The 64,658-nt window shown below is 36.1% G+C and overlaps 2 protein-coding genes across 4 annotated transcripts; one reads left to right on the top strand and one right to left on the bottom strand.

The window, feature by feature from the left end:
• The first annotated feature begins 10,495 nt into the window (after window positions 1–10,495).
• On the top strand, window positions 10,496–21,300 carry LOC124645383 (G-protein coupled receptor 52). Its single transcript, XM_047185185.1, has 3 exons — window positions 10,496–10,673; window positions 11,183–11,439; window positions 11,845–21,300. Exons 1-3 carry the CDS (start codon window positions 10,496–10,498, stop codon window positions 12,439–12,441), a joined length of 1,032 nt encoding a protein of 343 aa, XP_047041141.1. The 3' UTR covers window positions 12,442–21,300.
• Window positions 21,301–34,450: 13,150 nt separating this feature from the next.
• On the bottom strand, window positions 34,451–63,531 carry LOC124645221 (protein cab-1). 3 transcript variants are annotated; one of them, XM_047185005.1, is made up of 9 exons: window positions 63,407–63,531; window positions 53,786–53,958; window positions 46,221–46,569; window positions 45,532–45,685; window positions 41,010–41,105; window positions 38,901–39,059; window positions 38,672–38,827; window positions 38,207–38,309; window positions 34,451–37,506 (listed from the first exon to the last, which is right to left on the bottom strand). In XM_047185005.1, exons 1-9 carry the CDS (start codon window positions 63,468–63,470, stop codon window positions 37,408–37,410), a joined length of 1,353 nt encoding a protein of 450 aa, XP_047040961.1. In that variant the 5' UTR covers window positions 63,471–63,531; the 3' UTR covers window positions 34,451–37,407. The 3 variants fall into 3 exon arrangements, with proteins under 3 accessions (XP_047040961.1, XP_047040963.1, XP_047040962.1); XM_047185007.1 differs by lacking the exon at window positions 38,672–38,827; XM_047185006.1 differs by lacking the exon at window positions 41,010–41,105.
• Between the last annotated feature and the right edge of the window lie 1,127 nt (window positions 63,532–64,658).

Below are 64,658 nucleotides of genomic sequence, written 5' to 3'. Positions count from 1 at the left end.
GGCACACCTCTAAGGTATCTTTCGCGCATTTCGTTCAACCGCCGATACACAGAACTATGGTGTTATTCAAACTCTATAACCTAACATGACTGATACAAAACTTGCATCTAAAATATTTGCAGCCCCGTGGTTCAACTCAATTTATTGTGCTTCAAAGTTTACAGTGTCTTTGCGCTCAACAACCGTGCCTACCCCCCATCGCATGCAAATGATGCTGTCTGTATCAACGTAGTTGCAGTTGTACATCAATTATATTCCTGCAATGCGACGCCCGTCACTATGTCGCCTCGTGGCTTCAGAGCCTCTTTAGCAATTTACTCGGGGTGACTGAAAAGGCAGGCTTGGTCATTTTGATGTTTGGAATTGCCCTCATTTTAACTGAATGGTGAAGAAATCAGTTAAGTATAGCGGCGAAGTGTGTAGGGTGTGTCAGTGCGCGCGCAGCACGTTCCGCAGTGAGCGACTCGCTACAGTCGTTGGACAGTTGCCACGCTTGCCACAAGCGAGTGAAACGCGACCCTTAGCCATAGTGAGCGATCTGAGAGGGCGCCCAGTTCGCGCCAAATACAACATTACGACTGAAACCCGCCGAAGCCTCCGAGAAAACCGTCACACCCAGAAAAAGTAAGTTTTATACATTCGTATGTTACTTTCAAAAGTTTACAAAACTTTTATGACTTCAAACTCTTATTCAAGCGTTGTTAAGTAATTGTAAGTTAAGTAGGTTAGAAATGGGGATAAAAATTATACCCATATCCTAACTATACAATTTAAATGTTCCATGGAATCGTGTTTGGGTTCAATCAATAACATTTTTGGGTTAGTCACGACAAAGGTAATGTGGATGCTTACGCTTGCGTGTTTTGTTCCCTTTGTAAAGAGTATTGACTCGTTGTTTACATATTACAAGCATCCTATTGATCCAACATTTTGGTAACATTACTACTTAGGTAGAAAATATCTATACTTAATTTAGGCGCACCTACAGCTCGTTTAGTATTGAATGCCATGGGTTTCTTTTATATAACAGTACAGGATTGATCCTGATAAAAAAAAGATTATGTCCATAAGTAGTCATTCAATATATACGTATACCTCAACATATTTAGCTATGAAGTTATTGGAATAATCTACCAAACCAGTTCAAATGTTCGGCATAGCTACGGTTGATCACCACAGGTATGTAGCCGGTATCCCAGTTGCGTCGCCTCGCCGTTGGACAAGGATTAACAACATAAGCTCTATCTTTAAACGTTGAGTAAGTATAATTATATCAATCTATGAAACACAAAGGGTCTTATGGCCTATATCACGGAGTAAAAAACTACTGGCTATAAGGCCGCTGCCTCGAATTTTGCGGGCAGCGGGGCGGCAGCGGCGGCGGCGCGGGCCGTCACCGTTTGACTGGAGCTCACCGCTCGTTGCCCGCTCCCCGCGCCGCTGTATTCGAGGGCCGGTCCATTTGATTATACGCGTAAGAACCTGCCGCTCCCGCGCCGCCGCCGCTGCCGCCCCGCTGCCCGCAAAATTCGAGGCAGCGGCCTAACAGAAAATCTCCTAAGAAAGTAGCGCGCCCAAATGCGGGTGTACGGGGGACGAGGAACGTTACAAAAATCGTTGACAGATGTTTCAAAGAACAAGAACGCCTCTTAGTTCACTCGTAACTGATCGTTTTGGTCACGTCCACCGTACGTATTTGACCTAGGAGAAGGCACCTAACCTACCTGCATTATGGCATCGCCGCTCATCTTACTCCGTGGTTTATATGGTCTCAAATCCTGGTTTTGCACATAAATGGTTGCAATCTATACGAAAGCCAATCGTGGTGTTACGTTAAAAGCGAGGGAGGCTGCTCTTCGATTCTGCCGTTGTGCGAATAAATTGGCTGGATGCCAAAGCTCAGCTTTTTGGAATGGTTCGAGTTTTAGGTGGGATAAAACCTTTGGATGTAAAACAAACATTTGCGTATGTAGGTCTACATATACAAAGTGTGTCAAAGCGAATCACATTAACATGAATACTGTATTATACTGGCTTATATACGACAATCAACAAAAAGAAAAAATAAAAATAGGCAAAGAAAAATGCATTTTCCGAACCAAGTAAATAGAATAAAAATGTGCGCGAACTAGAACCATTAGGGAGAGTCAGTCAGTACAAACACAATTAAACAGTAGTGAAGCTTAGCCAAATTGTCAAAATAATGACGTAGCTCTAGCTAGTATATAGTATTGAGGCATAGGGTTGTCACTTTAAAATCTTATGTTTTGTACTCCATATTGACAGCACTGAGAGAAGAACATAAAAGCTCGTCAATGCACATGCGCGTGTGAGTGACGTATTTACGAACGTTGGTATCTACCAAGCTCCTCAACTGTTTACAAAAAAATATGTCTTAACTATACCAAAGCTAAGCTTTGTGAAACGGTTTGGGTTTTTAGGCGAAACAAAACCTTGGATGTAAACAAAATTTTGAACAAATAGGTGTCTATAGACGTAGAGGTATTTTAATCGCTGCTATTAGTTTTATAAAAGTAAAATATGATCTACAGTTTACCAAGCGATCTGTGCAGCTGGAAAAATCGGTAAAATATTTTCCCGTCTCAAAGGTATTTTCACAGAAAAATCTCGCAATAAGCTTTTGTCGGCATATCATACAAACGGCTATTATATTTATATAATAACAATGTGCATAGATATGGACGAGGTCTAGCAGATTACCTATTAAACACGGAGTAAGTACCTATTTAAGGTAATAAATCTACTGAAGCGTTGTTTTGTGGACAATGAACCAAATGAATGCAAACTAAACGTGCAGTCAGATTGCAGTCGGCATGCAATCTTTGCATGCAACCCACGGTGGGTTTGCAGTTCTATTGCAGTCGTGGCAACTGCTTTCAAATTGCACTTGCACTGCAATTTGCTGTTGGATTGCAGTTGAAATTGAGTCTGTCTCTCCAGAGCCTTAATGCTTTGTACTTCACACTAAACATTTTTATAAATGTCTACATTTTGTGGTTTATGCATATCTACAGACTTATAGACGTGCAGCGGCGCTTAAATACCAATACGGCATACCTGAGCTATGCAGAAATATGGAGAAAAATAGAACATTCACAACAGAATCAATAGTGCAACAAACATGTCCTACAAAATGTTGGCCACAAAACCCAAAAACGTTAGGAAATATAATGTAGCGTTAACTCCGCGAGACAGTAAATCGAGGCTTTGGAGACTCAGAAAATTCTTGTTAGAACGTCCCACAAAAAATCTGGCCCGATTATATGACCTACATAAAGTCTGACGGGGCCGGGAAACCATAAAGAAATAAATAGCACTATAGTATAATAGCAATAATAACATTAGACCGTTAATGTAAATTAAAGAAATAATTAAAATTGTGTTGCAAATCGGAATAAAAAAACGAGCAATTAACAACATTGCAACGCGAAAAAGAATTTTATATTCCAGCGAAGTTCACATAACGATACATTGTTAACGCAGGCAGTGTCGAGTATCGCTATTAAGTTATTGTTGTATAAGACGAGCCATTCAAAGCGGACAATGCCGGTCTCTAAGGGAGCTTCTACACATTGCATGTATGTAGCTGGAGCAAGTTAACATGCGCAAGTGACTCGCGCGCACCTAACGGAGCACGTGGGGGCTTAGGATGCATCTACACGGTGCAGACTACATGCATTCATAAAACGTGCGGGTCCAGCGACTCGCGCATGTGCCAAAGCAAAATACTCCCCCGCGTGCTCTTGTTACTTGTCACTTGCGAATGTTAACTTGCTCCGGGTACATGCACCGTGTAGACGCATCCTTAGCTTGCTTTGGTACCTACATGTTCGAGTCGCTGGATCGCTGCACATGTTTTTGAAATGCATGTAATTTGCGCATGTGCCTCAATATACCCTTACGTAGCTGGAAAGTACTGAACATTTCTGTGAATTCGGATAAGTACGTATGTACGTCACGAAATATTGAATATGCGGACTTTGAGAGTCTTTTTGAATGATTGAATACTTCGCAATCCCTGTGTGTCGTCTCAAAGAGCATTTCCAAGCAGCTCCGGTATCCGAAATGGGGTTTCAAGGTAGAATTCCGTGGGTCGCGGCTTACGCAGCCGCGCGCGGCTTACGACAGTCGTCGGCCGCGCGCGACAATAGTCAACCTATGAAAATGTATGGCGCCGCTGCCGAGGCTCGCGACAGTCGCGCGCGGCCGACGAAATTCGTAAGCCGCGCGCGGCATTGTGTTGAAATTAGTAGATTTTGTTCGTCCGTTCCCTCTAGTCGAAGTGCTAATTGATATCCTTGAAGAAGAAGAGGATGACGTATTGCTGTGGCTGTATTATGAAAATAGATTACCAATCGACCCTATTTTTAAAAAGTAGAAATGATGAAGGATACTACCCAATACTGATTCAAAAGCATTTGTATTGTAATGAAAACAAAAGGAAGTTTTGCCGACTAAATAAAAAACGATTCAATTCTGGTTTTACTAAAATTATATAGATGTTACTAAGCGCTAGACCATGTTGAGATGCATACGGCCGCGCGCGGCTTACGACATTCGTCGGCCGCGCGCGACTGTCGCGGACCTCGGCAGCGGCGCCATACATTTTCATAGGTTGACTATTGTCGCGCGCGGCCGACGACTGTCGTAAGCCGCGCGCGGCTGTCGTAGCCGCTATCCACGGAATTCTACCTTTTTAAAGTACTCTCACACTGCAAACTTTTAGTCGGCCGATTATTTGGGCTAATAAATCAGTAACAAGATGAATCGTACTACGTAGCCGGTATCAGATGATCTGAAAATTTTGTATAGAGTCAGGATTTCCTTAAAAAAAATTGCCAACTATCTCGTCAACTATCGGCTGACTGTTTAGTTTGCAGTGTACTCTTAGGGAAAAGAGCTCGAGTGAACATGCGAAAAACTCCCGCTGTTGTCGTTAGGTGCGGGATAGTGACGACAACTAGTCGTTACGACTACGAATAGTTACAATCACAGAAGACTGTTGAAATATCAAATGGTTTGGTTGAAAAATAAATTGCGAATTACCAAGATAAAATTCAAAATTAACAAGTAATTTTAATGAATTATTGTAATTTAAGAATAAACGTAGTAATACGTAATCACGTAGAAAAACTTAGGTACATAACAGGATCTGCTGAAAGGTCCTTTTTAAACCGCGGTGCGGGCTGCAACAGAATTCAGGTTTCTCCACATGCTTCCTGTTTTATACCTAGCGAATAATTAATTTATGTAATTCATACTTTGTAGATAAATATTTTTTAAAATGGAACTATTTGGAATACATTTATTATATTGCTCAACCACCGAAAAGGCCAGCGGTTTTCATTTTATTAATTGCCATACGTACGTAAGAACTGCGGTTATGGTCGAATATAATTGAAATATTCATAAATGACAAATAAGTCATTTTACTGTAGGTTGTGGTCAAATTAAAACATGCATACTTCATAATGATAAAATTAATTACTCATTTCCATTTATTTCTCCACGCAAGTAGTAAGTATATTGAGTAAATAGAACAATATAATTTATTTCTATAAAAGGTGCTTGAAATAACAATAGTTGAAAGAGTCACTTTTACTGAAATACAGTAACCACTACGCGACGATTTTCTCTGAACATAATTCGTACTTAGGAATGAAAAGGATGGCTATATACACGAAACTCAGTGGAGTGAGTAGATCCATTCAGTAATATTTATGCCGGGTGTAGACGGGCGGGCGTTACCTTTCACAATGCTAAGTTTAGAAACAATGCTGGTAAAAGGTAAACGAGTAAATACAAGCCACGGTAATAGTTAGCGTGGGGACATAACATTGTTTGCAATGGAAATATCTAATACTACGTTATATTACACTGACGAGTTAGTGATTGAAATTATTATAGGTATTTTCCCTAATATTTATATTACGAAATCTCAAAATAGCCACTGGTCTGTAATCTTAATGCATAATATTTTGTCGTTTCGTTTATTAGTCTAACGTTCGTTTCATACAGATGTTCTGTTTCGTAGAGACGAGTGCATACGGCCCTGATTAAATTATACAAATAACCAAAAAAAAACCATATAAATATTATTCAAAATCTTTAGGTCTTATAATTTGAAAAGGTAACACACACGTAGATCGTAACGTATTCGTCCCTGTCAGCACGTAGTTCGTCTATAATTCGGTATCGATTGAGCCGGGGGTGCGGGGCGCAGGGTGACCTTGGAGCGCCCAGCTGCCAGAGGAGCTCCCACGAGTTGACCTTGACTTGGAAATGCCGCGTGCGCTCCACGCTTCCCTCCCGAACAATAACACCGCCCCTAGTCGTCGCTCCGTGGCGGTGCGTCACTTTCCCGCGGCATTCACTGCTTAAAACGATAGTTACTCTCACAAATACATGAATTAAAACAAATTCCTTGTGTTGTAGTGAAGCTAGGGTTCATATAGCGTGTCGAGTCGTTCACTGCCTCGCAGCTCCGCATTACGTAAGTGCATAATGTTACATAAAGTGTGTATTCCGCGTGTACTTGACCTTGCACCCCGGCGTCCACTATTTGGTCATTGCATTGCGTCGCGGCGCTTCGTGTGCGATATCCTGTAAATGGTGTGTTATAAGTCCCACACAATATTTTAATTAAAACTACTAACATGGTGTCTACGCCAGTGTCGGTGTTTACTCACTTTTCGTAATTTCACAAAATAATCAGCTGCTTTATGCGAATAACTACTACAATTCTGTGTATTTCGGCGACTCAGTAGTAACGATTTGGCACGGTACCAATAGAAATTGTGATTCGTGTTTTCAAACGTAAAAACACAGAATGAAATTACGTCCCACGCTTTGTGATACTAAAATATTTTGTGCCAACAGTTATCTTAATTTGTCTGAGAATTAACTATGGTGGTAATGATTCTTAGAGTGTGGTGCAGTGTTGTAGGGGTGTAGCCCATAGATACAACGCACAAAATGTCCTTCGCTAAATAACCTTGGGCTTTGCTACGTGATATTTGCATTTCCAATTTGACCTCGGGCGTTTTGTTTATAGTTAGAATTGGAAGTTGCATGACTATCAGCATATATTGGCGACTAACAATGCATTAAAGTTTGCGAAGTGTAGTGCCGTAGTGCTACGCTTCGGCCATGCTTGCGCTTCGTAGCTTGCGGCGTAGCGGTTCTCCTACGCTTGCGTGCACTGGCTACGAAAGCTACATGCATAGCACAGTCAAACGATTGTTTCAAACCATTTCATACGTAGTTTTGAACTGCATTTTTTATGAAGTGAATGTGTATACTGATTCCTAGATAATAAGGTTTATAATAATCCTGTGTTTCTGTGCTATTCGTGTAGTGCTTGTGATATTGCATAGTCCATATTGAAGGTTTCTGGTAGGGTCGGGGAGGGGGAGGTTTGCAAATGTGAGGGTGTGGCATTTTGACATTTTCTCGGCAACACCTGGCATCACTTAGGGTTCGTAGATGATAGCATTTTATTCAATTTGTGTTGCATATTTCTTGCGCTCGGGTACCTGTGTAACATAATTTGTACGGGACCTTCATACATTGTTGCGAATGTTTTTACCAAAAGTGTGTTAAAACTCTGTTGCGTGATAGAAAAACTTCAGTGAATGAAAAACTTCATGGAAATGTTTCTGTTTTAATTAAATATCGATCTTTTTTTAAATGACAAAGGACGACTGTCGCTACATAGAGAATTTTTTAAAAGATACGTGTAAATTGATGGAAAAAAGCAATTCATATTTACGTATTACCTTTCAATTTACTGGTGGTTTGGAATACTTTGAACTGTGAACGTGCACATTAAAAAATATTAAAGTTTTAACGAGAGAAATGGCTGTTGCTAAGTTGGTCCTTGTGCCAGTTGCTGATAGTCGTTTTTAGAACCGATTAGAGTAGATTAGAAACTTTGTATCTAGTGGTACGTGAATAATTTATTCTCTGAAGGTGGTTTAATGTCGTTGTTTAAGTACTACCTACTATGAAAAAGCTGTATAGTTTGTTTCTTTGATGAACTGCTAGTGGGATTAGCAAAATCATTCTAATGTTAGATAGGTCATTTTAACGAGAGTAGCTGTACGCTGCGTTTTTCCGAGCGCATGAAGTAGTTATAACTTTCCTCGATAAATGGGATATCTACAGCGAAACGTTTTTTCTAATCGGACTATCTGGTTTCTGATATTACCGTGTTTGAACAAACTAACAAAATCTTCAGCTTTATAATATTAGTTTAAATAAGTATAGATGGATAACTCTCCACCTTTTTATAGTAAGAACTTTAAGTTTATGATTAAGTTTGACAGCTAGACTATTTTCTGCATTGTTAAAAAGAAAATAAAAATACTAACTGCGTTTACTGCTTGAAACAAAAAGAAGCAGAAAACAAATTAATGTTCGCTACGTTTCCAAACCGCTTTAAATAAATCTTTTTAAAAATTTCATTTAAATTATAAAAGAAAACATAAAATGTTAATAATATTTATTCAAAAGCAGAGTTTACGTATAAACCAGATCAAAGGTTTTAAATATCAAATATGATTGAGAGGATTTAAATAAAATTGAAAATCGTTTCCAACGTTATTGAAAAGTACTTTTATTTTATATTTGAATACATCCATGCTTTAATCTCTTAATAAAGAGCTTTCAGAATTAAAGGTAAAAACGAAAATTAATGATAAAAGCGGCCTTTACGAATACATAGTTAAATATTTAATGTAATACAAATACAAATGTATTCATCATGTGCCTGATTATAATGTCCATATCAATTCTAATAAATGCCAATATCTGGCACATAATTTTCAATTTGCATTTCGAATACAATCAGCAATCGAGTTATTGTTGACAGTTGAAAGTTTTGTGACAAAAATAGAGGCGTGCTCTGCTCGGTCAAAGGTGAAGCCAATGACCCGAGGAAAATAGGCCAGAATGTTCTTCTGTATGTACCCGATATAGAATGCATCAGCTGACTTTTAGAAACGCGAGCTATTTCCAACTTTTTTATTGGCAAATCTGTTTATTCCGTTTGTATTGTTCGAATCCCTATTTGGATAGTTAAGTGATTTATTTGGCGTTTAAAAGGTTTGGTTTCGTTTTTATATTTTTACAGTAGTATTTTTGTTTTTTGCACATTCGTTTAGAGGTCCAATAGATGCGTTAATGAGTTGAATTACCTACGCAATCTAGGTGCAGCTTGCAATATTTTTCAAATAGGCCAATTATATTTACGTTATTATAATAAAGTTATATAGTATATTATTAGCTTTTTGCGACTGTTATGTCATAATAGGGTTGCTTATTAATTAAATAACGAGGCGCACATAATATTCGTATCTTTAACTTAGTTAAACTGCAATTTAATTTTGTATGCGTTCTATATCTTTTTCTTGGAAGACATAGAATTACCGACAAGTTTTTCAATTAGAGTAGCTTCTAACTATTGATGAAAAGTCTTCGAAGAACCCATAAAATGGCATCCAATACTAAAACAAAAGAATAACTACGTTCTAATTGTAAGATGCCTGTAATATGTTTTTAAATATTTAAAATTTTATATATTTTTTAAACAGATGCTGACGTGAATATGGCAGGCATGTTCTTGTAAGACAACCTCCTCGGTAAAGTTAACGGTGAGTTTATTAATTCTATCGTTATTACGTAAACTAGGGATAGTTGCATAAATAGCGCGTACACTTATCTAGGTCATAACATTTTCTTCAAAACCATAAAGTAGAACAGAACACAGCCAGTATCCTTTTTACTGTCTGAAAAAAAAAAACAACATTCTATAAAATATAAATATGTTCCACAATAGCTATTCATTTATTCTTTTATTTTTCCATATCCAAATCTATCTTGAAATGGTATGATAAAATTTTAGACACGAACATCTTGTCAACTTGTCAGCCCCAGCGAGCAATTTTAATAAAATGGTCTAAAGTTAGGCTTTCTATTTATAGAAGGAGGAAGGAAGGCTTAAAAGCCTTCCTCAGATGTAAATCTTTGTGCATTCGAATCTGACCTGCATCTAGGAATTAGGTCTCAGCAAAAAAAGATTCGTACTACTTTCGAGAGACCTTTACGAGAGGCCTTTGTCCGCTGTCGTACTATCGGATCGCGAGTAAAATTGAACTCTTTTGTAGTACTACACTTATCTGTGAAGAAGAAGTTAATAGTAAGTAAACGATTTATGTTATTGACATAGTAATTATGTGGTTATTGAATTGATTGGTCGTGAATGTCTCGCTAATATATCGGCAGTATGCCTCGGCAGGCGAGCTCAGTTGTATCATAAGCAACACTGAAATTGTCATTGCTGTCATTAGGAATACAGCCTACGCAATCCCAAGTGACTTAAAGTAGAAAATGTGCCTTGTAGAAGAACATTTAGAAATGGTTTCGTGATGCGTGTTTCGTAAGTCGTGTATTGAAGGTGTCATTGCACCCAGGTATGCCTGCCAAGATGATGAGCGCTCGGGGCGGAGCCGCGGCCGGCGGCGACGTGAGCGTGGCCGACAGCCCCCTCGCCTCCTTCGAGACCCTGACGCAAGCTGCCATCATAGCCGTCATGGGCATCGCGATAGTAGTCTCCAATCTACTCATCATTGCTTCGTTTCTCAACTTCAAAGGTATAACTTTAAATTGAACATACGTTTGAGTAAGTCAATTAAGTCAATTAAAGTAAGTCAATTAATGAAAACACGTTGAAATAGCTGTAGGTATTTTCTCTGCATTTACCAATACTGTGTGCTAGATATAACTCAGACACGACCACTATAATTGGGAATACAGTTTCAAATAATTTCATTACTCCGCACATAGTTGCGGGCCAGGTAAATTCTATAACAATTATTATTTTTGTCGGTCCTTGTACTGTAGGCTCTGAAATAGAATGCCGATTCGTAATCGCTTTTAGCTGCTATTATCCCTTGGAAATTTAATCCGTGCTGAAGTGGATTATCTAGTGAATTGTTCAGGTTTCTTTCAAACGGTTTATATTAGCACATTTCATGTAGAATGGTGTCGTTCACATTGAGCGAAGGAGACATCACGTAATAGGTATTAACCTACATTAATACTGTGATGATATTGGGATGAAAGGTACGAGATGTAAGAGTGGTGGTATGTTGTGGTGCAGGTCTGTCGAACGAGGTGATAAACTACTACCTGCTGTCGCTGGCGGTGGCGGACCTGCTGATTGGCGTGCTGGTGGTGCCGCTGTCCGTATACCCCGCCATCACGGGCCGCTGGATGTTCGGCGACCTCATGTGTCGCCTGGCCGGCTACGTCGAAGTCACGCTCTGGTCCGTCTCCGTCTACACCTTCATGTGGATCTCCGTCGACCGCTATCTGGCGGTCCGCAAGCCTCTCCGCTATGAGACGGTTAGTGCGACGGTAGTTATCCTTTTCAATATTTTTTTTATTAGCTAGCTAGCTTGCATTTGATGCATTCGCATTTAGTAATTGAACCTTTAACAAATCGATATTTGATTGAACTAAACCACATTTTCCTAACCATACGAAATCGATTCTTCTTTTTACTTATATAATAATTACTAATCACAATAAAGTAGATATCATTTTTCTATCTTTTTAATAGTTCCTGAACATTTAAATAACATTTTACATTTTACTAGTCGAATTTAATCATTAGCATGATTAATTATTTTGTATCTAATGTTAATATTCCTAGTATTTTAAATAATTTTGTCCCAATATGAATATAAAGTCAGAAATGTTAGATTAGTCTAGGCCGCGCCCGTTGTTGGCTAATTATTAATAACGATGTCCATGGACCAGGTACAAACGCGCACTAGAAGTCAGTGCTGGATGGTATTCACATGGATTTCAGCCGCTATGCTCTGCTGCCCGCCTCTGCTCGGTTACAAAAAGGAAGCTAATTTCGACACGGAAACCTTTATATGTATGTTGGATTGGGGCACTACGTACGCTTACACGGCCACCCTGGGTATACTAGTGCTGGGCCCCAGCGTGATCTCCATCGTGTACAACTACTGGTACATCTTCTCGATGAAGCGACGGCTGAACAGCGGCGTGCCCATCCACGACAAGGAGTACGCGACGGCGCTGGCCGAGAACCTGTCCAACCCTAGCCACTGGATGAGCTTCATCATGGTCTGCACGTTCTGGCTCAGCTGGACGCCCTATGTAGTCGTCAAACTCTACGAATATTGTACCGATCAGGAAATAAAGGTACCCATGTTACATTTCGGCGTCGTATGGATGGGGATTCTAAACTCATTTTGGAAGATTGTTATTCTGCTGACGTTCAGCCCGCAGTTCAGGCTCGCTCTAAGGATATTGTGCCTGACTGCTTGCTGCCGCGGCAAGGGGCGCCTGGCAGCGGAACTCATCGGCTTGGACAACGACGACTGAGTTCACCTTCTGGCGGGTATGTAAATCCTTTGTGAAGTGACAACCCGAACAATACACGGTAGTGTGGAACAGCCAATGATAAGGATTTAGATACCTGGCCTGGCTTTACGTTTGTCCACCATCTTGTATTTTGTTCTCGAATTTAGAACTTGCTGTGCTGAATTATTGCGAGCGTTGTGTCGATATTTCTGTGAGTTTCTTGATAATGTATGACTATCATTTAATGATTTAATACACTACCTATTGATCATTCCTGTAATGTAAGCTTGACATGAATATTGACTCGGCTTCAACTATAGCGTACACTGAGTCTGGAGGGTTATTAGTTCTTTAAAGCAAAGTAAACAATCAAAATTCATTGTAATGATTTCTTTAGTCAATAATTGTTGACAATAATGTGTTTAGGTTTGAAGTAAACACTCTGCCTCGTGCAATAAAGATCATATCATTTACTCAATGAATATTCGTTAGGTCTAAGCGTTATGAATGTAGTGTTAGAGGCTGTAAGGAATGAAATGTCCATTTATTTACCAATGAATGACCATACGTAAGTGTATGTATGTATTCGAGGGTGCCACATTCGATACTGTTGTGACAACCAATAGTTATATCTGTCTCTTGTTTTGACGCGATATGAATACAACAGATATTTTTATTGTGAAAGAAATACTGGACTGTAGTTATTGTTACGTGTATTTAGTGTTCCGTATAAAACAAACACGTTGAAGTAATTGCAATATCGGCTTCAATAAAATATCTCTCATTCACTAAGATAAATACATTTTAATTGAAAGCTGCATCTTATGCCCACAATTTAACTCGTTTGTTGAATTGTAAAGTTGTGTATCTAGTTAGAACTGAATATTGAATAATCTCAAAGGGAGGAAGTTTAACTAGAGCATATAAGTTTGCTTCATTACTTAGAATACGAATAAGTAGGTAAATAAGGGTGCGTCTACACGGTGCATGTAGCTGGAGCAAGTTAACATGCGCAAGTGACAGATGACAAGTGCATGCGGGTGGGTGTTGTGCTTTGGTACATGCGCTTGTCGCTAGATTCGCTCGTTTTTAAGATGCGTATAACCTGCGCATGTGCCTCAGTATGCGCAAGCTACTTGCCTCGTGTAGACACACCCTAAAGAAGCGTCGGTAAGAGAGTATCCGAGCTTTATGCTCCAGTAACGACCAATGGGACAGATCAATAACTCATTTTCAAAGAGAAACTTATGTTTCATTTATACCGGGATATTTTATACGAAACACTGATACGTGGATGTTAATGAATATTAAAATCGTAAGTACATTTACTTCTCACTTTGTGGTTTGATGCTGAGTTAATGTGCATTAAATGGTTTTATGTTACTTGTAGTCACGGTTTTCTAAAACACATGTATTTTAATTTAGTTGAACGCACATTCTGTAAGCTTTCCCCCGGGTGTTTGTTAAAAAAAAAACTAAATGATTGTTCTAAAATTGAAATTGACTATCGCCGTTGAATATTACCTAAACAGATTTCCTATATCGATGTTAAAGATATGCATTAAACTAATTAAGTGAACTGTTGAAAACAATAATGTTATACATATATAGAACCTTTATGCTATTCGTGTTCATTATATTAAAATGGAATCGTTTGGCGAGCTATGCAGATTTCTGTGTAATCAGGCCAAGCGTATTTGGGTTGGGACCGCGGTTTTGTCATCGTCAATACTCATTGTGCCGAACTCGCTTTGTCCAACTCACGGAATAATCGACTCGCCCAACGATGACGTAAACATTTTCTCAAATTAAAGGCTGTGCTTAGACTATCTTTGATTTTTTTATTTCAAGGTAGATATTTAGGTTGTAATCTTAGCTGTTATTTATAATCTACTGTATATATTTGTTGTCACTGCCTGTTTTACTGTATTTCTATGAACACTAAGGACTACTTATTATCAACTGTTTTATGTAGCTCTCTAGTTTAGTGTCACCGGGCGAGGTCATTTGAGTCACTGTGTGTACATTATGACACATTATTATCATTTTTTGTTCATCATTCACTATTTAAAGTCTAGGAAAATTATTGTAAATGCAGATTTTCGTAGTTGAGAATTTATTGTCTTGCAGTGCCTACATTAGGTACTTTTTCTGATAAATAAATAATTTATAGTTACATGTATTTATTGAATTAGGTCGTGCCTCCAAGATGCGGATGTGTTTCATTCATTACTGAAAAAAGCAATATTCAGAGATCAGTCGAAACTTAATTACGAGTCGGTCTGTACCCTCATTTTTTCTAACATTTCTATCGGAATAAAAATAGTTTCCAATTACCAATTATTTATGATACACAACTTTAATGAAATATTTTTTGTAAATATGTCAGAAAATTTCTCTCTGATCTGAAAATTTTCAACGTTCGAATTTCCCGAGGAAAAAGGCCGCAAGTGGGTTCACACATTATTTTCCAGATTTCCAGAACTACGTGAGGTACATTACATAATACATCTTTACCAGTCATACCAAGGGTTGCCCGGATAACTGGGTGGAGGAGGTCAGGCAGTAGCTCCTTGTAAGACACTGGTACTCAACTGCATCGGGTTAGACTGGAAACCGACCCCAACATAGTATGGGAAAGGCGATTATCTGCGATTCTAATTGAATATGAACAAGTTATCATGATCTGCTGCAGTGCTCAACACATTCATAAAATATATTTTTTTCTGCATATCGGCAATTAAAACCTATGGCCATTCATACATAGGTACTTACATAATTTATTTTCGAAATAACATTTTTTTCAAACACGCATGCTAAGCAAAATAATACCAGTGTTTGACGTAATTTTCCAAGTAACTTTTACCCCGTTGTATGTCGGAGCATTTAAAAAAGAAATTAAATTCTTTTGCACCATAATATGTCCTGTGTTGGCTAATCTCCTTACATGAGAACAGCTGCCGTAGCAGATAATCGGCTTAGAGGACATCATCATGTCGGAGTGCAGATATATGAGTCACAATTGATTATCTATTGTTTTATAATTAGCTACACCACATAGAAGCAGTTAATAAAAACACTGTTTTTTCGTAGTAAATTGTTTCTGAGGTAACGTTTAGTTCGCAAAATAAATGGCCTGATTGTATAAACCTGATATTGGAAGGAAATTGCTAATTAGATTAAAGTGGCCTATTAGGGCGTCAGCTGCCGAGTTTCCACTAACATTGCTCATTAGTATTATAAACCCCACTTGCTTTAGTACTACCGGGTTGTAAATATTGTGTTAAAAATATCACAAAGAACATAAAAGACTCAAAATTGATCTCATATAGACAACAATTAAAATTCGAACGAAATAGATACACGATGAAAAAAAAGACTTTTAAACAGCAACTTGATTAATTCCTCATCATCATCCGAGCCTTGCCAACTGTGTTGGGGTCGGCTTCTAGTCTAACAGGCTGCAGCTAAGAACATACCAGTGTTTTACAAGGAGCGACTGTCTATCTGACCTCCTCAACCCAGGCAACTTGATTAATTGATGTTCCACAAATATTATTTACTACAAAAATAATTACTTTTTGTAATAAATATATGAGTGATATTATCTGCCAAGGTAATTTGTAACCTATGTACTTAGTAACAAGGTTCTTACTTGTTTGACAGGAAGGTTCGTTATGAGCAAAACTGATGTCACATTACGTAATTATAATTAATCGCCACAGGTTTCGCATGTCACTGCGTTTTATAATTAATACTGTCCCCAGAAATTGCAATATGAAATTATTATTTTACTAGCTTCCACCCACGGTTTCACCCGCCTCCCGAGACAACTGATTCCCGTAACCGGATGGTGACAAAACCTATCCTGCGTCCTTCTCCCGAGTCTAAGCTACCTCCCCTCTAATTTTCAGCTTAAACTAGTGTGACTAAAACGACTTGTTTACATACAGAACACAAAGATATATATTTTTTATAAGTCTTGCAAACAAAAAAATGTTTTAGAAATTCTTACAATTTACATTATGTTGCTCAACTCCAATTATTTTCTCTCATTAGTGTGGCAGTTATTATATAAAAACCATACGGCTTTGTATTTTGTCCTATTTTACATGTCCAGTCAGATAAATACCTACATTCATTATAATGGTCGGAAAGTCAACGCTTTTCACGTTTCGCCGTCACATAAATGCCAGCATATTGGCGTTTTCACAAAGGCATGAAACATTTCATCGGAAACGCATCAATAGAATTTTTCGCTTTTGAAATTCTGCATGGCTTTTATAGTGGGAATAATTGGTTAAAACGCGTATTCATAGAAATCTCAAAATTCAAACATAAAGGACTAAATGAAAACACGTGTGCAATGGTTAAACGGAAAAAGAATTTTCTTTTTTTAGGGTTCTGTTATTCAAAAGGGAAAAATGGAACCGATATGTTTACTACTTCATTTGTGCGACCTTTTCTGTCGATTGCGTGAGTTATCCATTAATCATATTGAAACCGTATATTCAGGTCTAGGGTCCTTCAAACTAGTGAAAAAAAGTCTTCAAGCCTATTCCGTAGCTCTCAAGGAAATAACGAGATTGAAACAAAAAGAAGCTACCAGTTTAAATGGGATCTCATATTAAAAAGCCTTATATCATTGTAAAACATTAATTATTTATTTACTTCAAATCTTTATTTATTGTAGGTAGAATACTGAGAAATATATTTAAAAAATCCTGAACTATTTAAAATGAACCTGCGCACGGAAAGGTTATCGAGACTGACTCATATTTTTTCCAGATTTTATTTATATAAAAATATTCGCTGAAAATTCGGTTTGCGTGTACCTGCCAATATTTATCCAATAAATCATCGTTAGCATTCGTAGTGATCAATCAAGTTAAAACATAAAAAGCTTTTTATTAAAAATACAGCAATATCTTTTGCCTTCGTTACTTTAATCTTTTCACCATTGCCTTCTAGCCGATAAATACTTCTATATAATATGTATAATAAAGAGAAAAATATTTTTTTGTTTCTACCCTGAAGATTCCGAAACTAATGAACCGATTAGAAAAATTCTTTCACTGTTGGGGCGCTACACTCTTCCCGAGTAACATAGGCTATATTTTATCCCGGTACGGGCAGTAGTTCCCACGGGACGCGGGTGACGAGTCTATAAGAAAATACTTATTTACCTCAAATACTTACCAGTTTTTTAATGAAAGTGAAATTATTATCAATCATTTTCGCGATGCATTATAATTTTGCTATTACTGCAGGTTATCCCATACTGTAATAGTAGGTAATTAGTTAAGTACCTATTTCATAAAGCTTCATGCATTATTTACTTCAGCATAATGCTGCAACGATTTTGAAAATTACATCAATATTGTTTTAGCGATTTAATAACAAACTACAGATTTACACAGACCGACAGATTAACTATTGCATGAATAATATTAATATGATTGAGAACTTAAACGTGCTTTATATTGCTGTCAATTCAATTCACATAATCACTTAGTTTAGCTGTATCCATTGTAAAAAGGTTTGGAGGAGTGTAAATAGTTCTCGTGTTTTTCTCTCAATATCTAAATTGTTACTGTAAAATGTATAGGTAGGATAAGGAATGACGGGTCAAGGGTGTGTGAATATGTACAGAAAATGGTATTGTCTATGTGTGTGTTCTTGGTTGATATGCTACGTTGTGCGTCGCACGTTGGTCGACTTTTACAGGGTGGAACCACATTTGAATATATGAATTTGTATGCATATTAACAGACAAATTTATGGAGATGACTGTCCACTCATTGCTTTGTAGCCTTAAACATCTGTAGGTACTGAAACTGTTGAAAAAAGATCTGAAATGAAATTGGAAGCCTACGTGAAGGTTTTTTTAGATAGAGAATGTAAAAAGAAAAAAAGGTTTTGAAAACTTTTAACAATTTGAACATTTATTGTTAATATTTAAATATATATTTTACTTTAAAAAAGTATTAAAATCTATTTGTGTACATGGAAATAAAATGTAGTATTGTACAGTAATTTTATAGGAATGGAAGATGGACGCTTCTTTTGAAGGATAGATAGAAAAGAATACATTCATGTTATTTGGAAACCCGTATGCACATATTATGTTATTTATTTATTTTACCACAAACAGTTGTAAAGTACCAATCGCACTACATAGGAAATTGACTGTTTTCCAAAGTTGACAGAAGCCGAGAGAGTAGTTCTCTGTTCTATCATTCTAGAAGTTTAGAGGTTTGACACGACCAACTCTGTATTGGTCCATTGCACGGAACAACTACGATTAAGTTCGTGAACACTGCGGTCGTATTGTGTGAAATGCTTTTACACCGCATTTCTGTGAACTTTGGAAATGTTGGCGAACCAAAATATCACACTTGTCTGTAAAATCTAACACACATTTTTGAGTCTCTGTGAATTTAAATAAACGTGTTTGATTCTAAAAGTTATTTCAAGATGCTTTTCAAAGAGATTATGTATTAGTAAGCATTTAGTTCAAGTTATCCGCTCTCAGTAAGAATCATTTTATTTTAATTTTAAAATATTTCAACGTACTGAAACTTGGGTGTAACATTCTTACGCGTATCTATATGTGCAAGTTGCAATAATTACGTAGGTAGCTTCTTTAGTTTTAATTTTCAAAAATGTCATTAAAAAATTACAAAATCTAAATCACAAAAATGTGTGTTAAACGACTTTAGGTATTTATTCAGGTTATAGTTTTATAACGCAGCGTGACACACCAGCAAGAATAAGGTGATTTGTTTATGTAATTCTGTTTAAATGATTGATGGATAAACAGTTATAACATGTATTGGGATGTATGCACGCGTATTTAATTTGTTACATTTACTTAGCTATACTAATTAAACTGGAGTTAATTTGGACGCATATTATGAATATTAGATATATATGAAACAGAGATACAATAACTTATTTAAAAATAAAAAAAAATACTCTTACTATTAAAACTATTCTTAACATCATAATTATTAATTCGTCCAAAAATGCTGCCAATTTTCCGAATTAAAAAAATATTATTTTTAAATAAGATAAAGAATAAACTCGCAATCATTCATTTTCATTATGATAAGTTACTGGTTTAAAATTAAGAGCACAATTTATTTATTTCCACTTTGTTTATAACTGCATATTATTTACGTTTAGTATTCATAAACAATTACATAGTCAACACATTTATATGACACGTCACACAAATGTGGTTCAGTAGTTGCGAATAAAAGGCGATGCGTTTCATCCAAATATGGACTTTAAATCCTCTGCTTAAAGCTCATTTCTATGTTACCACTAGCTGACCACATTTCCCTTCACTGGGGAAATATCCGTATTCATATGTCATTGTTGACGTGCACGAATAAAACCACAGGAGATTTCATAGCTTTGTATGTTATACGAAATTGTAAATACAATGTTACTTAGTTCTACATTTCAAAGTCTAAATGCTGAACAATTGAACTGTTAAATGTAGTTCGATCACATTAACACATTCCGTAGTTCCCGGAAATTAGAGAGGTTGTGTTGTTACAAAATAGAGGTAAATTCAGGACAACGTTTGCGTTTTGTAATGTAATATTGAAGTGTACATTTCGCGAAAGTGTGCTTAAATTGTATTCCTAATATAGCGATCGTTGTAATTTAGATGAAACGAATACCATTAAATTCAACAATAATATGGAATGTGTTATTGCAATGTTGCTAAGTTTTGAAACTAGCACAAGAGTTTTATAGGTTTTTTCAGATTGGAAATCCGGCGTTTTGAATGAAAACAAATGAACGTCCGTATGTTGAACGACAAAAGCACCTTTGTCGCTCTGACACGTCCAATTTAGGGCCGATTTTTCAATCGCCAACTAACTTTTATCTGAAAAATATCATTTACATTTGGACAGCTTTTGTAAATGCATTTTTCTCAGATAGACATCTGATGATTGGAAAACCGGTCCTTAAAAGAAGTGGTGTCTGATTTTAGAAAAAGAAGGCATTACCTACATAACTTTTAAATATAAAAAGTATGTAATAAAAACTAAACGATTGTATGACTTAAACGTTGAATTAAGATAGTTTTGTAAGGACTTAGTTTCCATTATCACAAACTGCATTAATATAAAAACAGTCATAAATTGATTCTTAAGAAACACAAATTAGCTTGTTCATTTAAAAATGTATGTGCAGAAGTAATTTTCTTCACACTCAGGGTACAGTCACCACGTAACTAGACATTGTTATTATTGTTATGAGAAATAAGACATATGGCGTTGTAATAAAATTGATAGTGGCTGGCATACTCATGCATATATAAAATTAATTGCAATATAAGTACTTAATATACTGAAGAGTCGATATATGTTCGCGTTGCAGCCTGTTGTAAGGCGAAAATAATTATCCCATAAGTGTGCAGTCCAAGTTAACTTCAGTTTTCAACACGAAACTTTTTGTTTTTACACTAAATAAGCAGGTTATAGCATTTATTTTAGTACTGAATCTAATTATAGATATTTATCTACTACTTAATATGTAAAGAATTATTTTTTTTACTAGTCTTAGGAATGTTTTGTTAATGGTGAACACTCGAGGTAAAATAAACGTTAGTTTGTATTCAGATGCTGTAAGCGAAATAATGAGCGATAGTTGATCAAATAGTTATAGCATTTCTTGTTACCAAAGTTATATTATCATGTTTTAAATGCCAATTTATAGCTGTTGTCTACGTGTAGAACAGAGGTACTGAACTGGTTATATGTAATAAACTCAATTATGTATTCGTATATATTATGGTAACAATTGTTCAATAGTTTTGTCTCAACTCAAGATTCGTCACTATTAAAATGTTTAGCTCAAGTTTTGATGTTTTATTTATAACACATGTAACTATAATTTGCATTGGATCATATTAAAATAGTGTTCTACATGAAGCATTTTTTTTCTCATCTGATTAAAAAAATATATATTAATACTACATTAAAAAGCCGAAATAATAATTAGTCTCCTTTCATCCGGGGTGTGAACTAGTTCCTTCGGGGATATTGGCGTGGGCAGAAACTGTAGATACCAATTATGCGATAGGCATATCACGAGACAGCTAGATGATTCGATCAAGTTATAGCCAATGAGCATGATGGTTCCACTTCATTACTCGACTAGCGAAGCCTAAAGCAGAGTCATGCAGATATTATAGGTAGGTATGTAGTGAGGCCAGCCGTCTACATAAATCACACGTCGTGTGCACCCTAATGTCAGTTAACTATAATATGGCTTTACGACACACATTCGCACATTAATATTCATAAAATTTATTTTGTATAGTGAATTATTAACAACTAGTTTCTGCCAGCGGTTTCACCCGCATCCCGTGGGAACTACTTCCCGTACCGGGATAAAAAATAACCTATAGCCTTCCTCTTTGTTACACAGCTTTGTTCGAAAAAAATTCCAAGAATTGAATTTTAAAGCGGCGAGCAGCCAGCGATTAAAAACGTGTAAAATGTAAATCTGTTAATATTTTCCGGCGGGCGAAATAAAGGTAATTTAAGTTTTGCATGCAGTAAGCTTTTAATCTGTAGTTTAATAAAAGAGGTTGGTTGGGATTTTGGGTAAAGGTTTTTTTCATGGTTGCTTGGGTGTGGTTTGGCCCGGTAGGGTCGTGACCTAGTTGTGACTAGGGACACATCGTCAGCAGTGATGAGTATTGTGTCGCCCACAATGGGTACCTAAGCGCTTTCAGGCCGAGCGTTGACTTCAGTCTTAGCGATCAGAAATTGTAATTGCATCCTAAAGTGGTTTCATTGTGGTGTTGAATTATATTCTATATAAGTATATAAGCTAGATAGGTACAAAGCCATATCCCATGCCTTACAATCATTTAATAATATTGGCTAAATTAAGGCCAAAGTATTTTTCGGAGCAATTTGACGAGTTCTACTTTAATTTCAGCCATTTTCAGCAATTAAAGTCTCAAGCAGTACACTTAATGAGATAAGAAAGTGTAAGTGTGTAACTATTATAAGTGGTGTCCTGTGGTTAGGTACATATTACTATAAAAAAATATCAATGCACTACTTTTAAGTAGCAAAATGGTTAGGTATTTCGAAGAGTATACAACAGTACCTGTATAACAGTATCTAGTACCTGGGATAGCTTCCAAAATTGTTATTTCCTGAGCGTTTGCCGAAGCCATAAACAATGTTAATGTTTGACCGGACTAATTTCCAAAGGTCCACAGATTTTAACGAGAATTTCGATACCAAGGACCGGGGAATAAATTTTGAGTGAACCAATTTTGTACTACATCACAAACGTAGTTTCGGGTAGAGCTAGTAGGTAACTGCGATGGTAATTAAGATAAAGAATAACAGCCTTACTACAAAAACTTAAACATCTGTTGAACACTTGTCTAAAAAAGCGTGGCTGCAAAACGGATCTTATTTCAACGTCATAATAAAACTGATATTATATTGATTTGATATTATAGACAAGTGTTCAACAGATGTTTACAAGTTTTCGTGGGACGACTGCAAATGTTTTAAAATCCTTAAGGTCCTGATAGTTTTCATTTTCATATTTTATTTGCATACCATAATGTTACAGATGTTGAAGAGGCTAAGGTCCAATTATTGACCCTGACAGCAAAAGAAGGCATTATGATTTTATTTCTAGTAATAATTAATACTAACTACGTATTTTCTAGCTTCTGCCAGCGGTTTCACCCGCATCCCGTGGGAACTACTTCCCGTACCGGGATAAAAAGTAGCCTATAGCCTTCCTCGATAAATGGGCTACCTACCACTGAAATAAATTTTCAAATCAGACCAGTAGTTCCGAGATTAGCGCGTTCAAACAAACAAACAAACGCTTTATAATATTAGTATAGATTATGGTCTTCTGCTGTTAGCGTCTGTGTGTTTGCGACATAAACTCCAAAACTACTGGTAAAATCGATGATACCAACTTGATTAAGGTTTAAATATATGTGGGTCCATCCATCCATTTGATTACAAGCCTACTCGTGCGAAACCGACACGATTTGCTAGAAATTTTCAAAGGAGGTTCATAAAGGTTAGTACAAGTTTGGTTTGCAATATCAATGATTATACTTTTTCTACCTTACCAGTCTAACCAAGGGGTATCGGGTTGCCCGGGTAACTGGGGTAAGGAGGTCAGATAGGCAGTCGCTCCTTGTACAACATTGGTACTCAGCTGAATCCGGTTAGACTGCCGAATCCAACATAGTTGGGAAAAGGCTCAGAAGATGATGATGATACTTCTTCTACCTTACGCATCATTTCCAGGGGTACAAGAAATACACCTCTACAGCTACAATATTAGAAAAGCTTTGCTCTGACATATTTCTCGCTACATTTTGTTACAGCTATAACTCTAACTTCCCTCACTAGATGGCGTGGTGTCGATTACTTCGGCTATTAGTCGCGAGGTGGCGTAACTGCGTTGTATAGGTACATTTTAAACTCATCGGGCCTTACTACAAAAACTTTAAACCCTGTTTTACACTTGTCTAATAAAATTTTGGCTGCAAAATGAACCATATGTCAACGTCATAATTTGACATTTTTTTAGACAAGGCATAAACTGACGTTTAAAAGTTTTTGTGGTAAGACGGCTAAGATCCTCGTCATTAAAAGTTTTGAAACATAATCTCTTTCCCGCCGTTTCACTCGCGTCATTGGTAGCGTGCATCCCGTATGCGTACTATTTATTATGTTACTCAGACAATGAAGAATTCTAATGATTTTTTATATCGGCCTCTAGGTACTCGTAAAGTCGGCAAAAACAATTTTGCGGTTTTAGATATGACTTTTCTTTTATACATGTCTGAAATTTTCCATGATTTATAAGAACAGACGTTTTATCTGTCTGAGAGAGTTGTTCGTAGAAACGATGTGTACCTACAATGATATCCATTACATGTCGTGTAGGATACATGACAAACAGAACTACTTTCCTTATTTGGGCGCTTTTAAAAGACCTCATATATTACCAAACCGACAGCATCCAAGTCGTTGTGAAATATATCTAATGCGACTATTTCATACAAGTCTAGAGTAGTTCCTTAAGTGCTCAAATCTTTTATACATCCTTCAACAGCATAGACCATCTATATTTTTATACTATCTATGTAAAACTAAAAAAAAGGTATACTAATTTAAAAAAAAGGTGTATTTTTTTGTTTGCTTGTACCCTAAAAGCTCCGAATCTACTGAAATAATTTGAAAAGTTCACTGTTGTCTTAACTCTTCCCAAGTAGCATAGGCTATATATATTATTATTTATTATACAAGCTGTTGATTTGCATGCGTGCCATAGTCAAGGACGTAATTATACTAATGATTCTCAACCCAAATCAACAAAAAATTGGTACAATTTTTTTTTATTTTAATTTTTTTTCGGAAATTCGTCAATGTCACCTATCCGTTTTCAAACTCGGCGCGTATGTTACTGGCCTCAAAACCGTGCTGCTCCCTCACACAAACGCAAAAACAAAGCATACGCAACGATTATTCATTAATTTCATTCATAAAATTGGATTACTTCTGAAATACTACGACATTACAATGACAAAAAAGCAGTGCATATTAGCTATTTCCCGCCTACTATAATTCCAATCGATTATTTACGTATTTTATGTCCTCCTCCTGAAGTATGGCACAAATGCAAATCAACAACTTGTATATATTTTATCTCGGTACGGGCAGTAGTTCCCACGGGACTCTGGTGAAACCGCGCGAAAACGCTAGTATCAAAAAACAAGTCTAACTATAATGATCTAGTCTATCTAAATACAGATCTAAATTGTGGAAGAGTTTTATAAAGATTACATTCAACTTTATAATTGCACTACATATTAGATTCAAGCTCCTTTTTAACTTTACTTGGAAGAGTAAGCAAGTTTCTAGGGACAAGTATGTAACCCATATTGTAGGTTTAAATATAACTTTATAACTGGAAGCAACATCTTTTAGTACGTACATTCCATCTTCGAAATTCTTTATTTAAGGCGAGGTTCCACTAAAATTGTTCACTCATACTTGTCTACGAAAAAAATGTGACACGAGTTCACAGCTAGCATTCCCTTATTTGTGGACAGACGACCTTATAAAGGTCGCCGGAAGACGCTGGATGTAGGTCGCCTCCAACAGGTATCTGTGGAGATCTAAGGGGGAGGCCTATGTTCAGCAGTGGACGTCCTATGGCTGAGATGATGATGATGATGATGATTCCCTTATAACAGTCTTTCTCACTTGTGAATTTTGCGCTCGGTTTATCTCGGTTCATCCAGAGCATACATAGGTGGTATAGATAGTTCAACTCAGATTTGCACGCGGCCCTATGTGTGCGTCGGCTTGTAAATATACAACTTTCATTCGTGTGACAGTGACGTCGTCCGAGCATGACGTGTTCTCATCGCTTTTTGTTATGAGTACAGTCGTTTACGAAAATGTCTAGTTCTTCACGGAGAAAATGTTTAAGGAGTCAGGTAGCGTTTCAAAAAATGAAACAACATTCAAAGCTTTTTATTATTACATTTTACAGTTTTTCATTATTTTCTCATAAGTTTTTTCAAATTGACGTTGACAGTAGCTAAGAAATAAATGAGGTGAAATATCTAAGATGAATTAAATACTCCTTACATATTTTCTAGATCTCGGGGTACGCGGACAATAAATAAAAGTGTGGACTAAGAATGTAAAAAGACGTATAATCTAGTATAATAATGTAAACAAAATGTGTGAGGAATTTTAAAAAATAATATTGCTTCGCATAATATCGACCAAAATAAGACGGAAATAATGAAACTCATAAATGAACGTTTAAGTCATATTGATGAAGGGATGTTGGGTAATACTTGTCGACATGTACAAAAGAAAAAAGAAAAATTTATAATTTACCTCGGTGAGAGTAGCGAATCCGAAAATTCATCATTTGATTTTTCAAGTAGCGATTCAGAATTATTATAAATAAATAAACATTAAATTACGTAATAACTGTTTTTCTTTAAACAGCCGTAACCCCTAAATAACTGTATTTGTACCCGACTGTACCTCTTGTCACGCACACAAAGTCACTGTATATGTACAAGGGTTACCCACACATAAGGCCGCGCGCAAGACTGAGTTGAACTTACTATACACGCGCGATAGCAAACAATTGACAGCTGTCAGGTCTAAGATGACATTTGGAACCAAGGAACAGATTTTGACTCACTGTCGCGCGCATACACTCGATTTTGCTACGCGCGTCAAAAATCCGCCTGTATGAACTGCGAATACTTAAAAAAGAACAGAAAGCGCACGTCATTTCTTTCTTTAAAAGAAACGGTCACTCTTATAAAAAAAAAAAAAAAAAACTGAAGATTTAAAGACAAAGGTGACATCATATATCATTTAAAAAGTTACAAATGGTTCCATAGTTCCTTCAGACATTACTACATATTGTACATATCATTTCCACAAGTACCTACACTAAAGAAACATCTATGTGCGTCACAACTCACATTACAATCTGGTGGAATTCCGCCTTTCCAGGTACATTGTACTATGACTGCGAACATCAGTCTGGAAGCTGAATACCTACATTGCAACGACATTGCAATACCTGCGTTCTCCGCTGCAAAGTCGTTGGTACGCGGTCCAAGTATTCCTCTCGAAGGTATGCGATATATCAAATATTTAGCTGTAAGGCATCTTGTAACTATGATCTCGGAATAACAGGGTTTAAAAATTCTTTTGCTGGTAGAGCAACTTGGAATTCATATTGGTTTGCGTTCTTTAAGCTTTATGCTGTGATTCAGAGGTTTTGCATTTTTAAGGAGACTGCAATACTTGATATGAAATATACTGAGATGTATGCTGCGGGATTGTTCGAAAGAGTTACCGCGGCCCTAGTACATAAGAGTCTGACACAAGATGTATCAAATGATCAATCTGTGAGCAGTTTCTTCCTACATAACTTAATTATCTAACTCATACCCCACTACTTCTTTACGTACACAGATAGGACTGAAAAAGAACATAGGCTAATTTACGCTGGCTGCGAGAATTAGGTCACTCAGAGAAACCGGCAGTAAACACCTAGTAATATGATCTATGAATTAAACTATGTATGAAAAATAACGTAACAAATGACGATCAATCTTCCCGAGCCATATCTATACATATAATAAATCTGTAAAAAAACTGTCTGTACATTGAATATATAAAAAAAATAATAATTGGGTGGGGTTCAGAAACAGTAATGGAGCACAAATCCAAAAAAAAAATTCTGTCTGTATGTCTGTACATATGTCTGTATGTCTGTTTGTTTGTACACGCTAATCTTCCGAAATACTGAACGGATTTCAATGATTTTTTCTTTGTTGTATCAGTATTAAGCCTGGTCAACATATAGGCTATAATTTATCTTCGAAACTTGAAGACCTGATGCAGAACTCCAACAGACCAACAAAACTATAAGAGATACAAAAATGGTGCCGTGGCAAAAATTGTTTCATGTGATGAGCATTTTCAGCTGAGATAATAAATTTTAAGATCTGGAACACCTGATGTGGAACCCCAAGAGCCCAGCTTCTCTGTACCATATACAGGTACGACGTTTTAGCAAAAGTTGTTCAATTTGATAAGCACTTTCTATTGACTTATACAAATTGAAGATCTAAAACACCTGATGTGGAACTCCAGGGGCCCAGCTAGACTATAGCATATAGAAGTATGACGTTTTAGCAAAAGTTGTTCAATCTGATAAGCACTCTCTATTGACGTATAAACATCGAAGATCTGGAACACCTGATGTGGAACTTCAAGAGCAATACTACACTAGAAATGTATAGAAATGAATGTTATGAAATAGGTATCAAAAAAAAGTAATTAGTCTGTCTTTTAGATAACCCTAAAATAATGGACACGTACTTTTCTTTTCTCTCTCTCACAAACAAATAATAACGAAGATACAACAAAGCTTGAATTTCGTGTTAAGTCACTGCTTAGTACAAATTTTACATACCTAGACGTGGCGTCACGAGCCCCCACTCTCTGACTTTGTTGCGTTATATCTCATTATTATTTTGTATGTCTCTTCCAGACCTCGGGACTACAGAATTCCGAATTTTTGGAAGGCAAACGTGGGGCCGAAGCCAACACGCTGAAGCCCTTTTGATACAACTTTAATGAAATGGTGACACAAAACCGACGATTATCCCTTTATACACTATAGAAATAAGGACAATCCCCGGTGGACGTCGTTAAAAAAAAGACAATCCCCGGTTCTGTGCTAACCTATTGCTAACTATGGAGGAAAACTACTTGGGCTATTGTGATGGGATGTTAGTGGATGACAATGTATTAGGTACCTACATGTAAAAATGGCAGGTGGAGACTCGCCACCTCACTTACGGGGCCCCCGGGAACAACAAGAGGGCAACAGGGACATGAGCGGCTGAAGGGTGAGGATACCTCGGCAGACTTTAAACGCAGATTACGCGCTCCCTGTGCTTACCATGAGGCACCTATCCTACGAGCAGGGCTACTAATCCTGCTCTAGCGACTCCACTCTGGACGGCCAAGCCAAGCCAGAGGCGTGAGATCTACCCCCGTCATGGTTCACTCCGACCGGCCGGAGATGGGGGACAGTATACACTCCCTGAAGAACTCAGTATATATAGCCCCGCGGGGTCGCTACTCCCCGTCATCAGCCTCAGATGTCCTGCGGTGCCTATATCTCATTATTATTGTCGTTATTATCTCAAGAGCCTTTGTCCCAATTACGTTAGGGTCGACTTCCAGTCACGATGCAACTGAGTACCAGTGTTTTACAAGAAGCGACTGCCTATCTGACCTCCACAACCCGGTTACCCGCTCAACCCAACACCCCTTGGTAAGACTTACTGGCTTCTGACTACCCATAACGACTGCCAAGAATGTTCAATGACAGCCGGAACCTACAGTTTAACATCCCCTCCAAATAACGGTCATTGGTGTCCAAAATATACGTAGAAAGTACATACGAACTTGGAAAAGTTGCATTGGCAGGCACTTGCCAGACCTGGAATCAAAGACGCACGCTCATACTTGAGAGATTGGTTCTCTACCCACTAAACCACCACGACTTCCACTAAGTCACCACGACTTTGTCATCTATTTAATATTTTTTTACGTAATAATACGTGTAATATTTTTGCCACACACAACTTAAATGCGCACTAAAATAATTAGAATCACTACTTTTATCCCTATGGTCACGTCTATTGCGGTTTAGTTCTCAGCGTTTTGTTTAGTCTGCTGTGCTTTTGCCGTTAAAGTACAAAAATTTAATATATGGAACGTTTCTAATGGTTATGCGTATTCCGTTGTTTTCAAGTCAACGGGCCCTTAAAATTCTATATCAGACAATTCAGATCTTTGATTTTGCTGACCCCGTAGTCGCTGGCATAAGGGACAGGATCCGCGTACGAAGTCGCGGGCAGAAGCTAGTTTGTATAATAAAAGTATACATTAATGACTTGTGCTTTATTCGTGTTTAATTAATTTGTCATCAATAAAACTCAGAACTGTCCTGCTTCTAAAGAGGAACAGGATTACTCTCAGATTCACAGTACAGTAACCTTAATACTAATACCTCTTTCTATGGAAAACTAAATTGTGTTCAGTGAAAACGTATTCAGATAATCAATTTACCGTTGAGCCCGAAAAATCTTATTACAGAGTAAAAAGATCCCGGGAGGACGTCATGGTACAATCAATCTATATTGTTCAGTTCGGTTTATCCTATGTGATATCGCATTTAATCAGAACGGGGCTGTTTTCATTCGTTTAGACTTAGCTGATTGGGAAAAAGACAATACTCGGAGTTTTTATTTAAGGACTTTAAAGTGTTAATTGTATTTGTTTATAATCTGATTGATGCAATTCGAGAAAATAAAAGGTATCGTACTTTTTGTACAGTATCGCGTTTAAGTCCCGATTATTTATGAATACCACGAAATAGACAATACTAAGATTTTTTTTATTTTTAGGATTTTAAAGTGTTAATGCTGTTTTTGATATTGACTTGTACACATGAGCGTCTTAATGCTCGTCTTTGGTAATTTAAAAATATTAGTTTTAGTCATATATATTTTTTTTAAAGAATAGGTAGTTTTTTGATAAAAATGTGACTGAAAAAAAAAAACGGAACACAAAATTAAAAAAACAAAACTTATAAAACCTTTCAGGATATTCTAAAACTGTAGATTAATAAACAGGCTTCCCCGATTAACAGATTCCGGAATAATGTCATACGTACAATTCGAATAAATTACAAAAACTGTACAAAAGTAGCATACATTTAACATCAAAGCTATTTCAAGTCTAAAATTACGTAAAGCATTACCTGCTTTGACAGACGTTAAATCTAGCTTTAATAATATCAGTAAATGGTTCAATCCTAGAAATACCAGGGTTCAAGTGGGGTGAACAAATCAAAGGGTCGTATTGATTGGCATGCATCCATTATTTGCAAACTGTTCGTGATTAGACCTCGTTCACTCTAACTTGTTGCATTCGAGGTCGAAGAAAGTCATAAGTGCACATTAATTATGTAACTAGAAGGCACCATGAGGACATGTGGGCTGACGAGGGTGAATAAATTGCTTTAACTGGAATCCATATTTCTAGGTACATTTTCTACGCGATTAGGGGCTATTACAGGTATAATTTGGTTTGTTAAGGGCTTGTAGCTAAGTTGTAGCTGCGAGGATCGATCGATCATAAGGCTTAACAATCGATAGTGGATGAGTGACTATCATTTTATGACGAGTTCTTCTGTGATTTTTAAGTCACGATCACGATAAATTGGTGGCTCGTTTGAACATTTTTGGCAGTCGTTACAGGTAGTCAAAAGCCAGTAAGTCTGATAACCAGTCTTAGCAAGGGGCATCGGCTTGCTCGACTAACTGGGTAAAGGAGGTCAGTTAGGCAGTCGCTTCATGTAAAACACTGGTACTCAGAAGCATTTCTTTAAACTGGAAGCCGACCCCAACATAGTTGGGAAAAGGCTAGGCTGATAGATAAAGAGGTTGGTTATAGTCATATAAATATTAAAAAAAACAGTCATATAAAAAACAAAAATAATATTATTCCTCTGAAGATATGTAATACAAACTGTTTCAAGCTACACGGGTCGTCTCCGTAGCCGCACGCTGCATCTTCGTAGCTCGTAGCACTTGCTACGGATTCTCGTAGCACAATCGAATGTTGTAGGTGTATCAATTTCATATTCATACAAGCCAAGCTGGGGGCCGCGGGTTCAATTCCCGTTTAGGTGAAACTATTGTATGCCTGAACGGTGTTTGATTGGTTCTGGGTATATCATATTGTAAATGCCTTTGTATATCAGTTATCTTGGACTAACAGTACAAGATTGGCTTAGTTTGGGACTAGATGACGATTAGTGAATATGTAAGGAATATATTATTACTATTTTAGATATAACATTAATCCGCGCTGGAATTCTGGCTTTAGCTCTAGATATGTGATACAACGTACTAGTTGAAGCCTCTTGACTCAAGGGCCATCAAGTCATCTGATAAACAAAGTATATTTATATAATAATATATATTTACTCAGTCCCAAACTAAGAAAAAATACCATAACTACTGAGTTTGTGAGTTTGCAGTAAATGTATAGAAAAGTCAAGGCAGATTTTTTCTTGTCCTTACCCCAAATATATTTCAGGTCGGCGCAACATATTTTCTCGTAACTGTCATATTAAACTGTCCATATCAAATTAGTGCTTGAAAACTTTAACATTCGATATCATCATTATCTCTTCAATACTCGTATTATCCAATCATTAGGTTATAATATGGAGGTCAGTTATCATTTTACAATTGGAAGCTAACTACGTCATATTAGTGTAGCCGACCTCAACCCAGTTAGGAAAGGCTAGGCGGATAATTATGATGCATTTCAAATTATTACGTGGCAGCATTAGAGGGAATTTTGTATGACGGTAAATGGCACAAAAATTACATAAAATATATAGCTTCTTCCGTAATTGGCTTATACCATCACCCCTGTCCCTTTTGCAAAGAATGCACAAAATGAGTTAAATATCTAAAAAATATCCTAAAGGGGTTCTCCCTTTACTTGGTGCGATAACATTACTTTTGTAGTACGCAAAAGTTGTCTTTATAGCTCATCTCATCTATATAGAAGTATTCTTTATTAATTGTTGTGTGACGTGTCCAAGTTTTAAATGCTACATTTTGCATAAGTTACAATGGGGGTGCGATATATTGTACTTACCTACTTTATTTTTCATTCGATTTATTATTTTTTATATCTTTGCGTGGAGGCTTTATATCTTGAGCTGTCTGATAATATTACACTCATTTATTGTCATTTTTCTGTTGGAGACCAATGACTGTGTTTCGGACTGCACGTTAAACTGTAGGTCCCGGTTGTCATTTAATTCGAGACATGTCATTTTGCCGTGACAGTCGTTACAGGTAATGGGAAGCCAGTAAGTCTGGCACTATTCTTACTATATAATTACCAAGGGGTATTATTCAGTTGCCCGGGTAACTGGGTTGAGGCGGTCAGATAGGCAGTCGATCCTTGTAAGAAATTGTAGTCAGGTGCATCCGTTTAGACTGGAAGCTGACCACAACATAGTTGGGAAAAGGCTCGGGAGAATTATCTTCTTTAAAATATAATAAATAAATAGTTAATGACACCTTACTTTTTGTTTATAAGTTGTTGTCAATACGAATATTACAGCAGTTTTTCACCCCCATCCCGTGTGGACTTCTGTCCGTACCAGGATAAATGTAATTTACGTTACTGTATGTTAGTGAATGATTTTATCAAATCGGTTCAGAGCCTTAAAGCAAATAAAAAATGTGTCCTCGTATCTGATCATTTATCGTAAGTTAATTACGTAAGCTATTGTGTTTGAGAGAACAATGTCAGGTTTCGGCCCACCCAATAAACTTTTAAAACTGAATTCGCACGTACACAAAGTTCTTTACTACAACAATTTACATATAAAATACTAACTTCTTATAAAATAGTTAATTGTTATCTAGAACTTTTCCAAAAAAAAATATCATGTTAATAAGTAATTATTTTGTTTATCGAGTTCAGGTTTTTCGTTTGAATAATTTGGTTTTGAGAAGTTCAATGCAAAAGTGGAAAACATAGAAAAGCTTCTGACATTAAACTACACAAAAAACTGTAAGAATTTTCAGTGTACATGAAATATTTTTATTGAACCTAAGTTACTATGGACGTCTGACATTGTTCTTTACAGGTGTAAAGGCGGCCTGAAGCTGAAAAATTTGTTTGAAAGCTCTGACTAATCTGTGTAACTACCGCACCAATTTGAAAAAATCTTGTTCATGTTAGAATAGAGCCGAGTTTTTTCGGGCTCATAAATCAGTAGGTATAAAAATGAATGGTAGAATGAACATTACAAAGATCAAGTATTTGGCCGGTATCAGACCGACTGAAAGCTTTGATTGGAATCAAGAAGTTCTTTTAAAAAAGCTGACAACAATCGGGTAAACTCTCGGCCGACTGTTTAGTAGTGTGCATGCGTGGGAAACCTCGCCGTTGATTGCAACTTTAAGTCACCGTGACTTTTTGTCACTGTCACCTGCTGTCACCCACGATGCGCTCACTGAATCTGTTCTTGGGTGACAAATCGCGTTCATTTTTGTATGCCGGCTGAGTGACAAAAAGTCACCAGTGAGCGGACTCCCATTGTATCCCATTACTCCCATTGGGCGCGTGACAGTCACGTCACTCCGGCATTGCTTGCTGCTGCAACTATTTGACACCGTATTGTCACGTCACCATAATGAGCGCACTCAGTATAGTTTTCATTGCACTTGACTAAGTGACAAAAAGTCACGGTGACGAAAAGTTGCAATCAGCGCCTAGCCTTAGGCTTAGAAAGTTTTCAAGGAAGGGTTTTTATAAGGTGGAATTAATAACAACACTTGCATTGTATACATATAATATGTAATTAAATATATCACATTAATCCATTTAAAACTACATAATCAGAACGAATTGAAATACACATAAGATAAATACATTGATTTATATTCCGTGATAATATTGAGATATTATAATATTTATAACTGCTATTGTTGAATTTATTAGTGAACAATGACTACTACATTTAATTACGTGATCGTACATAGTTGCTGAAGTCAAGTGAATATTATCTTATCATACATACTTTTTTAAATTTTGATATATTTCATGGGAACAATTTTTAGTATAATTTAAGACGCAATAGCTACCTAATTCGATACTCAGTACATTTTAGCGATCAACTGGTAAATCAAGTTTAAATTTTGAATTAGAGACATAGTCAAACGGAAAGTTAATATTTTGTTCTTCAGCAATTAAAGTTATTAAAACAATGTGCTGTTACATATTGCTCCTGGTAAACTAGGTGCATGGCACGGTGAGATTTTCAGTCAATTACAATTGACAGCAGAATAGTACATACAACATTCGAAAAATAACTAGATTCCCATAAACAGGTCATACCTGCTCTTTATAATTTCATTATTACACAATATTTGACATGCTACTAGTGATTAGTATGGTAACATCAATTCAATTAATATTCATTTATAAGTTAATATATTTCTACTATTCTAACAAATATATAGATCCATAGAATGGGAAAAAATATATCTCTCTCGAATTTTAACAAAATATAAATAAAAACACACTTTGAAATAAAGGAGAAATTAGCTGTGACGTAATTCGAATAAAGCGGGGCAATTCTGTTTCCTATCTAAGTATGTGACGTAGCCATGGCGCAGACTGCTCCGTGCATTGTTATACAGCCTCAGCTCTAATGAGTGAACACCATGTCAACACACACGGTTAACCAACGCCGCACACTGCATCGGAATTTCAAGTTCCCTCTTAAATATTCAACACGTGTGAGCGATTTTCTGATTGAGCCTTATTCAGTCCCGACGAGTGTTGACCGCCCCACTCGCACTTACCATGTTCAACTTTATCGGACATTCCCATACATATGTATATAACAACAATACGAAAATACCAATCTGTAAGATTTCTACTACAGACAATAAAGTGATATCTAGGAATTATATTTATTAATATCTTATGACGACAGCGGTTACAGTTTGAATTCCTACGATGAGGTTTTTGTGTTGTATCGTTATGTATATATAATACATGATTCGTTTAGTGATAATTAGTAAATACTTATTCCATATTGTTACATTAGACATTTAGGAAATAGTACAAGGTAAATTGTAGAAGATATGTAGGTATGCAACTCGGATTATGTTCACAAATGCACAGGTTAAAATTTCATTAGCTTTTTACATTTATATATTTTTGGTAAATAATTGGTATATAATTTAAACGTTAAAATACCATAAGACGAAACAAGAAAACTTGTTTTATTTTTTAAAACGATAAATATATATATAGGTTTTAAGGAAATATAATTTATTTACAATGCAAAGGGTTTTATATAATTCCTATCATATGATGTAAATACCGATTGATTCCTGTATCGTCAATAGTTAGGCGTGTCATCGATCGCAGCTATGCATGGCGTAACAAATAAATGCTGTTATAAGCAGTCATAATTACTTTAAATGTGTTTTAAATGACTTTTTAGGGGTTACGATATTTTTTTTATATTTCATTATTTAAGCTCCAATATTTTCTTAGGGGTAAGTCATGTAGGCATCATAGAACCATGAACCATCCATGAACTAGAAAACGAATATTTTTCCTAAAACAGTATTTACATTCACAGTAGCAGCTTGAATAAAATTGTACAAGTATTAAAACCTTATTACTCATATTTAGGCCGAATCAATACTGGATTAAAATGGGAATGTATTAAAATCGTTAGTTGTATCCAACATATCTTGCTTTATCCGAGCTGTTTAATATATAGGGATATTATATAGATTAAATAAGTGAAGTTATCGAAATATAATCCAAAGGCCCGATGTACGAACTTTCAGAGTAGGTAGTTTGTTTAATGAAAGAAAGGGCGAATACAACGATTCCTTTAAATCATAAATATCTTTGAAATACATAGGATTTATAGGAACTTAGACATTTACCTTGTAGGATAAATATAAAGGTACAAACTGTATTCAAAACAAAATTCGTTGGAATCATACTGAGGTGACATTCAAACTGTTGATAAGTTTCAATATCTATTTTAAAACAGCCATAAAATCATCTACGTACTCCATATAGGGTAATGATTAAAATTTCAACCTGTAATGTAGTATAATGAATTAAGAGTTCTATTTAAAATATTGTTTATTATATAATCGTGGAACAAACATTGTGCGCAGTTCTATAGTTTTCGTGGCTTAATATATTATGACTGCTACTTGTTATGAACGACCTACACTGTGTTAATAACATCAGGAAAATGAATTTGTCTGCGATCCTAATTGTGCAATTATATCGTGGTTACCCTACTGGTATGACCAAAAGTTCTTAATATTATTGATAACACATAGGTACACAAGATTGAGCGACAGGTGTTTTTATGCATATCGATCACTGAACTTACAACGATATGATTTGATCATCGATTTGATGTTGAGATCTTCGATATAGAGCTGTGTGTTGTCCTAGAGATATCAGCCGATGAATACGATAATCTACCAGTAGTCGAATATTTCTGGCCAGCTCTGCTAAAAACGCACCCAATGCAAGGCAAGGAGATGGCAAGGGCTAATGATGATGACCCACTAAATAAGTGCACTATTAAAATCGCGTAAACACTAAATACATTGATCTATATTCTAGTATGGTTTGCCGTGATCCTGCGGGTACCGTGGCGTCGAATGCTAGGATGTCAGACAGTTATTGCAGAATGAACGTCGGACGCCAGGCTAGTGCGCGATGGGTGCGCATGAGTGACCTAGTCCTTGGGCTGGGGCTTCACTATCTCACACTTGCCTGGTGTAGCCGGGGTCGGGTCCTCGGAGAACAAAGGGTTCTTCACTTCCATTTCGCCCGTCTGTGGATACGTAGCCCGACATTCAGTACAAAGTTGAAGGAATTGGGTTGATCAATATTTCATTCACACAAAATGCTCGTGCATGAAAAACAAAGATTCCTAGAAAGAGAGAAAGTGCATTAATTGAAATAAAGAACTACTCGTATGACGTCACGTCTACTCAGCCTGAGATGGCAGTCCATGCTGTGGAGGTTCCGCTGTTTGGACCCGAACTGTCTACGTCCTACGGCATTAAAACTCCATAATCATTAGTTGAAGTTCTCATGCATTTTGGGTAACTTGGAATAGGCTGGGAATTATTTAAATTATATGAATTTCCTATAAAAAACGATGATCTTGTTATCAGATCAATGTAAGTTGCAAATAATAATGCAAGCAGTCATCATTCTGTTTAGTTTGCGGGGGCTAATGTAGGGATTGCAAGAAGCATTCAACGTTAACAACATATTACATTCAGGACTTGATTCTGATGAGTAATGGGCTTGCATTTCATTATTGATCAAAGGCTACTATGACACAATTTGATTTGTTTTCTAAGTTCACCAAATGGTTTGAAAGTGGTTTCCACAAGAAAACAGACCTGAGTAACCAACCTAGGAAGTACCTAACCTTCGTAAACCGTACCTAGTACAAGCCTGTCTTGCACTTGAGTTCCTATAAAATACGGTTATAAATGGCACTGTAGGTTATCAGGACCTACCGTAGCGAATCCAGGACACTCGTACACGGTATAATCTCCTTCCTCATTCTCCTCCTCAGACTCCGGGTCAGACACAGAACCGTTACGGTGCTCACAGCCGTTCCTGGAAAAACACCAACTTTTACCACAAGTCAACAGTGGAATACCAACAAGCATTGTCATACAGTGCCAAGCTCAGGTGCCACGGACTCGGCCTAGATTTATTTATTTCCCGAAGCATTGCAAACGCACTCTATTTTTTCAAACGACAAAACAACGACAACAAAACAGTTGGTTACGTCCGAAGCTAAGCTATTCAATTTAGTTCAGTCGCGCCATGTTTAATTCGTTTCCGGCCACGTATTTGTTATTTTGTGTAATGAAACGTGAGCCAGCGAACGAGCCCTACCGTTTTCCAATAAGTAATTGATTTAGAAAAACAATGAAAAAAATTTGAACGATCTTTTATTGCCAATTATGAATTACCTTTCCATAGCTATAATTTGTTGTTTCTGGTGCTGGTAGTGGTACATGTGCGCCGAGTGAGCGAGTTTCCTGTCGCCTGACGTGTCTATGTTAGGGCCGGTCACTCCGTAGGCGGGGTAGTCCACGTCAGCTGCAGCTTTAGCTTTTTTACTCAGTCTGTGGGTCATGTCGGCACGTGTGATAAATGCAGCCTAAGTGTGCACTTAGAGGACAGTGACAGAGCACTTACGTGTACCAGCCGAAAGCGAAGCCGATGATGGCCATGGTGAGAGCCGTGCCCACGGCGGCGATCAGAGCTATCCCATAGATCGAGTCGGCGGGGTCCGCTGCCGACTCCAGCACGTGGATGTGGCGAGGCTTATCAGTTCCGTCAGCATTCTCCGGCGTACTGAACATTAGCACGCATTTTAAAATATTTTCATCCATCTACACGCATCCGCTAACATTCGCACCTTCGTTAGCCATGACAGGTGCACGTTGCAATACTACTTACCTACTGAAATTCTACTCTAACACAACAAACTAAAAGAGTAATAAAATAAATAGGTACATAATAAGAATAATGTAACAATATTTTGGAAATGAATTCGATATACATATGCTCGGGTGACTGATATAAGCATACATAGGATCACATGCTGGCTTGGAGTAGCGAAATAAGAATTATAGGCAATATCATGCTCATACTATGATAATATTGGACCGTTTGAGCAAATATTAAAAATCTGTAACTGATGGGCATAAGTAGCAGCGGAATGTATGCCTAACGTGAGTTTAATAATTTACTGAGTGATTCGCCTAGCTGACAATTAATATGAAAATCAGATATAGGCCCAGGTATACTGATAGGTACATATAGTTACGTAATGCGTTCGCAGTGAGCAGAGCTTCAAATAAGTTTGTTCGCTGCTGTCTATTTGTTTGTCTGTTTGCACAAGTTGTCGAGAGAGGAACTTATTCTACGTCTTCTTGGAGACGTCTATAAAATTGTCGCTCTTACAATTTTCCTCGGGAGAGGCACTCAACTTCACAAGTGAAACGTACTCTCATATTTCTCTCTAAATAAATATTATGTTCAGTTGTATACGTAAGTACTATAGAAATGCAATATATCAAACGCAAGACATCTCAGGTTGAGTAGTTTGTCACACGATATCCATACATTCCAGAACATTTTTTTCGCTATTTATTTCTGCAAGCCTCGTTCACGAAAACAACAGCTCTCATGGTTGGATGTGACGAATGTCGGATGGTAATGATGACGATAATTAATATGATTTCATGTTGATGCACCGATTTGCCAATTCGTTGAAATTCATTTACATAATATTATCGTAAAATTTGAACATTTACACCAAGTCACAAGTTCTCATAACGCCCGCTTTGAAAGTCTTTGTTATTCATGTTTCTGTAACATAAGGTGCGACACAGACGACGCACTTTTATGCGATCGATGTGCCTCCCACAATATGGCAGATAAAAAATTTGCAAATTTTTGCATTTCACATACTAAACGCACATAACAAATACATCCTCCAATATTTTGTAAGGATTTACTCAAGTACAGAAAAATCAGTACCACATCAAACATTCTATTTTAATATCATACCCGATTCTTTATTCCAGTCATGTTAAGGATAATCATAAATAGTCATAAATAGTCATAAATGTCTGTTCTGACTCGTGTTTCTTGTATTAGCGTCATACCACATACTTTACACCCTCTTTACAAAGGGTACGGACTGCATACTAACAAAAAGTATGCATTATTGCATATAATTGTCTATCTTTTATTTTGCAGGACTAAAAGTCCGTCAGTCCGTCGTCTGCGTCACACCTTATATTCGCTAAACAATAGAATTCGATTTCAGTACACAATTAATTATCCGCTTTGTCATAGCCACGGGCTTTAGCCACTGAGCCGTGCTCTGCAAACAAAGCTGCTTATGATAAATATTGCAGGTACACTCTCAAAGGAGACTACCTTTTACAAAAAAAAAAAAAACGGGAATTACTAGACCTGTGCTTGTGTAAAAGTGTAAATTCTTCTAAAAATTTTGTAACGGTTTTGTTTTAGTTTCATATTATAGTTATCGATGATGGTTTTCAGAATAGATGAGCGATTTAAAATAAATGACTTTGAGTGTGCTTCAAGACGTACACACGTGCTCACACTCGGTGGTCTTCTCATTGCTTGCTCTGTTTGATACGATCACAAGTGATTGCTGGTTTCAACAAAAGTGTTAATTAGGACGAACTTTATTTCCATGCGCAACTAAGGACTTTCAGGAGTGGAGGCTAAGGAATTGTCTAAGTGTTTAATACGTAAGGTCTTCACCTCGCCTCCGGAACAGTGTCAGTGGGGTGATTTACTCTCAACCAGCGCAGGTTGGTTGGCAGTAACGACACAGGTATACGGTAGTCCTTATTTGCCCTAAAACAACGCTAGATTGACGATCTTGTAAAAGTAATTGGCATTATTATTTTAACGTGTTTCGTTATTGTTATTTGCCGGTTAGTAAGACTTAGTGAAACCGTCCTACAAGTTTTGGGAACACATCACAATATAACATTGATGCACATCGAGAAATATTATCTTGGGGACAGCCATGAGTATGATACTAATACTTTGTTTTAAAACATATGTAAGTACATAAATATTATACGTATATAATTCATCATACACAGGTATAAATGTATATAAGTAGTATAGTAACACACCGTAGCACTAAGTCTACACTACTTACTCAGACCACACAAACAATTCAACTCTGAAATATAACTAAGTAGTAAATAATACTGAAATTGCTGTGGAGGAAACAGTGTTTAAATACAATCGAGAAACTTTCTTTTTCTCCTGAAACGGTAACTACGCTTCAGAAACGTTTTCAACTGAAAAAAAAAGAACTTTGCGTTTGCAAATGTCGCGCAGGTTTCAGTAATGTGCTTAAGTTTTCACAACGTTTCAGTGGCATCGGTAGAGAACTAAGCTCTAAGATTTACGTCATATGTCGTAAATAAAGTCCTCATCATAATTTTTATACTCTTTCTAATCTAAACGAGTTGAATGTAAGGGTGCATCTACACAGTGCGCAAGTGACAAGTGACAAGAGTACGTGGGTGGATATTTTGCTTTGGTACATGCACGATTCGCTGGGCCCACACGTTTTTAAAATGCATGTAACCTGCGGGTGTACCTCAACATGCGCAAGTTACTAGTATCGTGTAGATACACCCTTACATTCAACTCTCGCAACTCTCACGACTAGCGCATGTACCAAAGCAAAATACCGACCCACGTGCTCTGGTCACTTGTCACTTGCGCATGTTAACTTGCTCTAGCTACATGCACCGTGTAGACGCACCCTTACATGTCCCAGACGAAGGACTTTATGTTGCTGTAAGTGGGAGGTCATTAACTTCTATGCACTTCAGCAGACGGGTAATAACCCTCTTTATTCGACAATAGATAATACTGGCTGGAGTATTTATATCCAATCTTTTATACAAAGACCTTTTCTTCAATAACTGCTACTTAATAAAATATATTAAGATTTAACCTTTAATCATATGTCGTGAAAGGTTATTAACGTCACCTTTTCTTAGTGGTTATTTTTAAATTTTATTTTGAAACTTTTTGATATTTCATACAATAGCGAGAATGACAGCGTATATTAATACACTTTGTAAACTTGAACGTTATTTAGTTGCCAACCTTCTTCTTACCTAATCATCCTTGGCTTCTAATCTAAGTATAGTGAGAGTATTTTACCCCCCGCTGCTTGTGTCAAAGAGCTATTACGTGTTTCACCATCTATCCCCTTACTATATAATTTCATAGCCTTACGAGGAAAAACTATAGGAATTTTTGACGTAATATAATTATTGACTTTGGGTACCTAAGGATTTGATGATTCATATCTTTGCAAACACTGAAACTCGAGAAAATTGCCTATTAAGATAGTTAGTCATATACCAATTACATTAAATTCATGAAATATAAATTGATCTAATATTGGAGAAGAAAATATCTGAAAACCGAAGCTCATTATATGTTTTACGAAGGCTATTCAATCGGATATGCTATGTCCTTCTCTCACGAATTTGAATTCAGCTGGACGGTTATAAACTGCAATACTTTCTTTCTCAAATATCTCATTTGATAAAGGACTCTCTTTCCGTATTTCGTCAAACTAAAAAAGTTACGTATTGACACGTTTTAAAATTCTTAAACCTAAACTAAATAAAACTTATTTCCTATATACCTTACGCCTACATATTACTTTACTTCGAATAAAACTTAAGACTCTCAAAGTAAATTATTACGAAAGCTGAGGGTTAAAAGTAAGGTGTGATTTTCATTTATTTCATATCCTCGTTTCACACAAAATATTTTATTCGAAGAACTATTCACACGAAGTTGTTGATACAAATTGTGTTTTTATTTCTGCGACATTTTAAAATGATATATTTTCCTTTCAAAGTTGACATTCAGTTTTATTTCAATACATTCGTGGGAGACCTGAAGTGTTCGTTACAACGTGTGTTTTTCTTCAAGGCTTTTCCACTTTAATAACACTGTTTTCAGTTACCCATAATTGTGGCATATCGTATGTTATTATTTCGTCTATGTTTCCACAAAAAAGAAATTTCTTTAACACTTTTATTTCAAACGTCATAACATGAGAATACTGAGAATAGCGTTTGTTTAGACTCAGTAAATATAACATTCTTTATCAACATATGTACATAAATAAGTTATCCGAAATAATATAACCTAAAAATCATTTTAATATACCTAAGTATATTGTTTTGTTTTGCTCTACCTATTAGCTATGTCGAGTAAATGTATTTGCAGCAATAATTCCTATAAAAATGCAAATCATTTTTTTAAATTATTTAAGCTGCATGATATATCTGTGGTGGCCTTATCGTAGATTTGACCACTTCATGAAATGACTCGACCATTTCATGAAATGGTCCCGTTTCATGAAATGTTTCACTGTCTATTGGCCACATCATGATGTGGCTTGGGAAAATCAATGATGAGAAATCGTTTCTCGATATGTGCAACTGAAAGCTCGGCTTCTTCATGAAATGATCAAAATTAATTGATCACATCGTAAAATAGTTATGTAAATTGCCCCTAGGGGCGCTGCCAGCGCTTTATTTACGTTTGAAGATGGCGGCCGTTGACTGCAATGAAAATTCTCGCAGCGAAAAATTGAATAATTCTTTTGAGGAAGAAATTGACAAAAGAGTGTACTTACGACGAAAATAATAATAATATAAAATAATTCTACGTTGGTGAATTATAACAACTTTTTAAAATTATAAGGTTATAAAACAAATCAAGAACAGTAGGGTGACCACGCCAAAGAAGTCCATGGACTATTACTGGCTGTCAAAATATGACGTTATGGAAACTGCAGATGAGGAATATCTTATATTTAAGAAAAAATGCGTCGACGATCCTACTATCCGTATAATTCCGATGAAGAAATATTTTGAAATATTAAAAAAAGTTCATAAAACTGTTGGACATGGTGGACGACTAAAAATGATTCAATACATTAAAAATAGGTTTATATCCCAAAGAAACCCATTGCGCTATTAATTGACTATTAATGTGTTATTATAATAATATATATGACAGGAACATACTTTGTTGTTTAATTTGCTTACTCCAGACCCCATGGAATTATTTACCAGCGATGTAACCCTTATAACCTCTTGCGAGTAGTAGCGAGTGTAACATCCACCAGATACAAGAACCCACCGTTCTCAGAACGCACCCCAAACGAGCCAGCTGAGCGCAGACCTAGGTAAGGTGGGGAAACTCATCTACCCCGGTAGTCTGCAACATAGTATGCAACAATAATTTTCTCTTAGCCAATTATCGGCTACGGCGGCTGTTCTCATGTAAGGAGATTAGCCAACTGCGCAGGACATATTATAGTGCACAAGAGTTTGCGAGTTGACACACAGACACAGGTGCACTCACTATTCCTTCACTTCCATAGACTGATGGGACAACAATCCAACACGACCGCAGAGAGATCAGGCGCAGGACCGACATTCACGTGCTCTCCGATGCACAAATACCAACTTCCATGCTGCGGGCTGTTTCGTGAAAGTCTCTAAAACCCACAAAGCGGCTCGACCCGGGAATCAAACCCGAGACCTCGTGCTCGACAGCTGCGCTTGCGACAGCTAGACCAACGAGGCAGTGAACCTACAGGTTACGTCATTTTAGATTACGTGTTCTATTTTAAGATTCCTAAAATGTTACTAAAGTTCCTATTTTATTCAAATTGTTATGTATGTCGGACTTAAAGGACAATGAACAAGTTCTTACTCTTAATATTTGCAATTGAAGTTATGAAAAAAAACTAAGTTTTTTTGCCTCCTGACAATTTTGAGCTGTGAAAAATTTCACAACTACCAGATTTTATGAAATTAAACTCCAATGGGTCGACCCAAAATATTGTGGATTTATATTAAATATTTTATGGATACCATATTATACCATACGGCCAGACGTGGATGACAAAATCGAGAAATGTTGACGATTTAACGATCTGGTCAAATTAACATGAACACTTCATGAAACGCAACCATTTCATGAAATGCTCAAGCTTTTCATGAAGTGGCCAAATCTACGATATGGCTACGACATATCTAAATCAAAATATTTTCAGCGGCGACGTTTCATAATAGCGAGGTTAGGAGCAAAATTTTCTGCTAGCGCACGTATATTTTTTACACATGAGATATTAGCCTAAAAGCCTTCAAAATTAGTAAATTTTGATTAAATAGTAAGTATTAAAATATGCGGATAAGTAAGTGTGAATACTTACAGTCCAGCTCTGAGCCTGTCCAAGTTCTCAGCGACCAAATTCTTCGTTCGACCAAGATTAGGATTCTGTCGTATCTGACGAGGAGCTTGGAATGTTATTAGGTTTAACGCTTTGTGGGATTTCAATTCACCGCCCTCGTGCGGTCCGCTAGCCTCTGTAACAACATTACACTGGTCAATCGTACGACCGATAAAATAACTTAGCGTTAACGAACGAAAGGGGATCAATGATGATGGATCGCCCTTGTACACCATATCTTCTGAAACGTATTTGTTAAAAGTGTGTATTACAAGTTATGTAACATCTACGAACGACCTCGTAATTTTTAATTGGAAAGAAGTCATAAGTAAAATAAATATGAAAAACATTTCGCAAAAATGTTGCTTGATATTTTAATAAGCGAGCATGTCAGCGGCTGCTCGGATGTTATAGGCATACATGGCGACTCTTCCGTTTCCCGGCGGGGTAACGTAATAGGTGACATAAGAGTGTCTGGCGGAAAAGCCGCAGAGACTGCCGGTGCCGTGATGATAAAATGTACTACGTTGTTGCAAGCGTCGAGGCCATCGAGCGCAGCTAGATTCCCGCCATCTCTTTGATCGCCGAACCAGTCAGCCGCTCATACAAGGTCACCGTATTGTTGCACCTCCCTATTGGAAACGTTTGAAGTTGTTTCAAGTTTTACTTACTTTGCGACACAATTTTATCTTCGGGCTCGTAATATTCTTTATCCTTAGGAGTTAGAGCAAATGTCTTTTTCTTGTCTTCATCTTTCGTCGGAACTGTGGGTGGTTTGGTAGATATTTCACGGTTTTGAGTCGATGCCTCTGGGGCTGGCAGTGTCTCTGGTGGGACTAGTTCCCGAGGTGGTGGTATAGGCCGAACATCTTCTGGTGCATTAGTAGGTAAATACGGAATATCTCGAACTGGTCCGTAAGTACGCGGTACTTTTGGTTCTCGACCGATCCAACGAGTGAATTCCTCTTCGAAGGGACTCAAGTCCTCATCATCGTCCATTTGGCTAATAAGATCGATTTCCTGTGTGACATGAAACGTTAGGTTCAATTAAATTATACTCAATGAAGTAAAATGTAATTTGCTCCGATTAGATTATGGTAAAACAACCTAAAAGATTTGAATCAGTTATTCGACAACCGTAAATCTTTCCCTAGCGATATGTTAAATGCATAAAGATATGTTAATATAGCGATATGTTAAATGCATAAATAATAAATGCATGAAGGCCTGACCAATTCCTAAGTATCGGGGTTATTTAAATATGAAAGGTATTAAAATATAAAATTCATGCTGCTGGTGTATTTCATAGGCAGACTAACATATCAAAGTTTTTGACAGTTCACCAATAAACTTCTCACGATGTACGATAGGCTTCCATCAAAATAAATTATTACCCGTGAGGGATTGCTGATGGTTTCAGGCGCCATTTCGTCGTAAATAAGAAATTATAGAACCTATAAAGTACTAGAGAAAACGACATATGCTAGTGAGACCTTGTGTAATCAAACAGCCTTTTATTAGCGGCCTAAGAACGCCAACTCTTTAATTTGTGACCTACTTGATTGACAACTTCACAGGTGGCAAATGTCAAATCTGACAGTTTAATAAGTAGAAAAGTTGGTTACACTATAATATTTTTGCTTATTACGACCTCGTCGTTTCTTTGTTGGAAAGTAAATAATTACCACGTATGTTTCAACTTTGTTTACCGTGTTTTTTTCTAACTTAAATTACCTACGCACGCCACAAAACCCAGCCCTGAAAACTTGTTTTACTAATGAGTTGTGAAGTAATGAAATGGCTATACTTGAACAAGGTTCCAAGTGATTATATAGTTGGTCGACGTTAGCTCTGAATGAGATGCACTCAATATAGCAATTGGTTGCGTCTGCAGTCTCCGGATAGCTGTGGTTATTCCAAATACGTATAACTTTATATAGTTGCAATCGGCATCTGCTACCACAAATCTGAGGAGTATGATTGGCCTTCGAAGTGGTTAGCTGAGAAAATACCTATGCTATTGTTGTCGGGAAATTGTTATTGAATGAATGTTAGATTCTCTTTCATACTTATTATAAAATATAAACAATTGCAGAATGCGTGCCCCGATTTTCATGTTTTGAAGTTTATTTATTGCAACCGTTTTTGATTTTTTTAACAAACATACGGCCTTCAGACCGTGTTCATTTTAAAGTTAAATAAATCATAGTCATATCTAGCCGCAAGTCAGACTTTCTGTCCACGGCTGTCCATACAAACTAGCATAAGTGAAGTAAATAAATTAGCATCAGCCTTGGAAAGTAAAGATACCGTTTAAAGATTCTATCATTTAGTTCGTAAGTAATTCAAGAGTCCGTGCACATAATGATTCTTGGCGACGTACATCGAGGACATAGCTTCAAGCGAATTATTACAATACATGGTCTACGGTGCATTATGTTAACTGCCGATATTACTGTAATTGTTTTTTCAAAGACATTTACGACGATAATGCATGTGAACTAACCGATATTACGGAATAAGAATAGGTTTATCAGGTCAGCCTTTGGGACGGAAATATTCGTATCACGTAATACATTTCAAATTGTCACGAACTTCGCTTTGCTTGCTTTTTTTGAACAATGCATTGTAGGTCTTACGTAGCAGTATCTACGAATATTTGATGGAACGCTGTAGAGAAAATTTAGTTTTTTTTTGCTTTATATTTGAATCTCGTTCAGTGAACAAACTCAAAAAATGGAACATTCACACGTTTCATATCAAAATTCAGTGATCGGAACCTTTTTTCAATTTCAATCGAAGATACAAAACCGACGATGAATTGAACGAATGAAATGTAGGAACTACGTATTTATATGTACAGTAAAAAGGCTTTTTTTGTTTTACAGTTTCTGTTGAAGTAGCTGTCATAACTAAGTAATACTAATCAGTCATGGTTACTCGAATAAAGAAATTATTTATTATAACGAATGTGAGTGTATTTTTACCAATAGGAATATGAAAAGCTCAGTCACAAAGTACCTACACATAAAACAAAACACGGTCGACTTAATAGGTATCTTTTTTTAAATCGTTTAAAAAGAGTAGTTGCTCACATGTTATTTTAAAAAACTTACTATAAGTAAATAAAGAACGTGTTATAAAAGTCTCGTAGCAGTGACTACGGAAATTAATTTAATAGTCTTCGTAGCACGTAGCACGTAGCACTTTTCGCCAACGCCGGCGGTAAAATTACTCACACATTCTATGAAATTGCTTTGTACATGCCGCTCATTATTTGGTTAATATTTGAGCGGATCGAATATACACCTTTATATAATATTATTTTTGTAAGATATAAAAAAAAATGGTAAATTGATCAAAATTATGGTGAAATAATTTTCGACACTGTCATCACAAAATACTCTTTTCTTGTTTTAAATTACTTAGTTCACAGATTGTATTAATACAAATACGACGGATTCTGACGAATTATTAACTTATTTATGTTTTTAAATACCACGTAAAGTGTTGTCAAAGAGTCATAGATATTCTTGCTTAATTAACTAACTGAAATAGTTTGTAGTGAACGAGCTATTGATCTTTCCAAATGTATCTTTTATTGTATCTCAATTGGCAGACTAATTTATTGAACTAACCTTATAATAAAGTTGTACAACTGAATTATTGAGTTGTACGGTAACCTAGACTTTACTTAGAAAACTGAACCTTTATTAACAAATATCGTATATGCGCGAAAAAGCCATAGAAATATATACTGGGCCATATTAATTGAACGACCTATTTCCTATAACTTGTATTTCAGTTTCAAAGAAAAGCGAAGTGTTACAACTCCGAGTTATAGTTTGAAAGCACTTCCCTTGTTTCTTTAAAAACAAAAGAAAAGGTTGGTCGAATAAACGATCAAGTTAAAGTACCGAAGCGCCTCTCAAATACATCTCGGAACATTACAGCAATATTGTATCTGTTTTAAGAGCTGGCAACATTTTTACGTCCTTTTTGATCGGTTATTTCATACATTACTGAAAATATTTCAAAATTATGGCAAAGCAGAAGCTTTTTAATTGAAATAATAAGGTTATTCGGCAGCGTAGCGTAAGCTCAGAGCCTAATTATTCTCTTTTTCTGTATCCTGTATGTAAAGTCAGTTATTGAATCTGTTTTAAGAGCTGGCAACATTTTTACATCATTTTTTGATCAGATATTTCATAGATTACTGAAAATTACTGAAAATATTTCAAAATTATGGCAATGCAGAAGCTTTTTAATTGAAATAATAAGGTTATTCGGCAGCGTAAAAAAGCTCAAAGCTAAATTATTCTCTTTTTCTGTATCCTGTATGTAATGTAAGTTATTTAATCTGTTTTAAGAGCTGGCAACATTTTTACGTCCTTTTTTGATCAGTCAATTCATAGATTACTGAAAATTACTGAAAATATTTCAAAATTATGGCATCCATCCGCCTTTTAATTGAAATAATAAGATTATTCGGGAGCGTAAATGTTAAGCTGAAAGCCAAATTATTCTCTTTTACTGCATCCTATATGTGATGTAGGTAAGTATATTTCGATCAATTTTTATAAGTCATATTTATGCATGATAAAAAAGAAAAGTGTTATATTTGTAGATATAATTTCGTTACATACTCATCATCTCTAAAGCCTTTTCTCAACTATGTTGGGGTTGGCTTAATTTCTTTATTATTATGATACTACTAGCTTCCGCCCGCGGTTTCACCCGCGTCCCGATATGACTGTTTCCCGTAGTATCCTATGTCTTTTTCCCGGGTCTAAGCCATCTCCCCTCTAATTTTCAGCTTAAACTGCTTAACCATTCTTGAGTTATAAAATGTGTAACTAACACGATTTTATTTTGTGTATACTATGTTTATCTGTTATTGATTGGTTTCACATGTATTGTATAATATTCTCAACGGTCGTCGAGAGCGCACCTCTGGTCACGTTTCATATTAAAATCTATGGACGCGCGCTCTGATGCGTTCGGTCGTTCTGTGGTGGTGTGTCGAGTGTTTGAACAATTTATTCTTTTGCCAACGCTTCAACCGCACCTAGATAAAAACTACTGCATTTTATTCTGATAAACCTACTAGAGATATTATTTCCAAGTTTCATCAAAAATATTTTGGCACTTTTTGCGTAGCAGAGGAACAAACGACCATAGCGTCGGCGTAGAATGAAAACCTCGGCAATGCATTTTTGCATTTCTTGGAAGGTAACGTCGCAATATATATCCTACATATCTTTCTAAAAAACTGACGAGATTTTTACTCTAAGGCGTCGATACATCCTCATCCTCCTGTTCTTATCCTAATTTTATTTGGGGTCGGCGTCGACATATACATTTATTTACACCCTGGGAGTGGTGAGGGGTGGGAACATGCAATGTCAATTTAACGCATTGCCTGCATTAGTGTGTTTGATTACATCGTGTTTATGAATCAGTAATGGCCAGTGTACAGCCTAAATTGCTGTAATTTTGTCAGTAAATTAAAGTGCATACAGCAATAGATAAGGGATAATTCAGTGCAGTACTGATGGCTATCTAGATTTGTAGCTATTTGCTGTAAATTTTAATATGTCTGTCCTGAAAGTGGAATTGATATTCAGTTTTGTGGTGGGCTGGAAACATATATCACCGTTCTCCCTGACAGTTCTAACACCCCTTCCCTCTGCCGTCCACGTGTCTTGTCGCCATTTTAATAAATTCTTAAAAACAAAGCATAGATCTAATAGCATTTTACTCAGTAGAATAATGAACTATATAAGCCCTGTATCAAACTATGTGACTCCTACCGTACGTATTGTTTCAGAATATTACGTGAAATTACCGTGGCTTTGCATAATAATTGTGTAAAGGAATATAATATGTACATTTAAATACAACATTGTGGTTTGGTTACTGCGTATGACATTGGTGACAAAGGACAATGCTCAAAAAAAACCCAAGCCCGGCGCAAACGAAAAGTAACTCAAATTATAGGTAATAATAAGTAATGAAACACTGCATAGGAGGCATCATCTCAATGGCTATATGTGTGAAATTGCTATTTGATTTTTAAAGGGGTAACATGAGCAGCTGGGGCTTATAGTTTAATTAAAGTGCTATCTGAAACAACAAACAAGTAATATGGCAAGTAATAAGCCTCTCCAAAAAGATAAATCAATACCGAAGTACAGCTCGGGACTTTGGGATGCGACGCAAGCCTTGTCCAAACCGGGTTAACTTCACTTTAGCAGTGTTCTTTTACATCTAAATTCTTTATACGAGGGAAAATGGCAGGAGTGGCATATCAGGATATCACCGCTCCTGTATTCATGGGTGGAGAACATTGGGCTGCAGCGCCCACGTCATCGCGTCATGAGCGTTTTACATTACTTAGGGTGGGCTAGACATGAGGAACAGTTCGCGCATCCCGCAACATTTTTGGATCATGTCGTGTTAGAAATAAAGAATCGATGACTTTTAAGCATTATTATTAAAATGAAAAGTACATTCATATCGTGTTTTAGTTCATCATCCTGTGTTTTAGTAAAAGTAGGTAGAATAGTGGAGAAGTTGCCATAAACATGTCATTATGTACACTCTTAAACCACAACTGTATCTGTTTGCTGTTCCTTTTACTAATACATTATGTTACCTCTAAAATCTCGAGTAGCAATGTACCGCAAATGTTAACATTCGAATAGCAATTTCACACATATAGCCACTGATTTCGATGATGCCCCCTATGTAATATTTAATTACTTATTTTTACCTATATTTTGAGTTACATTTCTTTTGCGCCGGGCCTGGGTTTTTTTCTCATACTTCATGAGCATTGTCCTTTCTCTATGTAGAGATATGTGTTTTACTAGATTTTCACCACGAGAGAACCGAAAATTAAATTAACCTTAGGTTTATTTTATATTGTATTAGGTATTTTTATTTTTTTAGGGTTAGTAAACTTGGAACCCTTATGTTTTCGATATGTCTTTCCGTCCGTCCTAGCATAATCTCAGTGACTGTAAGCACTAGAGAGCTGCTTACCAATATGTACATATCAATCACACTGATGTTAAAAATATTAATATGTAATGTAAATATATTGTTTGGGATAGTATTTTCCTCTTGTAAACTACGAATAACTGAATAAAGTCAATAAACATAACTTCAGATGGAAATCGAGTAGATACTAGATAAATTGAAGTTTTCTCTTCAAAACCACCTGCACGAGTGCGAAGTTGAAAGCTCTTGAATAAACAGCATCAGGTGGTTCCTTTGCCTGATTAACTTAAAAGGAAAACGAACCTATAGTTGGCTTAAAGTTAGTTGAAAGGTTGCCTAACGTAACTTTTGTATTCGCCGACACAGCGATAAACTTAAAAAGCGTATACAAAGTAAACGATAAATTTAAAATTGGTAAAGGTAAAAGAAATATCTAGAATACTACAGAATATAGTTTTTTGCTAATCTTCTAAAAAAGCTGAATCTTTAACGAGGTTACTAAAAACTGAAATAAATATCGATCTAACTATATGAAGTAAATATTTCTACCATTACTAGCCCGCGCCTTTAAAACACTATGGTGTAATTGTAAAGTAAAGCATACATTGAAAAGGTTTCACGCACTATATCAAATGATATAAAATGAGTACAAGTGTAGTGCGTTCACTAATAATGACCTAAGAACAAAGAAGTGTGACTGTGTGTGTTTGTGTGCGTGTGTGTGACATAGCCGGGGTCACAGTTCTATTCTATACGTGTAGTATTGTTTATGTGTGGGTATTACGTCGAGTGATAAACGATGACCAATCACAACACTTGTGGTCTTTGTCATCAGCTGTCGAAAACTTCCGCATTGTGGCGTAAGGACGTTTTATTTATATGTTGCCAGCTCTTACAGGACTCGATATTAATTAATTTAAATCTTAATTTATGCTTTCGGATACCTAGAGCAAACTTCACCGACAAACGTTTACATCGGTTGATAAACCTTCAATATTGTTTACAAAGAAGCTGTATTTTTTATGAAACCTGCTTTTATCCAACCTAACAGCGCTTTCACTAGAGCCCTTAATTGACAACTCTTAGTACAAAATGTCGTTAAAATAGCGACAGGTTACAGGGAAAAACGAAGCGAAAAATCCGCAACAGTAAAAGAGCTGTCATATTGGGAATCTTCTTAAACGGACTCTTATATCTTGTTTGTCAAAATAGGGTTTAGTTGCATACGTACCTTGCTCAGCCAGTCATGTTCAGTATCCGCTGGGTTTCCTCGAGGACCGTCTTCGTAAGCATACAAAGGATTGGGCATCAGCATGCGAGGCATAATATAGTCGCTGCGAAAAGGTCTCGGATAGAGGCCGAGATGACGGTTCAGCTGCGACAGCCCTGGTGCAGTTGAGGGACCTAAAAACCTTTGTAATTGAACCTTCTTTGTCAAAATAGGTTCATGTCCACAGACACTATAAACGTCACTTTTCTTCACAACAGTCATTATATCCAAAAAAAAAAAATATTAAAAAATTACACAACTGTCAACTTTGAAAATGGAACGTGAAAATAGTAGTCAATTGTTTTAAGAAAAATGGACGTTTATGTTGTCGACGCACTAGGGCCATATTATGTGAGTATTTATTTATACTCGTGTCATGTACACGTTATAACAAAATGTAATACAACCTATTATTAACATAATGCTCGCTGTACTGCAGAATCGCTCGGGTGCATATTAATTAGTGGGTATGACGCATGTTTGTTACTACGTAAGTAAGTAAACGTTGTTCATGTTCTGTGCCTGTCCAAGAAATGAAGTCTTATATTCTAACTAAAATGAATGAATTTATGGAGTAGTCGTAAATAGGATTACCAAAGTTTAGCACTAAATTAGACTCCAATGTCTACTTGGTCAAATCAATTTACTACTTTGGTTACTTAATTGTAAAGAATCGGCGCTTTATCCTAAACTTCTTTCAAAACTATAGAAGTACGTATTTATTTGTTTGTGGGTATGTATAAGTCGTACATGGCTAAAGTATTTCACCATAGATTAATGTGGTTCTCTATTACTGAAGAGTTGTAAAAAAAGACAGTTCAATAGATGCATACTAAACAGTCTCTAGCGCGATTATCAATTGTTTTTATTTCATGCTTATAGTTCGGCCATTCAGAGAATGCGTTCCTGACACGTCGCGATTGAACTGACGACGTAACTTTGCAATGGCGTTGCAGTTACGATAAAAATATTTTTGCTGGTTGTTTACCGTTTTAACAATTGAGGAGCATTAAAACAACATTATTATATCAATAATCAATGAATGTTATTACGTCGTCAGTTCAATCGCGACGTGTCAGGAACGCATTCTCTGAATGGCCGAACTATAGTTTGTTTAATAATGCAAGTAGCACTTAACGAAAACCGTGTAAAACCAACTGTTGAAAAAGCGAGCGTAAATTCCTAAAATGTCCATAGGTTTCATGAAAAATTTGCTAGTAGCGTCGTTGTTTCAAAGCTTAAAATATTCTTGCTATTTCCAGGTTGGCAAAGCAAATATTTAGGCCATTTTATAATTATATCGGACCAACAGTTTGTGTCAAACATTTTATAGTCGAGAGCTACGAAATTTGCCAGCTATTTTGTGACAAATTCTATCCGATGGAAAAGCCTTTCAACGTTAGAAAAGCTTTTAGTTTTGGTTCACCGTTTTAAGTTTTGTACTTTATTTTCACTACGTTTGTCTATTACACATAATATACATACTTGTCTCATTCTGCCAAATATAACTTATTTTCTGCCCAAATAAATGACGATAACCGTTACAACAATTTAATGTAATTCTTTCTTACGTATGGTAAACAGGAGACAACGCTCAATTTCCTAAAGCATTTGTGACACCCTTGTGACACCTGACCTTTAACAGACGTCGGACCTACAGCCCTCGTTTCCTTGCTCGACAAAATGTTAGTCCAATACATTTTTAAACTAAACATTCAACGGAATATTCGAGAAATAAGCTCTTGGAAACTTTAGACCTGCAAACTCAGTGTGGGATCGGCCACTAACGAGGTGGTCAAATGATCTAACAAGTTGTAGGTCATAAGGTCAATTTGAAAGTCGATTTGAAGGCCGATTTAGCAGTGGAGATTAGATAGAGGATTGACTGGGACTATGCTGATATTCTGTTATTCATAAATGATCTAATCTCTAGTAAAAATACACGAATTGTGAAAGTATTCTATGACACAATCATATTTTTCAATAAACTTTTTCGACTTTTTCCCTCATTTATTTCCACATTATCGTACTGAAATCGAATAGTAAACGGGAACACGAAAGTAGGTGTCAGAACTTCAGCAAATTGTGCCGAATCCGACCGAAGCTGATTAAAATTTCCATATTAAATTGTCGCAAGCGAAATTGTATTGCAAAAACTCGTGCCAGGCCCTTCAGTCCGAAGTGGACGAAACCACAACTGAATAACAGCTTGACCTGTACGTACTTAACACTTTATGTACCACAATAAGATACCTACCATGTTATAATGTTCTGTCTACATAAGTTCCTAATATACTAATATCCTGGCCTTCTTTCCTAATTTAGTTTTATAGATTATTTTAGCTGCATAATTGACCTAGAACCTGCAATCAGACTGTCACTATTCAGAAATGACACATCTATACATATAATAAATCTGTAGAAAAGTAATTTTTGTACATTGATGAAATTGACAAAATAAATATCCAGCATTTTAAAGGATAACTAACAGAACCCATTTTCATCATTTTTGTCATTTTTGTCTGTTTGTTTGTTCGCGATTCACGTAAAATCTACGAATTAAACGCAGACAATGCTTATATACAAAAATTCTACGTAACTTGGGGTATTACTTAGTTTTTGTTTCATCGAAATCGATTCACTCTATCAAAAGATTATGATTAATTTTGTGAATTCAAGATGTAAAATATTACGACAAGCAATCTATTTGTCAAAACTGTACATTTGAATGTTGTACTTATATTAGTTGATCGGCCTATTATTAATCTTTACACAGAAAATCACACCTTTATAAGTAACTTCGGAAGAAAAAAAAATATGAAAATTTTGTTTAGCCAAGGTTAAAATAGCTCCATCTGTGGTAAATAAAATACATCAAATTTGTCAAAGGAGCGAGGTGGTAAATGACAATATTACCATACATTCTTTATAGAGGATTATTATTTCAACAGATGATGGAGTTGTGTATTTTCCGTAATTCACCATATTTTAACACGTAGTGTAATTTTTCGATAGACATTTCAATAGTGTTTGTCAGTTTGCCGTGCCACATCAAAATCCAACTATAATTATTACCTTGATGAAAAGAAAATTAATAGTTCTCAGCCAAATTTAAAACGGTGCCATCTAAATTATTTTTTGAACATTATGTCAAAAATGATGACTTTAGTGGAACAATTAATTATCATTTAAAGTTACAGATGGAGTTCATATCAGGATTTTTTCATAAACATAGTTTAGCTTATCTTCCACTAATGTGGTGTTTGAGTACCAATATTTTGCTTGGAGCGACTACCTATCTACAATCCAGTCAACTACACAAGACGATATCCATGGTAAGACTGAAAGACTTTCTGGCTTCTGATTAGTCACAGCAGCTGCAGAAAATGTACAAATGACAGCTTTGTCAGACTCAAAGCATGTAGACATAGGTTATAGCTGTTTCCTGTAAAAATTACTTACGCACCATACGTAATAATTTTCCAAATTGGCTGAACAACTTCACAAACTTTACTTCTTTTGTTTAGATAAATGGTCACATCCACAACACAACCTTGATCAATGAATCTATGCGACTGCTAAGTGCTAATCCTAATTATACTGTCACGTGAAAGAATGCACCTACGGGATAAGTAGTATTTTGACGATTCTATATTGCCCACACAGACGAAGTTGCGGGCAACAGCTAGTTGTAAAATATACGACAGACGGCTGTAAAACACGAGTGTAGATAATCTAATTAAGGCGGCCTTGAAAGTTACTAAAAACTAACCATTTCAGTGCATCGTCGGGAATTGCAAATATAACTGTGAATGGAAACTTTCTGTTAGTTAACGTGTCGAATGAACTTTATAATTGGTTACAATTGACACGTTAAAGGATTGGCCGGCTTAATGGCGAAAATATGTAAGCCGGGATTTATTTTGTTTTCGTTGATTTCCACGAAAATTGCAGCGAGTCGATTGTGCGGCGTGGGGTTTCAAACTACATTGTAAGTCAATTTGCGAATTTTCACACTTTAACAATGTGCGTTTAACTACAATTGCTTCCAAAATGCTTTTATATAAAATACAGGTACACTTGCGTTCATAAAAACGTAGGTAATATATTTTTTCAGGTAAAAAGCTCAGTCTATTCGCGGCTCTTACTTAGTGTATTTTAGCCATTTGCAAAGAGAGCTTAGTACTAAAGTAAGCTTCTTTCGTTTAGAAAAACTGAAGCATTTTCAAGCGCGGGCTGGGGCTTAGATAAATTATAATGGAATCGTTTGTTGTTAATATTTGAATATTTCGAAAGGTTTTATTTATGCACCGGTATATTTGCATTTTTTCCAAATTTTAATGCTATAAATAAAAAAAAGTTATGAAAATTGGTGTTATCTACACGTTGTTTTTGATGACGGACATGGGTAACGAACAATGTAATATCTTTTATGATTAATACAGAAAAGTTTCAACACGCAGCAAATTATTAGCTACAACATGTACAGATTTTCATATGTTTTTTTATTGGTAAGTAGAGTGAAATTACGGAGTGGAAATGTTACAACTGCGATAAGATTTCCGAAAATACATGTCCAAAGCAAAATGATAACTTGAAGCCTTTGTTCTTAAGTGTTTTTGATTTGATATGCGTTTATAAATCCGAAAATGCACACGATTTTCTTTAATGAATTAAATAAACAATTAATAAAGAGTAAATATGTCGTTTGAAAATAAAATACATACGCCGAGTAATTGGAGAGTTCAAATAAAACATATTTATTTAACATTAAAAGAGCAATTCAAATGATAAAATTGAAATGAGTTAAATGTTCGTTGAAAATAATTAACTACGTAATAAAAAGTTACGTTAAGTGCTAGTTCAAAATATTGACCTATTTATGTTCCGACACTAATTTAATAGTACTTGTAAATAAAATAAAATTCATCATGTTTGCAACTCGCAAACATTTTTGTTACTTAACTTTTTGGTATTTGAAGATACTTAAGTGAGAAAAGTACTTAAGTAAGAACTTATTGAGTCTTTATTTTCGATTTTCAGCAACAAGCCGACAGTGGACGGACTTAACTGGTGAAACGTCAATGTTCTATTTTTAAATCGCCGAAACTTTTAGATCAATGTAACTTAAGTCTTTATGTGATTGCTACAAGGATTCTTTCATCTTTTCAAGTTAAAATAAGCGTAAGTAAGTCACTAAAGAAAAAATAAAAACACTCGTATAGGTATTTTATTCCGTACCCTTCAGATTGTGTACAATATGAGTCCTTCTACGCCACGTCCTTGCAACACGAGGCTACGAAATGAAGACGTTTCTTAGAATTGTGTTTCTTCAACGGGAAACAAGTCGCTTCACTTACGAGCTTATTACGTCTCTCATTTTATACGAGTCACCTACTGTTCTCAATTCTATTGTAGGACAAAAGAGTTATGCAGAAGGGCGTGCCCGTTATCATCGATTAAATTACGAGCGACAATAATTTACATTCACGGGTCGTATTCAAATAGTACACGTGTTAACATGCAGAGTGTTCTGAACTTTTATTATTGCTTGTAGCGTTCATACTTGCACCCTTGACGACATTAAAACCAAGCGAAGTACTTGATGAGCTCCCCACGGGCAACTTGTAAACAAGAAAATTAGGATACTGACGTCACTAAAGAAAGTTTCACCCGTCCTGTACATACGCCGATGTCGAAAGTAATAAACTCGCTGGCTGCGCAAATATTTGAACTCAATATTATGAGCAAAATTACGCCTTAATTGAATGAACTTGAGTGCAGATAATATTTATATCTAGGTGGTCAGAGACGTGGCGCGTAACGGAATTAGTGAAGGCGAGGCGACGACTTAAGTACTTGAAAACGTTTCAGTAAACTCAAATCGTATTTACTGGTAATTTATCCCGGTAGCGGAGTGCTTCCATTTGTGCCAATCAGAGTAATAAGTTTGCGCACTGCTGAGCTGCAGTTTATGCAGTTGGATGAAACTGTTCGCATCAAGTTCTCGAGTAGCGCCAATCATTTGGAAAAATAACGACGTGATTATTGAGTTACACTTAAATTGCCCAGCGAAGAGAAACGAGTAAGTATCTTGTAACTTATACGTGATTTGCAAACAAATAATAAGCATTTTGCAAACAAATATAAATACGAGATAGTTTTGCTTTTTTAATTATAGAAACACTTTTAACATGGATATGTTTTTAGAAACGTTAGCGTTTTTCAAAAATAAAATCGCCGCCAATTTGGCAAGAATAGTGTGTCTAGGATTTTACGACAGTTGAAACGGTGTTCCGATGGCAATGTGTCAAAATTGATTGAAATAAAGGAAAAACAATATTTTAAATACTCGAACTACCTATGTGACACAACATTTGTTTCTAATCTTTTTTAATGTCGCGATTCTTTCTTTCTTCGAAGACTTCTTTTTGACTTACTCAATTTATTAATGTTTCATAGTTTTTTACCAACTGACATGTTTAGTGCCCAAGCAAATGTCCTTTCTGGTGACATGTTTGTTAGATTGTTGAACTTCTAAGTTTTATATAAGTAAATGAAGATTGACATTTGCTTGTTCATTGGATACTAAGGTCACATTTGTGCCCAGGTTCGCTCAAAACTATATGATGATCTTTCTTCGAAAGGTCATTTCTGACACGACCCCTCTACATTTTTCAATTATAACTTTACATACAATTATACTTATATAATTTATGACTTAATGCATTTTTAAATATTGACGTATTTAAATGTTTTTGTAAAAGCTTATGTTTTTAACAATTTATAATTCTGAATATAAAAACCGATACAGAAATATGAAAAGTACTTAAGTACTTGTAAATTGAGATCCTTTTCGAAGTTAAATGTTTTTAAATCCCCGAAGATTATCGGTAAATTTTTCAACAAATAAACCTTCTGATAAATATAGTTAATACTTACAAGGGTTCTTCAATAACAGGTTTTAAAATATTTCTTAGTTTATTTAAAAGGAAATGTATTGAAAACTGGTACGATTTTATATGTAAGTAAAGTATTTCCCTCGAGACTTTGATGCGACGGCTGAGTGTTTTTCTTGATGACAACAAATATTTTTATTTGAAATAGAATCTTATACTTTTTCATAGTTCAGGTTGCAGTGACATTTATGAGATCAATTTTATTTTAAAAGTTTGAAATTTTACTCGTAGTAAGATATTTTATTTCCCCACTCAAAGAAAAAAAAATATTTTTTAAATGTATTTTTCACAAAATGACACAATTTTACTTAGTGCTATTCAAGACGTTCTCGGCTCATGAACTATGGGGTTAATGAGACACAATAAGAAAAAAGTAAGATTTATAATAATAATAGCTTTTGATGGCGATTGTAAAAAAATTGGGGGATGTCTCAAAAATTGTATGGGATATAAAATATAGGATATAAAATTGCTTTTGAGATCTGATACTGGAGAGAGATGCCGAGAAATTAGTTGGATGAATAGTATTAAATGAAAGCGGGGAAGTGTTAAACAGAATAGAAACTAAGAGACAACTACGGCATGGTATAAAGAGGGGAAAATAATAGACGATGCCTCAAGATGGGTACATTAGAAACATCGTAGGTAGAAAGGTTGAAGGAAAGGGGGTCTGTCGTCCGAGATATACCTAGGTAGGTATGTCACTTTAATTAAAGTGAAGGTGAAGATTTCGACGTATAGGGAGATTGAAGAATTTGCACACGGAAGACAGAAATTAGTGGTGCAAGGACAAGAGTTTCGCTTTTAAATTGAAGCGATCAACATACAGTTTTGTATTTTGCGTCTAGTTTTTTATACGGAGTACATGAATTATTAAGAAATTTTTCACACATTTATTGATATAAAAGCACTCAAAAGCTGAAGCACATTATATTTGATATTTGAGAATTGAGACTCTATCCGAAGATGCTTTTAAGATTTCGTAAAAGGTTTTATTAATCCTTAGTAATATTAAGTAGCTTTCTCCTACATCTTCGCGAGTAAGTTCTACTTAACGTGCGCGCCAAAAAATATAATCCTTTAGCGACACACTGCAAACTTTTAGTCGGCCGATAGTTAGATCGGGCTTATAAATCAGTATGGAGATGGATGGTGGTGTACAACGTAATTAGAAAGACAAAAAAGATTGCTAGGGTTTCCCATGAACATAAAAATAATCTATCAGCTAACTATCGACCTAACTGTTGGTCGACTTTGTACCGATGTGCCATATTATAATCTTATTTAATTACAATTCAAGAGCATAGATTCATCTGAATTGTCTCAGCTGTTACGTTAAGATATTCGGATAAGATTGGATCCCTATCCGATCCCAGTGTTATATAAATAAAACTCTAAAAAACCTAGTTAATTGTAAGTTGTGTATATATTCATTATTAAGTTTATGAAAAAAGTTATTTGTAAATAAAAGGAAGAACAAAAAAAAAGGCCTAGATAAACGGATAAGCAAACGTTTGTAATTATACAAAAAGATATTATAGAAGAGAGTTTCATTTGCTTATAGAATGAGGTTTCTGAGTGATTCAGATTTGATAGAAATTGAGTTAAGAGAATAATATATTACTTGTGTAAACGCGGGACTTATTTAGTATTTTTCTAATCATTTACTCTTACAGTGAATTAAGTGGTAAGAACACTCGAATCATTTAAATATTATAGTTTGGATTAGAAAAATGACTATATTTTTTATGACAAACTCATACGTTTATTTTTGTACTAGTGACTTAGTTTATTACTCATATGGGAATAAGTTATTATGAAAATCGATTAAATAGCTTATCAACAAATATAAATTAATTAAAAATAAGTGTAGCAAGCTCTTAACTGTATTTTGAAAGTGATGTTTTGTGTTTGAAAATTGTGTAATGAATGATGTAAGTATCATTGATTGTGGATAGCCGTCGGACATCATTGCATGTATTTTTATTATATTAATTAAAGGAAGATATATGAATTCTATGACTATCCTATAATTTGCTTAATGAATATTCATAAAGCTAGGCACTGCTAATGTTCCGTAAAGTTTGCGGAAATCTACACGAGACAGTAACACAAATGTCAATTAAAAATTAATAGGGCTTAGATACATCTAATCTTAAGTCACCAAGCAATATCTTGTATAGAATTAGAAAATCTTCATATTTTTTTATGTTTGCGAAAAACTTATTCTTGTCTAAATAAATCTCACACTTGATTTTATTATATTAAATTATTATTTTAATTATGAAGGTGTATCTAATGTGCCACATAATTTCTACAAACTGATTTTAAACAAGTAGGTATTCACCCAAAAATATTTCGAGAATGCAAAAGAGCGCAACATGTAACAGGTGTTTGGGAGCGGTTTCATCACCTATCTGCAGTACATTAGCTACAAAGCATTACATTCCATCTGCTGATTAAACACTTATGCTGTTGTCATTATTCCGCTAAGCACAATGTTTAAAAAATTCGCAATCACAATGATGGGTACGGGAAATGCTTATCAGCGGCAGTAGAATAATAAATGTGTTGTGTGGAGTAGTAATGGATTATTTGGAGCTGACATTGAGTGATGACTTACCCATGGGGCGAGGGAGGGCGCACGCCGCGGCCGCGGCCAGCAGCAGCGCGATGACCGTGTGCATCCCGCGTCACCGCTCTACTGATAATGCTGGCTGGCAGCGTGCTTTCTGTTTACTGCCAGCAGGACTGGGCGCGCACTCGCTCGGCGCCGATCGATACCCCGCCCACATCAAAACTTCTTATCACCACGAACAAAACGCCGCAACTTGAGCGCTCCCGACGACAACTTAGTACCTTGTAGAACCACCCACTTTGACATTGTGCACCCTATCTCGTGTTATCCTTTTCAATTACAATTCGTGTGCTGCTTGCAATAGAGTCTATTTCTAAAACTTTTCACCTGTTAATGCCGATCACTGTAGTTGTAGTTTAAATTTTAACGGCATGTCGCCTTCGGATGCGTTCATGACGTAAATACTTATCATAAATGTAAATGTCTACTTTATCAACGTTATTATCGCCACGTTTATCTCGTCCAGCTACTCCCTATACATATGGTAGAGGTTTTCAAACTGGTCAGTCATTTCTTTCGTGTTAGATCCACCGGCGGTTATAAAGTTTATGGCGTTCAACTTTTTCAGCTCACTTTTCATGATAAATACAAGTTTAAATTAACGATTACAGGTGTAGTACGTCCCAGGCTTAAAATCTATAGGTTTGATAATTTTTTTTATAGCTCTGCATCTTCATAATTAAAAATATAACTACAAAACCTTGAGTACATTTGTAACAAATCTTAATAGATCCATACTCTTAGAAAACTGATGTGAACTAATAGACTATCAAATATTTTACAACTACAAAGAACTGCAAAATTAAACCATTCATAAATCATGAATTGATTGAATTTACAGTGGGATGGTTAAGTCTATTGAATTTAGCCTCCGCCTACCAACAGGTGGGTGCTTCCTAACAACCAGCTCATATACTTCGTAGGTATCAACCTCCTTGCTAACTATTCGTCCTTTTAGTTTTAATATGTCCTACGAATAGTGGCGTATAGACGATATGAATGAACTTTCATTGTTAGCCAGCCTCTTGGCTTTTAAATATACTTTGGCCGTCAGCACGTTCGCCTCCTTTGTTAGAATATCTTTTGTATATCGCGCCACAAAGACTTCTACGAATTCTTTGTGGCGCCCCTGATAGAGAATATTAGAGCCGCTACTCGAAGGGATTGCAAGGCCATGCTGTCCCGTAGAAGAATTTTATTTTCAGGGTGTCTCTTATATGTCCGCCTTTTCTTTCAG

This window comes from Helicoverpa zea, chromosome 31, assembly GCF_022581195.2.
Source record: "Helicoverpa zea isolate HzStark_Cry1AcR chromosome 31, ilHelZeax1.1, whole genome shotgun sequence".
NCBI classification, from domain to species: Eukaryota; Metazoa; Arthropoda; class Insecta; order Lepidoptera; family Noctuidae; genus Helicoverpa; species Helicoverpa zea.
Note: the sequence above shows the minus strand (reverse complement) of the source record. Positions and strands in the feature narration are given on the sequence as shown.

Excerpts from the sequence above, each read along its gene's own strand:
- LOC124645383 (XM_047185185.1), top strand. The coding sequence starts at position 10,496 with ATGCCTGCCAAGATGATGAGCGCTCGGGGCGGAGCCGCGGCCGGCGGC. Across the intron at positions 10,674-11,182 it reads TTCGTTTCTCAACTTCAAAG|GTCTGTCGAACGAGGTGATA; the intron begins GTATAACTTTAA and ends GTTGTGGTGCAG. Across the intron at positions 11,440-11,844 it reads ATGAGACGGTTAGTGCGACG|GTACAAACGCGCACTAGAAG; the intron begins GTAGTTATCCTT and ends TCCATGGACCAG.
- LOC124645221 (XM_047185005.1), bottom strand. The coding sequence starts at position 63,470 with ATGCACACGGTCATCGCGCTGCTGCTGGCCGCGGCCGCGGCGTGCGCC. Across the intron at positions 53,959-63,406 it reads CGCCCTCCCTCGCCCCATGG|GTCCCTCAACTGCACCAGGG; the intron begins GTAAGTCATCAC and ends AAAGGTTTTTAG. Across the intron at positions 45,686-46,220 it reads AGATAAAATTGTGTCGCAAA|AGGCTAGCGGACCGCACGAG; the intron begins GTAAGTAAAACT and ends ATGTTGTTACAG.